This window comes from Eubalaena glacialis, chromosome 6 (genome assembly GCF_028564815.1).
Source record: "Eubalaena glacialis isolate mEubGla1 chromosome 6, mEubGla1.1.hap2.+ XY, whole genome shotgun sequence".
Lineage (NCBI taxonomy): Eukaryota > Metazoa > Chordata > Mammalia > Artiodactyla > Balaenidae > Eubalaena > Eubalaena glacialis.
Window position 1 is genome coordinate 120264034 of NC_083721.1, and position 72089 is coordinate 120336122.

The 72089-nt window shown below is 37.0% G+C and overlaps 1 protein-coding gene across 4 annotated transcripts; it reads right to left on the reverse strand.

Moving 5' to 3' along the window:
- Positions 1 to 6133: 6133 nt before the first annotated feature.
- On the reverse strand, positions 6134 to 50207 carry AGTR1 (angiotensin II receptor type 1). Of its 4 annotated transcripts, XM_061193567.1 has the most exons (5): positions 49934 to 50207; positions 48530 to 48667; positions 40844 to 40928; positions 21997 to 22145; positions 6134 to 8087 (listed from the first exon to the last, which is right to left on the reverse strand). In XM_061193567.1, exon 5 carries the CDS (start codon positions 8039 to 8041, stop codon positions 6962 to 6964), a length of 1080 nt encoding a protein of 359 aa, XP_061049550.1. In that variant the 5' UTR covers positions 8042 to 8087; positions 21997 to 22145; positions 40844 to 40928; positions 48530 to 48667; positions 49934 to 50207; the 3' UTR covers positions 6134 to 6961. The 4 variants fall into 4 exon arrangements, with proteins under 4 accessions (XP_061049550.1, XP_061049549.1, XP_061049551.1 ...); XM_061193566.1 differs by lacking the exon at positions 48530 to 48667; XM_061193568.1 differs by lacking the exons at positions 21997 to 22145; positions 48530 to 48667.
- Positions 50208 to 72089: the final 21882 nt, after the last annotated feature.

The window sequence follows — 72089 nt, forward strand, 5'->3', positions numbered from 1 at the left end:
TTTTCATTATTCTAGGTATATTCTTCAACTAAATTTATTGCCAAATCTGAACTGTATAACTTAAAAGGAAATCTCTCAGAATGTAATATAGTTTCTCCACAATGTTTTCTCAAAAGAACATCATTCCATTAGGTTGTAAGAAGAAAATTTGACATGAAAAATTAATTTAGGAATTTCTTTCCCTCTCCCATTTAGTAAATACTGTCTAAATTCTTGACTGCAGAAAGGACCAGAGCATTGAACTAATTACTGTGATAGTTAGCAGTCATAGCCTGTTTATTTGCTAGACCCAATATAAGCGCATCCAAAATAATACTCATGTTGATTTTGAATAAATAGACTTGGGCAATATTTTGGAAGGTACCTACATGATTCATATATATATATTTTTAAATGGGGTTCTCCCTCTCTTTTTTTTAAATTTATTTATTTTATTTTTGGCTGCATTGGGTCTTCGTTGCTGTGTGTGGGCTTTCTCTAGTTGCAGTGAGCCAGGGCTACTCTTCATTGCATTGTGCGGGCTTCTCATTGTGGTGGCTTCTTTTGCTGCGGAGCACAGGCTCTAGGTGCGTGGGCTTCAGTAGTTGTGGTGCGCAGGCTCAGTAGTCATGGCTCGCAGGATCTAGAGCACAGACTCAGTAGTTGCGGCGCATGGGCTTAGTTGCTCCGTGGCATGTGGGATCTTCCTGGACCAGGGCTCGAACCTGTGTCCCCTGCGTTGGCAGGCAGATTCTTAGCCACTGCGCCACCAGGGAAGCCCCTGATTCACATTTTGTGATGCTGTTTTTTGGAAAGGGGCAACATAGTTTAGTAAATAAGAGCACAGATTCTGGATTCAAAACGTCTGGGTTCAGATTTCAGCTCTAGCATTTGTCAGTCACGTTGCCTTGGACCAATTATGCAGCATCTCTAAGCCTCATTTTGTCTCATTGGATAATAATAGAACTGTTAAGATTGGTTGTTGTGAGGATTACATAATATAATGCATATAAGCAGAGAACTCTGTCCTATGTTAAGAATTTGATAAATGGTGGCTCTAATGATTTTGCTGAAGATTGGATTTTAGTGGATAATTTTGACAGGAAACTCATCCTCAGCCAGCTTAAGAAAAAAAAGTCTGGCACAGAAAGTCAATTCTTGAATGATATCATAAAGGCTTGGTTCCTCTCCAATTCTTGGTCTACCCTTTCATTATTTTAGTTTCATATGTTGACTTTACTCTTATGCTTTCTGTGAAAACTCCAGGAAATTTCTGCCTCTCCCTTTGGAGTGACCAAATGCTGCATCTGCTCCTCACATTTACTTAAGTTCTGTATGATGAGAAAGAATAAGCATTTTGTCTGGTGACTCCTGGCAAAATTAGGAAATTCACCTTGATTGGGTCCTTTTAGGTTATGTGCCCATTCCATTGCAGTCAGGGGAATATATGGGCTGATTTGCTTAGGTCTCCTCACATCCCTCATTGCATGTGTTTGGAATAGGGGTAGAGCCCTATCCAGACTCTACACTAAATGTGGGACAGAGAGGGCACCAAAATGGAAATAGGGGGCTATTTCTGGAGGAAGGTGGAACAGATATGGGTACTCAAGGAACAACTATAAAGGTGATAATCAGTGAAAAGGTTTTTTTTCCTGCTATCCATTTACTACATGAATGAATGAAAATAACAGTTACTTATTTGTAAGGACATCAGATTATATGCTTGGGGATCCTTTCTCTCTCTCTCTTTTTGTTGTTGTTGCATATCTCCAGAGATTGAAATTGAGGTGCATCTTATTTTCTGCAAGTTATCATTTAGCAACTCTGTGTGCCAATATGGCATAGCAGAACTTTATCAGGCTAGGAAAAGAGGTTCTGTGAGATATAGCCCAACTCATTGGGATGTTCAGCCAGGATTCCTATTTCTCATCTTGTGTAGTTTTTCAAAAGAACCTTTGTAATACATGAAACGAATCAAGAAATGGGCCCCAGGACATTTATGGCTCATCATCATTTTGATATTTGAAGCAAAGTAATCATAATAGCAAACTGGTTTTTAATAGTTTCAAAATTAACATCATTTATTTATCAAATTTACGTCTCTTGTGCACATAGATAAATATTTTCCTATCATGCTGTTTGAAGGGCAAACCTCAGGGTATTTAAGCTCTTAGAGGTTATTATACAAAGTTTCTTTGTATATGAGTGACAGAATTAAATATTAATAAAGCTAAATTCTCTCATTCTAAGCTATTGTCTTTTGGAAAAAAAAAGACAATAATCCAATTCTGACTCTTTCTGATTGTGAAAATTCAGTTATCTCATTTCTCAAGTAAGGTGGATGGACTTGTTGAATGAAGGCCTTTTCTGTTGTATTTGGGCAGGGTAGGATGCAGTGTTCGCAAGTTCTGTGAGATCTAGAGAACATCCAGGTCATGGAGAGAGGGGAGGGTCCAGACAGCATGTGGACCATGTATTTGAACTCTCAGAGGGTGCAGGGTGCTCATTACCTCTCTTTACTTATATTTAATAGTTCAGATAATACTTATCATAATTTCCTGGGCAACAGAAGAGTGTTTTACCAGTGTGCCACCTCAGGGGAAGATCTCAGTTTATAATAATTTACAATAGTAGGTACTGTAGTACCCTTAGTCTCATCTAAATATGGGTCCTTTTCTATCAGCACGCCTCTTCCTCTCTAACACACACAATCCTTGATGTCCTGGTCCTCACCTTTTGATAAGGAGACATGTGAAAAAAGGATGGTCCACATGATCCCTTATTAAGATAAAGATATTTTGGGACCTAGACTGGTATTATTCTTGCTGGATGGTCAATGGGTGATGTGTTGACCACTACAGAAAGGAAATTCTTATTGGTCAAGCAGGAAGGAACACATGCAGATCTCAGCTACAGATCATTATATTCTGTCCCCTGATTAGAGACATGGATGCTGGTTCCAAGTATAAGGTGGGCAGGGACACAGCTGGGCATTGGACGCAGATAGAATCAAGGACTCAGGTATCCCCTGGACTTTCTTGCCTTTCTGTTAACTTCACTCGCAGTACAGGCTAGATTTATCCAGAGTGAAGACATGGTTGCTAATAGATTCCAAGCTTACGTCTCACAACTTCTCTCCCAACAACTTCCAGCACTGGAGTTGGGCCAACTCTTCATCAGTATATGCTTAAAAAATCCTTAGGAAAAAAGCTGTGAATGGTTCAGTTCAAGCCTGGATTGGTTAACTGTGGCCTGGGGTTAGGGTTAGGTAAGAAAATTGCTCATTCTAAGGTGGTTGTGTTCTTCGGTGAGTTGGGAAATCCCCATGATAAGGAAAAAGGGGACACTGTGCAGGTCGTTCCACAGGTAGAACTACACATAGCCATCAGGTAAGAGTGGCTGTAGTTGCAGATGTCATATTTTAACTGATTCAAAGTTTTAAATTGTGAAAGTCTGACTCTATGATCGTTAGCTCCAATATTCTACCTCTTCCATTTCCTTACTCCCTTTACATTTATTCTTCAGTCTCATCAAAACCTCCAGTATGGATAGTTCTTCAGAGGACTTTTGCTTTCCCAAAACGCAACCTGAAATATATAAAAATTGCTGAGTTTTGCCACATACCATTGTCTACTGTTTATTACTTGCTTCCCTTCCTGATATTTAGGTTCTTTCTTCCTCTGGTTGGTCTGGGTCTAGTGGATCCAACATGGCCCGGGGGGGCCTAAACATCTGTATGCAGCTCTCCTGGGGGTTTACACCCTGACATTTGAGGCAGTGTGTCGCTGTCCCCAGGGTTCTACCACTCCTCAGTCTTCTGTATCTCATCTGCTCCTGATTTATTTTCTTCACTGCTCTCAGGGAAATCACCCTTCATACCGGTATTCAAAATTCCCTGGGACTCCTTTTCTCCACTCACTTCACCTCACTTTTGTGACCTGTCTGAATCTACTTTCCCATCTTTGGTCCTCCAGGTTGGCATGTATTGTTGGAAAAAAATTGGCCTGGTATACAGAGTTATAAAACTGAGAAACTGTGGCGTCAAACCTTTGTGAGCTTTTCCTTGGATTGGCAGTCAAGCTACTTCTCACTTGGCTTGCTTTCATACTCCCCACAGCAGCTGGTTGAAAAGTTTACTGTGCATTTTAAGCTGAATGTTATATAACTCTAGTCCTCCAGCACAGAATAGGTAAGCAATACAAAATTTATTGAATCCATGAATTAATGAATTATTGACTGAAAAGATGAATCTTTCATGGGGGAAACAAGGATTGGAATGTAAAAAATATATATATATATATATATATATAGACCTTGAGTTCTGTTGGGCACATAGATCCTCATGGTAAATATTCCTTTCTGATTAATTTTAAAAATATTCCAAAAAATAAGGAATCCACTTAACCTCTAAATACGTTCATGAAGAATAAATCATGGCATACCATCCTAACATTTTGGTAAGTAGAGTCTCAACTTCAGTATTAAGTTGGTCTCACTGATAAAGCAAGATTAATCATGAAGTTATCAGTATCTATTTCACAAGATGGGATGGGGAAAAATCACAGTATAATTTGGTGAAATTAAAATGAAAACAAGGCTTGGAGCTTGTTATTCACACCAGTTAATAAATACAATTGTCTACCAGAAATCTTATCAGCTATAACTTATTAAGTGTTTCAGCAAGTTTGAAGTACTTGTAATCACTTGGCTTAAGATGATTATTGAATGAAAAATGAATTGTTACACAACTGACTCAGAGGGATTTCAAATAGGGTAAGTCTACACTATAATTTGAGACAAGCTAGAATTTATTTTTTGGAGGTGATTGTGAAAATGGTTTGGAGTTAGTGGCTGGCATTTTATATCAGTGAAATTAAAAATAATATAAAAGGAAAATGAGGCACATGTAACCACATTTATTCACAAAATAACTCTATCCTTGGGAATGTGAACGATAATAGGCTGCTTTGTGGAGATTCTGTCCAGCCTACCGAGGCCTCTCTGAATGCTCCCCCTCAGCCACGCCTCCCATCAGCTCCTTTATACATCAGCCCAATCCTTGGCCACTGTTTCTGGAGTCAGATGAGTATCTCTGCCTGCTCTGTGCAGGGCAAAGCAGCAGAGGCCTCTAGGATGCTCCAAGGGGAGCAGGAACACAACAGCACTTTCTTCAGTGCAGTTGCATCCTTGCTCTTGCATGTGGCCCCTGAATTCTTGCAGTAAATTTTCCTTTTCTGCTTAAATCTAGTATATATTCCACGCTGCTGAGGCTGTGGTGAGATGTCATACATAGTTGGTAGTGTTGTAAATTGTTATGTTTTCTGGAAAATATTTGGCAATACGTATTAAGAATATTAAAAGCATTCATATCTGTATACTCAGTTGTACCACTTCTAGGAGTGTATCATGAGGGATTTATCAGATTCATGTACTTGAATGTTCAGGTACAATGCAATTTATGATACTGAAAAATCAGAAAAAAGCTAAATGTTCCAATTTGAATACTAGCTAACTGTATCATGATGTGTCTGTATTTTGTAATGTTATACAATTATTAAAATGTTTAGAAAAACATTTAATGGTGTAGCAAACTACTATGCTATGACATTAAGTGAAAAATTTGTATACAAAATACTATATACTTTATGACTCCAATATCATGATTTATACATGTACGTGTGTATAATGAATAAAAGAAAAGTAGAACATTGCACCTAAATGTTAAAAATGGTAATTTTTGAGCAGGAGAACTAAATATGACTTTTTTTTTTTACTGCTTTCCTATATTTCTTACAATAATCATGTATGTGAATAGAAAAATCCTATTATTAAAAAATTCTGTGTAAAATAATATATTATTTTAGTGTTAAAAGGAATGAGTTTTTTCTTTGTTGCATGAAAAACTTTGGAAAATTCAAAATGGTGTATTTACTCCATGTCGTACAGTGGAATAAAGTGTGTTCTTTATCTTTTCATGGCAGGATATAAAATCTAAAACCAACAGTATTAAACTATCAGTTGTATCAAAATTTAAATAGAAATATGTTTATACTTATTCACAGTTGTTTTAAAAATAAATCAGCATCTATTTTAAGTAATGAAGATTAAATACATTACAATAACATTATTTTAATGTGAATATAACTTTGCCAGATTTTAATAAAATAACAACAGTTTAGAGATATACCTATATAGGTAGAATATATACTTTTTAAAATAGTAAGGCATATTTTATGATATATAATCTTTTTACCACAAAATATATATACTTCTCAGATAAGAAATAAAACTAATATGACTAGGAAGACACTACTGCCTGGGACCAGAATAACACCTTTACAAGTAGTTTAATTTTTATACGTGACTTTAGTAACATCATTATACAAATAAGCCATTTAGCAGGCATGTTTTGGCAGTGTGAATCTATAAGACACTGGCTGAATTTCACATAAACTTCTGCAACCTGACAACTACTGCTTAGCAAGTCTTTGTATAAAACGTGCAGTAGCAGGTACAACTGGGCCACCGTTGCTAATAGGTAAATAGGCACAAAAGCTTTGCTGCCCTTTGGAAGTTGGGCAGAGCAATCTTGAGCTCTGATCTCCTGTTGCTCGTCTCAAGTTTTAACATATTCTAAGTACCTTTATGTGGAAATCAAAAATAACGGAACAAGAGCAGACTGGGGAGATGGTGTTTCTACCAGTAAAATTTTCCAAATCAACACACTCGTCCAGTTTCTGACATCATTCTTTGAGTGGACATCGTCTATCTGATGCAAAATGTTCCTTTGCTTTGTTTAGTTGCAAAGGGAGAGGAAAGCTTTTGTTCAGAGCTTTAGAAAAGTCAGTTCAGTACACATAATCCATTTTCTTCTTTAGTTCTGAAAAGTAGCTCATGCTTATTTGGTAGTGAAGTGTTGTAGAGGAATGTTTCTCTTGCTCCTTCTTCAACAAGTTGACTTCACAGACAGGTTTCAAGTGTGTCACTCAACCTCAATACATGGGACAGGCTTCTTGGTAGATGAGCTTCCATTTTCTGAGGGGCGGTAGGAAAGCGTGCTCATTTTTGTTGACAGGGTTGAGTGGGATTTGGCCTTTGGGGGAATGTATTTCAGAAGCTGGAGAAAATGTTTTTTAAATTTTTTCCCCAGAAAGCCATAAAAGAGAGGATTCAGGCAATTGTTAAAATAAGCTAAGCAAATAGTGATGGGCATGGCGGTGTCGACAATATCTGAAATTTTACAGTCATGTATGATGCCCAACTGAATCAATACATCCAGAAAAGTGAATATTTGGTGGGGAACCCAGGAAAAGAAAAAGAAAAGCACAATTGCCATAATTATCTTGAAAATATCGTCTTTTCTTGGTTTGTTCTTCTGAATTTCATAAGCCTTCTTTAGGGTCTTCCAAATAAGAGTATAACTTGTAAGAATGATCAGAAAAGGAAACAAGAAACCCAGTATATTCTTGGTTAGCCCCAGCCCTACGGGGAGGGTTGAATTTTGGGATTCGTAATGGAAAGCACAAACTGTGATATTGATATTCTCGATGAAAAATACATTGCGGTGGATTATAGTTGGCAAACTGGCCAAGCCAGCCAGCAGCCAAATAATGATGCAGGTGACTTTGGCCACAAGCATTGTGCGTCGAAGGCGGGACTTCATTGGGTGCACAATAGCCAGGTAGCGATCAATGCTTAGACATGTGAGTAGAAACACACTGGCATAGAGGTTGAAACTGACGCTGGCTGAAGCGATCTTACATAGGTAATTGCCAAAGGGCCAGTGGTATTCCATAGCAGTGTAGACAGCCCATAGTGGCAAAGTCAGTAAAAAGCATAAGTCAGCCAGTGCTAAATTCAAAAGAAAAACACTGGCCACAGTCTTCAGTTTCATGTAAAAGTAAATGACAATCACCACCAAGCTGTTTCCAAATATTCCCACCACAAAGATAATACTGTATAAAGTAGGGATCATGACAAATATGTAATTGTGCCTTCCAGCTTTGGGACAGTCCTCTTGGATTCTTTTAATACCATCTTCGGTGGAAGAGTTGAGGATCATTTTGATCTCCTGGGTTAGTTGGTCTTAGACACTATGCCAAATGCACCTAGAAAAAAATAAAAATGAAAAGGTAAAAAATTTTTAACTTCCAGTTATAAATGAATAGTTTTCTCAATCATTAATACAGTAACTCAACTTTAGTTTTTAGGAAAAAAATTAGACCATATTTTCTGGAGAAAAGCTGTGAACTGATAAAACCTAAGATTGCACATTTAAATTAAGTTTTAGAACATATTGCTTTTCTAGGAAATGATAAAGATCCTTCAGACAAGTAGATGTGGGGTCCTATGTGAATACTCATCTAGGTCCTTTGCCTTTTTCCTAGGAGTAAATCCTAGCTTCCAAATTGATTAGAAAAACATAATCTAAATCTCAGAAAATACTACTGAATTAAATTAGTTATTCAGAAAGACTTGAGTTTTTCCTGAGGCTAATTAATTTGTCTTTAACCTCAGAAATGTGACACATACGTATCTTATTCTTTGAACCATTTCTTTCATGTCACAATCTTAGGTATCAAAATTATTAGCATCCTCCCTTAAGTGGTCTGAATAGCTGCCTCTAGGTTCTGAGGAATTGATTTAAGAGGGGATAAAAGGGAGGGCTCAAGGCTTTGGGGAACAGCATTCTTTCCATGGTTTTCCAGGTCACTACAGGCAGTTACCACTTATTCTTTAACTTCCACCCCAGTCTAGCAAAAGGGCCTGAATCTCCTAACTTTTGTGCCCACAAGCCATTTCTGGAGTTAACTCTGAGGTTAACCATTTGTCTAACAGGGATGTCAAATAAATAGATTAGGTCAGGATTATCAATAAAACATGTGTTTTGGGGGGGCTCAAGATAGCAGCGGTTCTTTAGGATTTTAGGAAGAATCAGATGCTCAGGAATGAGCTCCATAGAGACTTTCGCAAATATTTGCTCCAATATTTTACATAATCAACAATCAAGCCATTCATTTATGTGATTTAGAAAAGCATCATATTCTGCCCTAGACAGGAGTCTATCAAAAAGCCCTTGGAAGGGAAGCTGAAGATGCTGTGAGGATAACATGGCAGGGTGTGGCACAGGCAGGCTCTGAGGTGAAGGCCAGCCCTAGGCACAGGCGAGGCTGGCCAGGCAGGGTAGTGGTGTTGGGTAAAGACCCTATTGCTCCACCAGGAGTGGGTCCCTAGATGAGCATGGGTGTGCATTCCACTTGTAGCAAATCATCCTGGGTAAGAAGAGGAACAGGAATAAGACATTAATAGTCTGCCCAGGATAGCTGTGCTTGGCATCCAGGAGAGCTGGATGAACTCGTGCACTTAAGGTGGTGTCCATCTTGGTGCAAAGTGGTGCTATGAAAAGGATGAGTCTCAAGTAGCCAGATTTTAAGAGGTAACACTGGGAAAGAGAGGTTCTTAAGTGGCCTCTTTGCCTCCCCCAAGGAGGCAGTTATTCTCCCTACCCAAGTTTTTGGCTCTATGCCCTCATTATCTTCTCCTTTTGTACTCAAGACTATATAATCTAAATCCCTTTCTTCTCTTTTCATTCATGGGGGCATCAGCATCCACAACAGGCAAATGTCACATCCTCTGTGGAGCCTTCCTGACTTGTCTGGGCAATTGGCTGTTCCATTTTTTGTGCTGATTTGGCACTCTCGATGTAGGTTTTGACCTATATATTATAATGGTATGTTGACATATCTGTCTTCTCCACTGGTCTGTCAGTGGCTTGAGGGTAAGGCCTGTTTCGAAGCATCTTGTTCATTAGTATAGGCCCTGACATCTTCCTGGAAGCAGATGATAAATGTCTGATAAATAAGAGAGCAAGTGGACAAATGAATGAGTGAATATTATATAACTGAAAGCTACAAGTAGAGAGTATTGAGACTAATTTCTAGGGGCTAATGAAATCAATTTATATTCTGCTCCCAAAGAATCTGACAGAAAATACTCAGTGTCAACCTGGGCTTCACCTTGGATAACAAGCCAAAACCCAAACCCAAATCTAATCCTAAACCAAACCAAACCAAACTGACAAAAAAACCCTTGGCACTTTTAGAAATCTGTAGTTTACAAAACAGAAGAAGATAAAAATAAGGAATAACTTAGTAGAAACTAGGTCTAGGCTCTCAGGAAGGTTTGACCTACTTCTTCCTCACCCAGAAGGATTTCTCTACACTTTCCTGATTTTTTCAGTTTTTAAAAAATTCATAATTGCTGAAATTATGCCAATTTAAAAGTAGAAATTCATTTAGGTAAACAAATATTCTCTATTAAAAATTAAATGCTTCTTAAAAAGCTTATGAGCTAGCAGTCATTTATACCTTAAAGTGGATTCATTTACTTATTTGCTCTCCTTCTGACATCTAGTTGTGATAAGTTGGATTTTGCCTAGGAAAAAATTGGAAATGTCAAGGTTAAAGAATCTCAAAGATTAAAAGTAGCCTGGGTTGAACTGAAAATAGGGCAGAGTTAAATATTTGTTTCAGTTTGGGCATATGAGCACTAAATGTTAGGAAGGAATAAACTGGATTCATTCGGATTCCTTGGGTGCCCTGAGCTTGGGTGCACAAGAGTAGAGAGGAAACTCTCTTTCCTCTCTTGACCTCACTTTGAGGGCACACAACCCTTGCTGGTCCCATTTTTTGTCTAGAGGGGGTAGAACTCTATTGACTAGGCTGGAACTATAACCATCATTTATAAAAGAATTTCAGTGGAAAAATATGCATTTGAAAGGACCCATTTATAAACATGGTTTTGGACTCCAATTCCTTCACATTCTGAGGTCAGCCTTTTCTTAAGTTTCCATCGATCCATATTGACTAATATTTAAAATGTAAAAGGTTGCTCTGAACAACTAGGGAAACATCCCTGGAAGTTTGAATGAGGTATGTATTATTTTAATGAGTATATTATTTGAGAAACTCTGGGCATAGCATTGAATATACTAACTGGAAGGACATTTTATATAAATGTTTATATAAGTAATGACCAAAACTTCCTATCTAGTAAGGCGTCAGGGAGAGGAATTTCAGGGGGTGAAAATAGCAGGAGCAAGTACAAGAAAGCAGAAATGCAAAATAGTGCATTCAGCAGGCAGTCATCCATTCGTTCCATATTCACTAAACACCTACTATGTGCTGGGGTCAGGGGTGCAAAGTGAATAAAGCCACAGTCCTTCTCCTGCTTTGGATGATTTGAGTCTAGCTGGGGGAACAGGAGCCTTCAAGCCAAAATTATCTCCAGTGTGTTGAATACTATACCATACCAGAGGCATGTGGAATGTTCTGTATTTATCACTGACCCAGCTTGATGGTGGGAATGTCCAGGAGTTATCAGGCACATTTCCCAGAGATGGCACTTGGACTTTGGAGGATGTATGGGAAACAGAGTGGTTAGAAGTTAAAGGCAACCATCTGGCCAGCTAAGGTGGAGTAGAGATTTTGTTATCGCTTGAACTTTTCCCTCCTTATAAATGTCTGCAGCTTCATCTATGGGAAACTGCTCTTGTAAATTTACAGATAGTGTACAACCTTCCAGGCAGGGGTGTGGGGTCTGAATGTGTACTGGATGGGAGGGTGACACAGGCCATACTGGTAGGTAAGAAATATTGTTCTCTTAGTCTGCACTGTTGCCACTTATAGGTTTCCCTAGAGAAACTTGGTTCTTGAGAAAGAGAGAAAATGGAACTCTTATGATTGGAGTCACCTTAGACTGATGATAAATAAGTGGTAAAGAGTAGGCTGTTTTTCTCTTTGAAGCTTGAAAGTGTGCTATTTTGGTGAGCAGCTGAAGGAGAGAGAGATGTGATCTCCCAGGACACCAAACTTTTGAGTCCCAGAAAGCAGCTCCTTTTCTGTTTCATCCTGCTTCTTCTTCCAGTAGGGTTATAGGCAGGTAGGATACTGATTAAAAACACAGGAGGATCCACCTCTCTCTATTTCTGGGTCTCACCGTAGCTTTTACTCAGGCTCTGTGGTTTACATGAATTCCACAACATCATTTCCTCTTGGGGTAAAGAAGATGGAATTTGGAGTCAAAATGCTTGTAATGGAATCTTCCTTTACCACTTACAAATCTGTGTGGCTCTGGATAAGTCACCCAATTTTTCTCTGAACATAAGCCTCAGTTTCCTCATCTGTAAGAAATGGGAGCAATGATTCTTACTGCACTTAATTATTGTAGTAATTAAATGCAATAACTTGAAAGCACTGGGCCTTTCAAATAGTAAGTGTTTAATAAATGTGTTTTATTTGAATATTTACTATTATTTTTTTGAATGCAAGGCAAGTCCTGACTCAGCCATGGATCAAAAAAGCATGAGAGATTTAAAAAAAAGGTTTATCATTGGTAAGCTCTTTCTCTTGCCATTAAAAGGCTAAAAATACCAAGCTGTTTTTCTTTCAAAGTATGAGTAAAAAATAATCTTAAGCAGATGAATAAATTTGCCATGAGTCAGGTGGGAACTTTCAGTCTGCTACAAACACAAGGTTGGTTCATGGTGGCCACACCACATTTATCTACTGCTTGCTTTAGTAGGAGTTACCTTTCATTCCTTGACAGCTTCCCTGGTTCTTAAAAAGGAACCTAAGAAAGAAGATTTTCTTTTTTCTTTTTTTTTTAATTCTAAGAATATTTCCCCAAGACTTTTGATTAGAATATTAATACCTCCTTAAGCTTTTAGGCAAGCCAAAACCAATCTAATTAAATTGTTCATTACAAGCTCCTTTTTTAATGAGTTTGCAATCTGAAGAAAAAAAAAATACCCTGAAGTTTCCTATGATAATAAAGAGAGAACTAAACGGCCAAATAATTATATTTTAGGATAATCTATCTAAGTATCTTTCTTTTTTTAAAATTTCTATTTAATTTTATTATCTCCTTTTATTTATTTTTTAAAATATTTATTTATTTGGTTGCACCGGGTCTTAGTTGCAGCAGGCGGGCTCCTTAGTTGTGCTCCGGGGCTCCTTAGTTGTGGCATGTGAACTCTCAGTTGCGGCATGCACGTGGGATCTAGTTCCCTGCCCAGGGATCGAACCCAGGCCCCCTGCATTGGGAGCATGGAGTCTTAACCACTGTGCCCCAAAGTATCTTTCTTAAATATCAAAAAGAGTAGGCCAGTGTTTGTTATTTGCCTGTAGTGCTGGACAGCTCAATACACCATCCTGTTCAAAAGGCATTCTCTTTATTGCTCCTATCTTATAATTCAGACATTAGAAAGCAACTGTTTCTGCTCCTGTGTGTTTTTCCCCCAGTAATGAATGAGGCATTCTACAGGGAACAACTGTTAGTATCCGTTTGTGAATTCATTGAATCATAGAAGTTGGCATTCAAATTTTTAGGGTTTCTACTTGTTTCTTTTTCAAATCCACTTGTTCTTATTTCTTAACCTTCTGTTCTTATTTTATGGGGTCTATTTCTACCCTTATCTCCTTAACCATTTTGAACATCTGTATGTGAAGAGCCCCTATCCAATTGCTTTACTATTTGTAGTTCTTCAGGTATAAATTCTATTTGCTTCATCTATAGACGCTCTTTCTTGGCATTTGCCTTCATCTTAGGTTTCATAATCTTTGCGAGTTAATCTCTAGTGGGAATTAACTTCTTTAGGAGGCCTGAGTGGATGGCAGTGGTGGTAAAATTTCTGCTTGGGCATAAAACACTCACTTGATCTGGAAAAGCTTTTAATGCCAATTCTCAGCCTAGTTTCCAACCCCTTACTTTGCAGATACTGCAGATTAGGCCCTCTACCCATTCTCAAATTTTTGCTGGTCTACAGAAGTTATCTTAGTCTTTGGTCACAATGGGCAGTAATTTTCCAGTCCTGGCTTTAACCAGGAAACCCAGTTTCTGTTGCCTTCAGTACATGAGCTTAATGGTCTTTACTTCCATTCTGATAAAGTCATTAGAACTTTATCTCAGCTGTGTATCTGGTGTTGGTTCTTCTCTGGCCCCTGTGGTCTCAATTCTTATTCGGAGCTGTAATGTGATATTTTATGTATTTAGAGAAAAAAGGTAATATCCATGATTGCTTAATCCATTATCTTCATCTTGACTGGAAGTTGCCCTACACATTATTTGGTGATAATAGTTAAGTTGCTTGGATCCAATAAGCTTTGAAATATAGTCTTGTCCCTCTTCTTGCTCTCCCTGCCCCATCCTGCCCTTTGATGAAGCATCCAGGCCTTTCTGCGTGACACTCTCCTCCAGGCTGATAATCCTGGCAGCCATGAAGAAGGGAGCGTGGCAAAGAGCCTGCATCATAAGGCAAGTGACCAGAATTACTTTCAAGTCAGATCCACAGGTGAATGCAGTGCTTTTGGTCAGCAATCCCAGCCTAACTTCTCTATGTTAAATACTTTTGTTGATTTTGTTTGCCTCTGCAATTCCCAGATGAATCTTTCTCTTAATACAAAAGATATTTTATTAAAATTATTAATGCCATACTAATTACATACTTAAGATTCAATCTCTTCAAACTTAATGAATGCAAGTGTGGTATTTCTAAGTGGTAAGTAGTGGTGTCTGGCCCTCTTCCTAAGTCAATATCATCCACCATGGCCTGCCCTCACAAGAAATGAAAACAGTGCAAGCTACTTTTTTATTTCTGCTCATACCATATGTAACCAACTGTGGTGATGGTGGTTAAATATTCTGTCATCCTCAACCAGTCCTCCCCTTTGCTTTGTCCAAAACAGCCCAAGAACCTAAAGAACTCAGCTTTAAGAAAGGAAATTCAGAAGTTCCTTCCAAGTTAGGGTATAAATTTCAAGGAAAGTAAAATGTTAATCCTAAATTTTTGCTTCTTGGAAATTATTCAATACTTTAATATCTAATAATATAACACTAAACTACAATTAAATTTCTCTCCACTCGAGAAGCTCCAATTTATCATAAATTATAGTTTAAACAAGTCGGTTGTGATGAATATCCCAAGCTCCCCAAACAACTCTCTTCATTCCTATGGTATTTCCTCCCACTCTTGTCTATCCTAAACTCTTGGCTATTTCTGTAGTATGATTTTTTTTTTTAATTTCAGAAAGGAAAGATAGGGATGAAAGATATGTGATTAAGTCTAATCAGGTGCTTAATATTCTTCCTTTGACACACTGGTGTTAGTAGAAAATATTCTTCTTATGTTAAATATAGAAGGCAATGGAAGGTTTTCCAGTGAGCTTAGAAAGAGTAGTGTTCCAGAGACTAGGAGAAAAGGAAAATAACATCTAACTTGGAAGAAAGCTTGTACATACATGAACCCCTGTCCTTTACTACTTCCTCAAACTTATGGACTCATAGAATCTCCCTGAGGGAATCATAACCACATTTCGAAAGATCAGTATCTTGGCCATCAAGGTGGAGGAAACCTCATTTTTAATATATGGCTTTCAGAGACTGTTTACAAGCTTTTCTTTTTCTAAAGATGAAAAAGGCAGCTCCTAGGTGGGCATCTCAGTCAACAACAGCTGCTTTATCCAACTTGTGAACAAAAACCCAGATTTCATCTGTGAAGCCACTCCACATTTGCTTCTTTGAGACTTTAAATCAGGAGCAGACACTGCTTATTTCATTTCAAATTCCACTTTAAGGGGTATGAGGAAAGTTATTGGGAAGGAACGGATGCACTAATTAATTTATACCCTTAAGAAATGATGATAATATTATAGAATTTATATGTATTATGAGTTTTATGTTAGAGGTTATGGCATATAACCATATATGGCATATGACATGGCAATTCATTTCAGATTAAAGTTTTTAATGTTATACAAATCATATAACCATAAATTTTAAATGAAGCTAGAAGGATTAAATATTCAGTATATTGTACACGTTTCCCCAAATTACCCAATGTCCTAATTGAAGCGGAAATATTCTTTGGATGATAGTCTACAAATTGGTCCTGCACAATGTGTAAGGAGACTTGGGTTCTAATTTTGGCTTTCCCACTCACTAGCAAGGTGACCTTGAACCAGTCACTTAGCTTCTCTAGGTCTCTCTATCATCCGGGAGCTGGTACATGCTTCAAAAAATCTCCTGAAACACTGAAATTTCATAATCTATCTTCCGAATAGGTATACATCTTTTGTATACAATATACAAAAGATATATATTAGGTAGATATACAAAAGGTATACAATAGTGGCTCGACAAGTAGAAATTACCCAATAAATCATTAAATCAGCCAGCTATTTGTTTATCTATTGATACAGATATTATTAGTGTCACAATGATTTAATAACATTCTGTAATTAAATATAAAAACTTTTTTATTAAAAATGAAATGAAAAGAATTTTACCTTTTACTGAAGATGAATAAAGAAACTCTACTTAAGATCATTATGTTATAGTGACAGTGCGTTCCCCCCTGCCCCATTTTTTAGATTAACTATGTATTAACCCAAAGAAATGTTTCCCCAGCAGAGCATTTGGATAGCTGGTTGTGACTCCAGGTTGATGAGGTCAAGATTATAGGTTTGGACCCGATCTAGACTAGCTGTTTTCACTCCGTTTATGGTCAAAGACTATGAGCCTCTCAGGCATCCCTTGTGTTATTCACTGGCAATTCCAGGTGAAAGGGTCAAGACAGATTGATTCATGGCTGCAAGTCAAAATTAAAAGTATGCCCTGCAGTTAGGGAGTCAAGATTATATCATCCTATGAAAAAGGTGGCACAATATGTTATTGTTAAAATAACTTATTCAAAACGAACCTATTCTCAGATTCTCTGTGGGGAAAATACAACTTTTTAAAGTTTAGCATATACTCAAAGTGGTTCAGTTGCCCAGATAAAACATAGAGGTGAGGGCAGAGGAACCTCACAGTAATATACTATTTAGAATAATACTTCAAAGTATTATATTGTCAGTGTTTTGATGAGCTGAATGGACTTTTGTGCCAAGAAAATGAATTCTGTAAGGGTAATGTCCATTTGATTTTTATCACAGTTACATTTTTTTTCAAATACAGTTTTGTATGCTACTTTTAATTTTATTTTTTACATTAAAATGTCATAAAAACGGAGAGGTAGTAGAATGGTTTGACAGAGAAAGCACTGGAATAGAGTCCTGTCCAATGGCTTGTTTTGTCACTAAAATCATACATAGGTAATTTAATCTCTTACTTTGTTATCCCTTAAATATTACAAAGTATTTAGAATGAGAATACCAATACCTGTTCTCACCTCTATTTCATAGATTGTTAAAGTTAAAAAGTGAGGTCTTTGGAAGGTATGGAGGCACTTTGAAAATATAAGCTTTCTATAATGCAAGGATACATGAAATGAACTTCATGAAAGAAAACTCAGAACTTCAAAAGATTAATGGAATTTTTTCATTCAGAAATTCAGCAGAAATATTTTTGATTATTATAATCTAATGCTTTTACTTCAAGAATTATAACAAGGTACTTGATTAATGCTGAAAGGTAAAATGATAAGATATTGTATAGCTTCTACATTTACATTGTAGCAGCAAATGTTTGTGTACAACATGGGACCCTCAGGCTAAATCTGATTGACAGATATATTTTCTTTGGCCCCCAAAGTGTTTATAGCTTTTGGGATTTGAATACTCTGTGGTTCACTAATCCCCACCATTCTCTATTTTCTGATTCTTTAGGTCATTGCTGTTTAAAAGAAATATAATGTGACCCACATATGTAATTAAACATTTTCTAGCAGCCACATTAAAAAATAAAAAGCAACAGGTGACATTAATTTTGATAATATATTTTATTTAACCCAGTATACCCAAAATATTGTCATTTCAACATGTAATCAATATAACAATTATTGAGATATTTTACTCTTTTTTTTTGTACCAAGTCTTCAAAAGCCAGAGTATAGTTTGTTTCCAGCACCTCTTAGTTGAAACTAGCCACACTTCAAGTGCTCATTCACCACTTGGGGCAGGCCACTGAACTGGACAGCACAGCATACGTGCTTCCCTCATGTAAGTCACCCACCTAGCCCTTCTAGCAATGGTCCTGAAAATGTGGTCCCTGGAATAGCAGCATCACCATTACCTGGGAATTCCCTCGGAATGCAAATCTTAGGCCTCACTGCAGACCTACTGAATTAGAAACTCTGTGGGTGAGGTCCAACAAAATTTTAATGAGCCCTCCAGGTGATTCTGATGCACGCTAACATTTAAAAACCACTGCCCTACTGGCATCTTCGTTTGTAACCCTTGCTTATGTGCTCTGTGCCTGTCATGATTCATAGGCAAAACCAAATACAACAAACAACAAAAGTGCCATCAGCTAAAATGTTTTCATTTGGCCCTTTTGAGGCATTAAAACCTGAAGAAATAGGACAAATTCCTAAATGCAGCTTGAGAATTACACATTAGACTGTGTATTTCTTTTAAACATTCAGGACTGGAGTAGCTAAGGGGAGCCGAACAGGAGTCATCTAGTCAAATAACCCTTGCACCTACTCCGAGATGTCTGGAATTTCTTTAACTGGGGTGGGGTGGATGATACCCACATCTATACCCCCATTAGAACCAAGATCTACCTGCAGGAGGAGACACACTGACTCAGGTGAGAGCCAGAGTTAAGGTCATGGAAGAGCATGGTGCTGGGAACCAAAGACCTGAATCAAGTACACGATTTACCTCTTATGAGCTATGAAGTTTTTAGCTTTTCACCAAACCTATGACTCATCTTATTCATCTGGAAAATAATGATAATGAAGTTCATGATAATGATGAAGTGAAAAAATATCTGTCCAGTCTGGCTCACAATACCATTGTGAACATCAAATGAGATCATGTATTTGGAGATGCTATGAGATCCTGTAGCTTTAAGACTTTTGGTAGTGTTATTAAAATCCACTGTGGTGTAAATGACCAGTTTTTCCCTTGCAAGCAAATATGGGTAAGAAGGATTGGAAAACTGCATGTGATTCTGGAAGGAGAAGAAGCTAAAGGACCAGAAAGAGGTGGAAAGGCTCAGAGAGGGGCCTGAAGGCACTGCTAATGAGCTTCTTGACCAGACAGTTTTTCCAGCTCTAATCATGCTCTTGGATACCTATATAATTTTAAAATATAAATTACAATGATACTACACCACTGATTTTAATAAAAAAAGTTTAGACCATTCTACCTCCCATTATTTACCTCTCCATTCATTTCTATGTGGGGCTACTTGTGTTCTCTAATTAATCATCCTGTGATAAGAGGTACGGATGCTGGGCCAATAAAAGGTAAACAACACTTTGCCAACTGAAAAATACGATGAGACACCAGTGACTGCTGCTTCCTGTGAAAACTTCATTAGCAATAAATGAGTTACCAGATGTCACCTATCAGATTTGAAATTAAAATATATTCCCAGTATTTGTGTGCAGTCTGAGCAGGACAAAAAAAATGAACTCTTTCCAAGAGAGCTGCATAAGATAATGTACCTCTTTGCCTTCGATTGTTTGTTTTTCCTCTAAATGTAGAATAAACACATCCCTTGGTTTGTACAGGGGAAATGTAGCATTTCTGCATACAAGGGTTATGCAGTGAAGCGGCACATTACTCATACAGCGGCAGCTCTTTAAGGACGAGGTGAATGTTTTCAAACATTCTGTGCCACACCAAGACCACCATCTCCTCTTGTTTTTAACTTTGCCATAGCAATTTCGGTCTTTTCTCACCTTCACTTTCAACAAGCAATTTCTGCTTTTATTACCAACAATAAAACTGTTCAACTCAGCAACTGTCAATGTTGACTCCATTTTTCCCCTGTTAGTGCTTCCTTTTTTTTAATGAGATATGAAACCTCTCCTCTTGTTCTTCTGGCTGGCTAAGCCGACTGTGTTCTGGTCCTCAAAGTCACAAGGCTCTGATCGGAAAGCAACTGTGGTTAAGGAGGAAATCCCACAGTAGGATATCGGACAGCATGCTTTCACTTGAGCCAGCAGAAATTTCAAACGATAAGCCAGTGTGGTAGAAATATCTAACACTCTCTAGTTTTTATAAACAAGTTTTTTGGCAGAGGAAGGCCCATGGTTCTTTGCAATTTCAAAATCTCCACGGTTTTTTGGTTCCAACTAAAGACCATGACTGTTCAAAACTGTTTATTTCTTTTCCTCCCTAGTTTATTTTTGTTCTTATCTCCTGTGAGATAGGTGAAACTTATAAATCAAATTAAGAGGGTGAACTTAATCACCCTCACTCTCAAGAAATATTTACACAGAATTTCTTTACACAAAGAAATTCCCCAAAGCACTTAAAAGCTTATTTCAGGGTCATTTACTACTCATCAGGTGCTGGGGATGCAGGATCTACTGCCCTTTGATCTTCACATAAAGGAAGCCAGAACATCTTTGAAATAATTAGCTATGTCAATGGGGAAAATGTCAATTTAAACTTTTTAGCTGCATAACTTCAGTGACACACAAGTGTTCAAATAAACTTATTGTTTTATACTCTTCTGTGCTTCAGCTGGTATCTGATTCACATGGAGGACTTATAATAATAGTGGCTTAATATTAACAATAGGAACATTTTTGATTAATTGAATGCTTACTATATGCCAAGTATTGTGCTAATTGCTTTCATCTCTGTAAGAGCCCTGTTATGAACTGAACTGTGTCCCCCCCCAACCCCAAATTCATACATTGAAGCCTAAATCCTCAATGTGACTATATTTGGAGATAGGGCCTTTAAAGAGGTAATTAAGGTTAAATGAGGTCACAGGGTTGGGGCCCTAATCCAGTATGATTGGTGGCCTTATTAGGGGAAGACACACCAGGAATGTGCTTGCACAGAGGAAAAACCATGTGAAGACAGTGAGAAGGTGGCTGCCTTTGAGTGAAAAAGAAAGGTCTCACCAGAAACCAACCCTGCTGGCAACTTGATCTTGAACTTCTAGCCTCCAGAACTGTGAGAAAATAAATTTCTATTGTTATTTTGTTATGGCAGTCCTAGCAAACTAATACAAGACCTATGAGGGAAGGCACCATTATTCCCACTCTTCAGATGAGGAAACTGAGGCTTAGAGAGCAGGTCCTTACATTTCTGACATTCTAAAGTTTCAAGGTTCAGTTCTTTTTTTTTTTTTTTTTTGGTAAGGTCATCTCTTTATACTCTGGTTAAGCACTTCTCAATTGGGTAATTTTGCCCTCCAGGGACATTTTGCAATGTCTGAAGACATTTTTGGTTCCTATAACAGGGGGAAAGGGAGGAGGGGGTTTTACTAGCATCTAGTGGGTAGAGACCAAAGATACTGCTAATCATCTTACAAGGCACAGGATAGACCCCTGCAGCAAAGAATTATCTAGTCTAAGATGTCAGTGGTACTGTTGTTGAGAAATCTTTCTGGTCTGGACTTTGATTTTTCCCCTTTCAATTCTTGATAACCTGCAGTTCTTATCTTTCATGGAGTAAGTTAACTATACACTCTGTTTTATTGGTGGTATTATATTCATATCTTCCCAGGGAAACTATAGATCCCTCAAAAGATAAAATTCTGTCAGGTAGCCTTTAAATGTTCAAGGTCATGCTGAATACTTAGTAGGGGCTCTAAAATTGTGAGTTGACTAAATATCTGTTTTGTCAGATCATTCTAGAAATTATCCTCTCTAAGTATTTTCCAGAATTCTAGGATTCTGTACAAGAACAATGGAAGAGAGAATTTGAGCTTAGATTCATTATAAGGGCTTCTAAGGATCTGATGGCTCTTATAGTAACTCCAAGGTTGCCTCTGGAGGAAGGCAGCCACCAGGTCCGGAAGTCAAACCCTGCCCTCTGGTGGCATCACTGCCATAGGCAACTGCTGTGTCAATCTGAGTCATTAATGTCTGAACTGACTGTACAATATTTGAATGTAAGTTCATCTTTGCATTCACATTAGGCTTTTTTTCCTCTGTGGATCAACACATTGAATGTAGCCTGTCATCAAGGCTCTAATGAGAACTAAACCAAGTAGAGAAAAGTAAGAGAGGGATAAACATACCTAGTTAGAGAGGGATAAACATACCTAGTTTAATGTTTGATGATCTCTCCAAGTTTGTCACCCAAAGAGTTTCAGTTACTTAGTTTGAGTCTCTGTTACTTGTCTCCTCTGCCCAACTGCTTTACTGATCCATAAGGGCAATGAGTAGTTGTTTTTGTAGCCGAAGAACATTTCTGAAAAAAAAAAAAAGGCTTTCTAAAGGACCAATATTAATAGAGTTCTATGACCAAAATTTTAATTGTTTATTGGTTCCTGTGGTATTTTCCCTACAAATTTCTTACTGACTAGTTCTAGAAGAAAAGCACCATTGTGTTTGAAATACCAGCTAAATCTGAGGAAATTATACTTCCCCTTTTCCCCATTGAGAACTCTATTCTCTCACTAGGAAAACACTGCTGTACTTCTTATCACAGATGCAGCCTTTTCTGTATACTGATGCCAAATGGGTAACATTTTAGTGGGGCATTTGAAGTTGTGATATGCAACTCCATGGGAGACAAACAAGGTCATTCAGAAGGTCTTTTCATTGAGAACATCAGAGCTTTCAAAAGACTCAGGCAGCCTTTCCTGGATAATTGGGATAAAACTGAAATAAAGAAAAAGCCCATAAGGTTCAAAAATAAGCAATCAGATGGAAACACTCAGAATTAGGAAGTAAAAGATATGGTAAATGCTGATGCTGAATCTTAATATATAAAACCAATAGTGGTGAGTAAAAAAGCAACATAATTTAAGAAGTTGAAGAGTAGAAATCAGTTGATTGCAGGGTTTAACAGAGGGAAAAAAAGACTGAGAACGAACAGTAGTCTGGAACTGGGGGGTGGAGGACTTGGCGGCTTTTTCTTTGCCATTCTAGAAATTGAGACCTTAGGCAAATCATTAAACCTTCATTGGACCTTGCTCTGACCAATGGGAATGAGATGCTAAAGCCTCTACCTCGCCCTTGTAAGACTGTTGTAAGATTCTATGTTTAAAATAATTTCCTCAAAAGATAATTTATTATACTCATTCAGTGTGAACAGACTATATACCATAAAAACAAGTTTAATATATGGCTGAAGTGGAAAGCTAATCTATATATCAAGAGGTATATATTCAGTACTTAGAATTTTAAAAGGGAACATTAATTTAATTAACGTTAGCAGAGTCTGGTGGCTGGCAGGCATCATAGGAAACAAACCGTAAGCTTTGCAGTCACAAAGGTAAGATCCTGGCTCGACCTCTGACTAATCTTGTAACTGGCTAATTTACTCATCCTCATTGAGCCTTAATGTCCTCATCTTTTAAAACAGGATAAAAACTTGCTGTTAACATGAGGGTTAAATACAACATGGGGGAAAAAAGATTGCCATATATTAAACACTCAATAAATATTATCTATTTTTACTATCATTTTATATATTCTCAATATATATTCATATGTCCCCATCAAATACTAAGTGAATTACCCCATAAATTTATATATATGTATAAGTTGTCACATTATTACACATGGCCAAGAAACAGATTGGAATGATGTTAGAGCTCTATCAATACAATACAGTATGGTGACACAATTTGTTGTTAATCCCATAAAGCAATGTAAAGGATCCAGGAAGGATCCATTTTTAAAATAAGTGAAAGTATGAACACCTAAAGTGCAGATGATTTTAAGATTACTTTAAGCTGGAGGGGGAAAAATACCATACTATAGACCTTTGGTTGATGAAGCATACCTAAACTAATTAAATGGCAAAAATTTCCTTCAAAGCGTAGAATTCAGAGAAAAAAATATCTTTGCCAACAGCCCCCCTAGTATTCATATAAGTCTCTTCCTTGAATTATCTGATTTAACATGTGGTAATTGTTGTTTTTTAATATGACTTCATGAGATTCACTTTCTAATAGTTATAAAACACTGTATTATTTCTGGTAATAACATTTTTGATATTACTTTATTACTATATAAAATAATGGAAAAACAAATTAGGCTAAATATTTTTGTACTCAGAATAGAGCAGGCAGATTTGTGAAGTTCATTAGAACTTTGTGAGAATAACATAATATGCTAATAATTTTGGATATGAAGAGGTTCTAATCCAGAGAAAATATGTTTAGGAATCAGTCTGTTTCAGTAGGCATTGTTATATGCATGCCAATGATCCGCTTAAAAGCCATTCTCTAGATAAATAACATGGTTCATGTTACACCAACAAATTAAGATGTTCTCTTTACAGAAAAAGTCATTCTGTAACTATGGACTTTCGATTTAGGTTTGGAGTGTAGCTTTATCTCAGTGTAGATCAGGAAGTCACAGAAATTTCTGCTATAGAAGGAAATTTAGGGGTCATATTTATTGCTTTTCTTCTTGAGAGAAATACAGGAATATATATGTACGCCCTTAGAGACAACAGGGGAGGCAGAGACAAGATGGTGGAGAGGAAGGACTTGAGCCCACCTCTTCTCACGGAAACACCAAGATCACAACAAACTGCTGAACAACCATTGACAAAAAAGACTGGAACCTACCAAAAAAGGTATTCTACATCCAAAGACAAAGAAGAAGCCACAATGAGACTGTACGAGGGGCAAATTCGCGATACGATCAAATTCCATACCCGCTGGGTGGGTGACCTACAAACTATATGTATGCCCTTTGTCCCTGTAAACATACACAATTACAATATTCTAAATGGGGTCTTGGTTGTCAGGCTACCCAAGCAAAGTCTATTTTAACCTAGAATGTAGTTGAAATATTATTCTCTACAGTCTTTTGCTTTTATTGAGACAACTTGAGTCAGAGATTCATAACATTTTACTGCTGGAATGGGCCCTAGAAATTACATGCTTCAGGGTTCACATATTTAAATACTCATAGGGGCTGGGAGTAACAGAGATGGGTGAAGCGGGCATGGTGGTGGGCACTTGCCCTTTCTCAGAGGAGGTGGGGATAGGGATTCTCAATTGTGCCAGTGGTGATCAGGGGAAGATACAGGCTGATTTTTTAAGATAAGATGGAAATTTCAAATTTTACGTGGAATGTCCTATTTTGAAATGTTTTCAACTAAAGCAAATGAAAAAAAAAGCAACACTGCGTGGAAGTAAACAGAATTCTTTTGCAGATCAAATTTGGTCCAAGGGCTGCCAATTTACAACTCAGGATCCAGGCCAACCACCTAATTTTACAATTAAGAATACAGACTTCAAGCCCCAGCAAGATGCTGCAGACCCCCATTCCAGTGTTTTTATAATACACTAATACTTGAAGTGTGCTGTTGTTAGACATCCCCCATTCCATTTCCACATTCAACAATAATCCATGACCAAGGAGTAGCAGGTAGTGGGAAAACAAAGAGATGTGATGGGATGAGGTATTACCCACCCCTGCTCTCATGAGACTAGCCTGGTGCAGAGTCTGAGAACTGTCTCAGAATGGCAGCCGGGACCGCACCTCCCCGCTTCCTTGATCCTGCCAGCAACTTATCTTTTCTTTTTCCTTTTTATATTTTGGTAAAGATACTGTTGTGTTTTCTAGAGCTGTTGTTGCATTTCACTAAAGTGATGTCTCCATGTGGGTGAATACAGCACACAATCTGTGATATTTTGTTCTTGCACATTATTTTAACATTTATTCAAAAAGTATCATCTAGTGCCCAAAAGATGATCAGTAGTGAAAGGGCCTGATGCCATTTCATAGAGCCACAATGACCACATGGCCCTGGTTATATAACTGGTGATGAGGTGAGATTTTAAAATATTTTCAGTAAGTGCTGAAAAATACTTATTCTTGAAAGCTTCATTGTCAAGTAAAGTGTTTCTAAAGTGAACTGTGATGTTCCAAGCATGAAATTATCCACACATTTGTGTTGCAAGGCTTCGTTTGTGTTTTTGATACTTTTTTTCTAAATTCATTCACTGCAAGTTTAGGAACACACACACAAAAAATACATAGAGAGAATATATCTGCTGTTAAGTGGGTACATTGACTGAGGGAATTACACAGGATTAATACTGGATGAATACGGAGCATTTCTGATGAACAGTAATATTTGGCTGGCATATCCATTCCTTGGAATTCTAGCCCTAATAAAACTTCCTAGACAAGTAAATTGATTTTTTTTAGCTTGGTTGGAAAAATAGTTTAATTCTCATGAGCATATTTTGAATCTTGTAAAAGGACAACATGTACATTTTGGTTAATTGCTTCATTGGCTGGAAGAACACAGTTCGTGATTTTATACATAGTGCCTTGGATGGGAAGGGTGGGGAGCTTCAAAAGTATCAATACTAACTTCCATTTGAATTGTACTTTGGGTGAAGAGAACAAATTTTATGCCGTTTCAAACTGTAGAGTTTTCAAGTGAGATGGAAAATCGAGATGGAACATGGCGGTCTGATAATGTAAACTTTCTTATAATTCAGAAGGTGCCATGTTGAGGACTGCTGGCAGCTACTCTACTGAGGAGTCCATGCCAGAGTGGAGTGTCAGCCCACGGACAGTGGTGCCATCTGCCCCACGAGCCAGAGGAGGGCCTCGGGGGCGGGGGAGTCAAAGTGGGGCGGGAAAGGGCCCATGTGGAGCCCTTCAGGAAGTCTGTTGTCTTCAGATGCTAAACCCCTCTTAAAAGGAAGTATTCATCTGGGAATTTCAGTATTAAGCAAGTAGTTAAGTATGAGGCCACTGGGATCAAACTCATGATCCAGGGAAGAATATGGTGGGGGCAGTGGAAGGAACATGATCATAGTGTCTGAAGTCTTGCTTTGAGTTTTCAGCTCCAGAAATTCTATTTTAGACTTCTGAATAGTGTCCATGTCTCTTCAATATGTTCAGACTTTCTGCTAGCTTCTTGAACATATGGAATACAGTTATAGTCATCTAATGGCCTTGTAAACAAATTCTATTATCTGTGTCATTACTAGGTCTGTTTCTATTAATTGATTTTTTCTTTTCATGGATTTTATTTTCCTGCTTCTTTGCATGCCTGGTAATTTTTGAATGGAGGCTAAACACTGTGAACTTTACCTTGTTAGATACTGGATGTTTTTGTATTCCTATATAAATTCTCCAGCTTTGTTCTGGGAAGCAGTTAAATTACTTGCAAACAGTTTGATTCCTTCAGATCTGGCTTTTAAGCTTTGTTAGGTGGGACCAGAGAAGCATTTAGTCGAATTTTTTCCTATTCTTGAGGCAAAACCCTTCTGAATATGCTACCTGATGTCCCATGAATTATGAGTTTTACCCCTCTGGCTCGTGGGAACAACAACTATTTTCTGGCTCTGGATGATCTCTGCGGAGTGTGCCCTCTAATCCTTCTGGGTGATTACTCACTCACATGCACTGAAACACAGGGGGCACCTTTCAGATTTCCATGCTCTTTCTTTGTAAAGCTCTCTAGTGTCTGGTGCTCTGCTCTGTGAACTCTAGCTCCTTGCCTCTCTGGACCCCCAGCTCCATCTCCTCAGCTCAGGGAGACCTGGGAGCTCCTTCTGGATTATCCTTTCTGAGCCATGGCTTGGAACTTTCTCCAGGCAGTGATCTGGGGCTCACTTCATTTGTCTCCTATCCCTCAGAGACTACTGTCCTTTGTTGCCTGGTGTCCACTGTCTTGAAAATCATTGTTTCATATGTATATATATATATATATTCATATATATTCATATATATATTCATATATATATAATATTTTAATAGTTGTTTTTGGTGAGACAGTAAATCTCTCTCACTCCATCTTGGCTGGAAGTAGAAGTATCTGGGTTTGAGTTTGATCTACATCTTGTGTGCTATTTAATTTTGGAAGAATTACTTAGCTTCCTCCTCTTCTTTGTCTATTTATGAAATAGGGATAATAATATAATGATTAGGCAATGGAGTCATATAGAACATGTTATAGTCTATAAGATTAGGCAAAGGAAGGACTTTCTTGGTGGTCCAGTGGCTAAGACTCTGCACTCCCAATGCAGGGGACCTGGGCTCTATCCCTGGTCAGGGAACTAGATCCCACATGCTGCAGCTAAGAGTTCACATGCGGCAACTAAAGATCCCATGTGCCACAATGAAGATCCTGTGTGCTGCAACTAAGACCCAGAGCAGCCAAATAAATAGATAAATATTAAAAAAAAAAAAAAAAAAGATTAGGCAAAGGAGCAGCCATACGTTGAGAGTGGACTTTAAAAAAAGACCTGCATGGGGTGCACCTCTTTCTCCCTCGCAGAAATCACCTGAGCTCTTTTCTCTTGCCCAAACAGGGATACTTGCTTTATTTTTTTGCCCACATACCAACTAATGACCCTGCCCTTTACCTTGTGGACCTGCTGATGAAGGGTCTATAAGCCAAAGGCCACTTGTCTCCTCTCAGAACCCATGGGGCAAAAAACAAGTTTATCTGAAACATTTTGCCAAAGCTACACCGCCACACAACTGTAGTACCTCAACAGAGTCTATGTGACTTGTGGTTAAAAAAATCAATTTTTTTCTTATTTACACCATAATTTAAAATAATCATGTTCGCCAAATTCCTGTGAAGCAGAATGCATAATACTATTAATTGAGAACATCTGTGCACAATTATAAACAGAACTCATTCAGATTATAGTTGTACTTTAACATTTGAAAAGAAAGTGTTATTTTTTTATGGGAAAGATATCTTTCTTCTGCCATATTAAAATTCCAACTTACTAAAGTAGTAACATGAGTGAAAAAATAATAAAATCGTATGGCTTTTTTTATTACATGTTTATTTAGGCCAAACCAGTATGAGGCAGCTAGATTAATTACTTTTATACTGTTAAGTACTATACATAGTTAATTGTTTCATCTAAGTCGTGTCTGAGCCAAATCTGTGAATTACTGTTCATGCAGGGCAATGATGATAATTTATGTACTCCCTCCATGCTACAGCCTGTTAATATACTATTTTTGATTTGAAACTGGATGTTAAAAGTTTGCAAGAGGCTTTTCAAGACTAGCCCATGACATAAGTTCAAAAATTATGGATTTCAAAATTAAGCTTGATAACATGCCATGATAGGAACTTATTTAGATGATGGATTTTGTCTGAGAAATGTTTTTCCCATATTTTACTCTGATCTGTTGACTCTTAAGGGTTTCAGCTTGTGCTTTTTATTCTGCCTGATTTTACGATGTGGATATTACCTTGGGCCCTTAGTAGTTTTCCAGCATGCACAAAACCTGATCTCACCCACTCTCCCAGTATGGCTAATCAGGTATTTAATTGTGGTTACAAATGCCTAATTACTTCAAGTGCTAGAGAGGTGCTCACAACCACCATGAACTCACCAAACTAAACAGATGACACTGAATCCATTCTTAAAATGTAAGATCAACTTTACAATACTTGAATAACAGGTTCCCAGAGATTTTTGTACATAGTCAAGTGAAAGAGAACTTTAAAAGTTATATAAAGTCAAAAATTAAATTTTGAGATGCCATTGAAGTAAAAAAGAAGAGAAAGATGAAGAAATGAGTGAAACACAAAGTGTAATAAAAAATTAGAGATGTTATAGCGTCTCCTCGCTGCTCCCGGCTGTGGTCCTGGATGCCAGCATTAGCATCACCTGGGAGCTTTCTAGTAAAGCAATCTCAGGCCCCATTCCACACCTACTGAGTCAGAATCTGAATGTCAACAAGATTCTCCAGGTGGTTTGTGTATCTATTCATGTTTGAGAAGCGCTGGTCTAGAGAGACATTTAATAATCACCGAAGCTTGTGCATGGATCCAATAGTTTGCCCCTCATAGAGATGGAGAACCACCCCAGTCACTGAGCCCCAGTCCAGTGGAATGTGGCTGTCCCCATGGAGAGAACCTGGGAGAAGACAGGCAAGCAGTGGCTGTGTGAGAGTCTCTTGCATTTTCATGGGGAGCCCTTGGAGTTTAGAGGAAGAAGAGTCTCATTGAGGCAAAACTGTGTGCCAAGGAAAATAAAATCTATTTTTACATAACGCGAATATCTGCCAGCTCCATTCATATAACAAGTGAATTGGACATTAATCTTTCAGAGGAAAACCAATACAGATCCAGACTTCTTGCTGGGACTTTGATGGGAGGGGTCCTTGCTTGTTTTGGGAGAATTGAGAGGACCTAAAAGGATGGGAAGTGCTCCCTCTTCCCTTGCTGCACAGTATTACCTTTTTTGATTTGTGTGAACTATGTGAATTTTGCATTGTAATTGTAACTAGCAACTGTTTTTCCTCTTTAAAATGCAAGCACCTGATGCACAATTTCCTCTTCTTGCAGAGGCTTTCAAACTGTTCAACCACTAGAGGTCTGTATTACCTATTTTAAAAAATCATACCCAACTGGTTGAGACTTTCAGCTCTCAATTTCAACACCTATTTGTATGTTTTAAGATTTAAAATCTTTTAAAAACATAACACCAGGGAATAAAAATCACAACACTTTAGGAAATGAAGGAGAAAAGCTAATAGGAACCCTTTCATTCAGAAGGGTACCAAGTCTTCCCTGCTCTGTCTAGGAGACAGTACACCTTCACACTCAGAAACACGGAAATCAACAGCCAGTTACAAGTCCAGGGAACAAATTTATTTTCTGTAAAATAGTTTTTCCCCCAACATATTTTAAGATCTCTGTGTTTTAACTTTAATTTTTAAAGCATTTATTTTCCTATTGCAACAAAAGAAAAGTTAACACAATGTAATTCTGTTTAGTTCTTAAAACACCAATTTGACTACTTTTATGAAGGTTTTTAAATAAGAATTTCTTGTTGATCCAAGATTAGACTAAAACTTAATGTTCTTTCAGGCTTAATTTATAAGGCTTTGCTGCAACTTTATAAACAAATGCATGAGCCTGGGCTTGCCTGATTAAAGCTGTAATAGTGGTGATGATTGCCAGTGGTAGCGACAGCAAGTTGTGTCTCCCAAATTTTCACTGGGTTCCATGTTTGCCGGGGATTTTTCACTAGCATAGCTCATTTGGGTCTGCCTTCTGCCAGCAGCAGCATAAGGCTCTGAGCCTTCCAGAAATCGAAAAAATGAGGTGTCCTATTTACTGCATACCTGATTAATAGTGATGAAATCTTTCCATAGCATTATAGAGCAGGCCTCCTAAAACACCACACACTCATATATTCACATACTTAAACGGAATTGTTGAAAATACTAGAGGTAAAAAACTGTAATTTACTGAGTATGTATTGCACCAGGGGTTTGGGATTTAGATGCTGGATTTTCATAGATTCTAATTACCCCTGAGTTTGGAGTAAGTGGCTACATTTGTTGCCAGGCAAGGTGTAAAGCTAAGTGGCTCCCTTCTTTTAAAAGGCATTATTGCATAATGTTCCTGGTCTGTAACACCTCCAGAAGCATAAGCAGGTCTAGTGTGGCTCCTCTCTGTCTGTCACTTTATTAAAACACAACAATTTGCAAATGTTATTTAGCAGATCAGCTGAGTTCATTTCAAAGGCTAATATTTTACAGAAGGGAAAATAACCCATCCCAATCCTTTAAAAAAGTGTTTTCTATGTATTCTCAGGCAAACTGCCTAGTGTTTTATATAGATCTCAAAGCTAGGATTCAAGGATAATTTTAGTAATGTCTGACACCGCTTGTCTATATAATCCAAATGATCAGTTCTACAGCGGAAGGAAACTAATTCACAGTGCAATAATTTGTATTACAGACCACATTATTTAAAGTAGTTAAGTTTTTCATTTCCTGTTGCATTTCTGCAAATGGCTGGTGGCATATGAATTAATTTTCTCACTGAAATGTGAAAGAAAAATATCTGCTTTACCCAGTCCTGAACATTACTTTCAGAGCTCCTGACTCTTCTACTATTATTCAAAATGATGCTAGTTTATACTTGCATCCAACATCAGTATAAACCTATAATTAAATATTAGCACAGTGTTCGCTTGTATACATATACGTAAAAAAATGCTGCTAGTGTAGCAGTTAATCGAAAAAAAGGAAGATCTCAGGCTTTGAAGAATTTGATGGGCTACATCTGGGAGAGAAATGAGAACGAGGGCTTTGGAGTCAGCCCAAAATTCCAGTTTCTTGTCCTGGTATTGGTTAGCAAGATGGGCCCCTTAGACTCACTGTCTGTGAAAAAATGAAGCCAATAAGAAAACCTAGCTTGTAGTTTTGTTTTGTTTTGTTTTTGTGAATTAAGTAAGAAAATGGAGATAAAGTGACTAACCCAGTGCCTGACCAACTAAGTGTCCAATTAATAGATGTTAACTATTACATTCTCTTTGTGTCTGCATTTAAAAAAATAGCAATATAATACAATGGCAATAATCCTAGTTACTTTTTTTTTTCAGGTTTACTGAGGTATACTTTATTTTATTTAATTAATTTATTTTTCCACATAAAAACACTTTATTACCATATTAAATAACAAGTTTATATTTTTAATCCTAGTTACTTTTAAGTGTTGTTGTGAGAAGGTGATAAGATCAAGTGTATGAAACTACCAGGCTCTGGTTGCTTCCCAAACTGGTCTCCCAAAGTTTTCACCCATGAAACTAGACTGCAAGTTGGGAGAGTTTTAAGGATGATTCATTCCTGGATTTTTTATTTTTTTTGAGTGAGAAGATTGTACCATTTCAATTACTTGCTCAAGATGATGACTTAAATTTGTGACTCTACTAGATTAAGAAGATATAACATTGCCCTGAATAAGAGTCAACTAGAGACAAACTATTTTCAGGGCAGTTAAAAAATTAAGTTAAGAATCTGTTCAACCTCAGGGAATTTAAAGAAAAAACATCATGCTTAAAATGCTATTTTCAACCCTTTTATTACCTTATCCTTAGCGATTGACATCTATTTTCAACCCTTTTATTACCTTATCCTTAGCGATTGACATCTATTTTCAACCCTTTTATTACCTTATCCTTAGCGATTGACAAAAGTTTGTTTTCCCTAAAGTGCTGTCTAGTATCTCCTTTCAGGAGAAAGATCTGGGGGAGAGGGATTTGAAGGAAGCTGTGACTAACTAGCTTTTTATTAGGGACAGAATACTTATTAAATTACAAGCATTATTTTAACTCAACTTGTCTTCCTAATACTATTGGGGTTTAGAATGAAAATTGCGGTGTTTTGCAACAAGCACTGAGGAGAACAAAGACCAGCTACTGACCTACAACTAAAAGATTTTACTCAGAGGAGAAGGACTAGACTTTGGCAGTTTGGCCTTTATGCAGCAATTTCCAAGGACACACCAGAGTTTCGAAAGAGATACATGCTTCCTGAAATCACAGGCCCTCGCCTGGACAGAAGTCCATGTCAATTCAAACCAACTTTCATGCTTTTGCATGAGAAAAGGAAATTTCCTCATTTAAAGTTATGTGTTGTATGTTCTCAGAATGTTCTAGTTCTTTTGCAGGGCTGATTTTATGAGATGTCAATGATAAGAGGGGTCCTGGGAAATACATTCCTGTATAGTTGTATATAAATAACTATTGGTACCATTAACTAGCCCTGGGACCTGGAATTATACCAGAAGAAGTTCTTTTTGGGTTATATTTCAGTTTAGAGAGCCAGTCACATATTACCAGTTAAGGACTGAATCCTTTATCTTTCTGTCAACTCAGCACAACCCCGTTTGCGGAAGCCTCCTTCTATCACCACCACTTTGGAAATCAAATCAGCATTTCTACTTCTAAGTACATACCTTATAACTCTCCACATGTGCAGGAGAAATGTATGAAAATGTTTTACTGTAGCATTGTGAACCAGCCACTGAGTATTGTTTTTCTAGAATAAAGGAAATTGCATTTTTTCCTCATTCGGTTCATGATCACTTCTCATTTCTTACTTTGGGGAGGTCTCTAACCGAGGCCTGAAAGGCAGCTGGCCTATTTGGGGGAAGCATGACATCACAGATGATTGTCTTTTCCTTGGCCCCATCTGCTGGAAATAGTAACTAAGTCCTTTGCCTAAGCTGGTAGGAGAGGAGCTGTAGAAAATCAAATTAGCAGGAGAGAAACTATTAGTCTTCATTTTCTTGTTTACGACCTGCAAATACAGATTGTTAAATATGCCTGTTCTCTAATTCTCATTGGGAAATCTTGAAGAATAGCAGGACAGGAAAAAGGCATGGGATTATGAGAAAACACTACCACTAAAAAATAATACAAAGTCAGAATTGTTCCTTCTCATTCAGACTATCTTACATATTTAGAGGTGGCTGAATTTGAAATTTTCCATTAAATAATTTTATTTCAGTTATATGTGGATGGATGCCACATATACAATCCCAAATGTATCTTTTTATTTAGAATTTTCTTTTTGTTGGACTTGAAGATAAAATAATTTAAATGGAAAAACCAGTATATGAAGTCATTTTGCATTCAGTGGTAGCCCCAGGAATTATTAAGTTCATCAGTGTATTTGTGTCAGGAGGCAAAGCTTTCACTAAAAATAATCTAATGGCAATGTCATGCACCACTAACTCTGTTACAGGGAGTTTTATTTTCAGGCCCAGAAACATGGGATTACAGGTCAGTGATAGGCAAAGTGTTTCTGGGGTATACCAAAGGTGCCAAACAAGTCATTTGGTTGTCCAGGAGGAACTGACATCAAATGCAGGTTTTTAGTGATTAGAGTTCTAGACGTAGCCCCTGACTATGATGGCTACTGAGCCAGTCACTGGGGATTGAGTCATGGACCTGACTTCTTTTTAAAATCTCTTGTGTGAAAATATTTCACTATATTTCAAAGCATTTTCAATCTTTAAACCATTTCAGTTTAAAAATTTCATTTGTTCCCCTCTTCTAGCATCCATTCTAAATATGTCTCTAGTCTACCTGTCAGTTTATACCCTTCAATACTGGCTTTTTGGATACTGGCCTATTTGCTGTGCCTCGAATGTGCCAGTATAGTGCTGCCTCAGGGCCTTTGCATTTGCTCTGCTCTCTCCATACAGCCATCTTCCTCCAGATGTCCACATAGTTCCTTCCTTCTTACTAAGCAGGCTTTCCCTAAACTCCCTTTAAAAACTGCACCCTTCTCCCTCACTGCTTCCACATTCTATTTCCATTATTCATGCCATCCAACATATATACTTTACTTGTTTTTCTGTCTACATGCACTAGAATGTAAGTTCTACGAGGGTAGGGATTTTTGTCTGCTTTGCTCACACTTTGTCCTTAATGCTGAAAATAGTGACTGGCATGTAGGTGTCCAATAAAAATACTTATTGAGTGAATAACAGCAGAATCTGTTGCAAACTGCAGCCCTAAATAGGAATACCTTGTGTTTACTATAATTTTCATTCAGAAGACTTTTTTACTGTCATGACATTTCTTTGATATTCTTATTTTAGAGTCAGAAGAAAGAAACTTTAGGGTTACCCCACACCTGTTCAATAATAAACTTCTAGGTCACAATAGTTGCAAACTGAAATGCCATCAGGATTTAGGCAGTTAGATAAATGCGTGAAGCACCATTAAGGAGTGACAAATAGTTGAGTTCATGTACTCTTCTACTTAAAGGCATTCAGATTTGAAAAACAAATGTAAACATAGCCCTGTCGGAAGAAAACCTGTCTACCTGTGGTTTCAAAGGCCCACTTTGGCTGTTAGTTTGTGGTCAATAGGACCATGAAGACATTTTTCTAAGTCATGCTGTTTTTTCTACCTCCTTCCAACTGTAAACTCAGGCTTGGGTATGTGCCTAATTCCACATCAGGACAGGAATACTCAACTGATCAAATCTAATTACATTTGCTTCCCAACTAAATTGTATATCACCTTCCCCTCTTGTGAGGGAAATGGCCCCTCTTGGGTCCTCAGGATCTGATTATTGCAAACCTAATTGATTTGCAACATTTCATTAATAAAGTTAACTAAAACTAATTATACATATTGAATAAGAGTTTCCTGTGAAATGAATTATTCTGTTTAGCTTAAGGGTTCTTAATTGTTAGAATAAATTGCTGAGAAGGATTGCAGCATTACTTTCTCTTGAGATACATGTATATATATATATATATATATATATATATATATATATATATATGTCAACCAGTATGGATTGATGGATGTTTACACCATCGAAACTGATAAAAGAAAAAAAAAAAACAATTAAATATGAAGGTTAAATATATCAAAACATACTCCTAAGAAGATAAAAATCACAAAATAGATTACACATAGATCTCTTCATTTTAAGATGTCAAATTAGGTCTGTTACATTTGTCATATAAAAGAAACTGAAGTCAATTTTTTAATTTATTGACATTTATTATTTTATTCATAGTAAATTTTTCCTTCACTTAATTGGTTCATATTGTATTTCTCACTCTTTAATTCAGATGCTATGTGTCTAATTCATCAATCTAATTAAATCAAAATTCTAGCAGAAATCCAGAGGGAGCCTATACTAACTACTTCAATTGCCCCAAACCAAGCAGATGCACTGTGGGCCAATACTTCTCACAGGGCCATTTCCAACATTCCCTATTTGTTCAGTTGTGTATAGATAAATATGTTCTATGTAAAATGAAGATGAGCGTTCATTAATGGTTTAGAGTTGAATAAAATATGGCTGGGCCATTAGTGTTACAGAATAAACTTCTATATCCCATAAGAAGCTATTGTCATCAATGACTCAAATTTGCATTGCTTTCACACTGCCAAAGCAGGTTGGATTTCCTTCTTTGCATTGTTAAGGAAGATACTGAGTTGTTTTATCCTCCTGCTGTGTACACTGACTGCACTGGGGGGACCAAGAGGCAGCAAAATGCCCATCTTGTTCTTGCTCTTTGGCCTGGAGCATCGCTGAGGAGCCAAGGTTCAGACTCTAGGTCAAAAGATAGCCTTACCCACTGCCTGGTTTTATCTACAGTGGCTTTGTTTGCTTTTTATGGTGGCCCATGCTGTGTGCAGAAGTATTTTGGCTTCGCCTGGATAAGAGGAGAAGGCAGGCTGCTCCTGATTGGATTTTGGACTTGCGGTATGACATTGCTCCTGCTGTCTCATGGATGCCCAGGGAGAGTCCAGTATTTTGTTCCAAATCTGGAAAGATGCCAAAGACCTAGTTCCAGATAACTGGTTACCTTCTGCCAGGTCTGCACTGTACTATTACATTTCTGAGATATCTTAGATCTTCCTGGAATTAAAAAAAAATGACTCCCATATATCCAAATCATCTCAAGAGTCTTAAAAGGAATTACTAGCTAGTTGAAGGGAGAGGATGACAGCACTTTTGGTACTAGTGAAAAGTTCTTCCTGCCAGCAAAACAGAACCTCTAAATTTAGAGGCTAATTCTCTGAGCTCTTTTAATTGTTAAAAGTATTAATAGTAATCCAATTTAAATTAGAATCTCCTACATAGTTGTATGTTGAGCATATCTAGCTATATTATTTAAACCTAGGAACAATGTTACTGTAGATAAACTGTGTGAATAATAGGTTATTTGGAGTAAACCTGTTATTCTATAAAGAAAGCTATTTTTTGGTTTATTGAAAAAAAAAAAAAAAAGCTCCACAAGTGGCTAACCTTTACTTTGCCTTTTTTTCATTGGTAAGACTCGGATTCATATTTAACAGTTCCAAACTGGGTCCAAACTTCTATTATTTATGCTTTCACTGAAAAATGATACTATTAAATCTGTAAAGGGAATATTGGCTGGATATTTATATGCCTTTTTCACAGCTAGTTATATAGCTATTTCAAATCCTTGATATTTCAATAACTCAAAGATAAGTTTGTTTTTAATTTCTTGCCTTGTGTAATGTACAACCATTAGTCCAGGAACCAAATTTAATTGAACTACTAGGTATAAGTGACTGGAAAGTAATTGAGACTGATGTTAAATAACAGGATTGTATTAGTGGAAAAATTGTGACTAAGAAGTTTAAGAATACACTGTAAAAGGGGGTGATTATATTAATTAAAATGATAAACAAAATATTGTTATCTGTGATACCTACAATTTTGAAATCAAAATATTACACATTTCCATAAAAAAAGAGAAAAAGAAATAAATGATCTAATAGTTATTTTGCTTGGCTCTCCAATTGCTTAAAAAGCATAAATCAACTTTAGTTAAGTCAGTATAATTGAGACACATCTATCATTGTAGGAAAAATAAAATCTTACAGAATATCAACAGTAAAGAAAAAATATTGGCCTTAAAAATGATCCTACATCTTTTCTAGTTTTTCTTACTTGGAGATGTCAACGATTCAGGTAAAAAAGCCAACAGCCATGTATTAGCTCAACATAATTGTGTGTACCACTTTTCACAATTTTTAAGGAAACGAAAACTTCTAACTTTAGAAGAATACATAAAATATTTAAATAAATATTTAAGTAAAATATTTAATTCCACATATTTTAACAGGCAAATAAATAGGAAAAAGAAAAAGGGGCTTGTGAGAACTATACACCAGATAACCTACAACTGAGAAAACTGGAATTTAAAAAATATTTTAAAATTTCCAAATAAGTATAAAAGAGCACAAAACTTTCTTGCCAAGTAGCAGTGGAAGTCCACTGCATTATTAATAATTTGTTTATGATAGTATTGTCTAATAGAACTTTCCATAGTGATAGAAATGTTCTATATCTGTGCTATTCAGTACAGTAGCCACTAACGACATGTGTCTATTGAGAACTTGAAATGTGGCTAGTACAACTGAGGAACTCGGTTTTTAATTTCATTTGTTATAATTAATTTAGATAGCCACATGGGGCAAATGGTTACCAAAGATTTTAAGCCACTGAACATGTTCTTTACTCTATATCCGAACCAGGTTTTCCCATTTTTCGTAAGTAGATTTCAACCTAAATATTTTGGTTCGATAAAACAAGCTCTGAAATGCTGTTTATACATTAGTGGTTTAAATCAATAAGAGATCAAAGTTCTGTAGTTGTAAGTTGGTGAAAGTTTTAAAGTGACAATACAAAGTTCAGAAGGCCCTTGGAAAACACTTTTTGTATTTCAATATAGTGACCATGGATTGGGATGGGGCCTTGAAGATTCTTTCACAGGAAACCAAAGGCAAAGTTGCTAGTTAGTGGCAGAATTGGTATGGCATTAGTTCTTTAACAAAAAAAAACTTCTTAGAATTAAGTATGTTTTGCTCATTCATTTGAACCTTAAAGGTTTGAAAAAGTTTAAAATTTTATACAATGTTTTTGTTCAGTGTTTTCTTATGTGTAAGCAAAATGTCACAGTTATTTGGAAAACTTTGCTACAAATATGGAAATGTTAATCAGAAACCGAGGGGCTTCCAAAATACAGGAGAAGAGAGGATGGTCTAAGAATCATTTCCAGTAGGAACCCCCCGTATTACTGTCCCAATTCTTCTGCCCTAAGGCTGACGGGGTATTACAGACAAAGAGCGCCTTCTGTTCAGTACTCCTAGGATGCAAAAGAAAGCTTCCAGTCTTGGTGTCTTCCTAACTGATTTAATAGATTTTTTAAAAAATTAATTAATTTATTTTTAGCTGTGTTGGGTCTTCGTTTCTGTGAGAGGGCTTTCTCTAGTTGCGGCGAGCGGGGGACACTCTTCATCGCGGTGCGCGGGCCTCTCACTATCGCGGCCTCTCTTGCTGCGGAGCACAGGCTCCAGACGCGCAGGCTAAGTAGTTGTGGCTCACGGGCCCAATTGCTCCGCGGCATGTGGGATCTTCCCAGACCAGGGCTCGAACCCGTGTCCCCTGCATTGGCAGGCAGATTCTCAACCACTGCGCCACCAGGGAAGCCCGATTTAATAGATTTTAATGTACGTTTTCCAGAGCTGGATTTTTGCTGAAAACATGCACAGCTCAGCTTCCTAGGTTTAACTACACCTCACAAAAAAACCCCTACAGATTTCCAGTGGCAGAACTCTGTAGAATGTTACTATTTTTGTCTCCAAGATTAAAGCGGTCCTAAATAGTTTCCTAACACCACTGTGGAGTGCCTTCCAGCAAGTGTTTCCTACTTGTCAATCAAAAAGACTAGTCGCCTCTAACATATGTAACCCACCACCTATCTTATCTACCTTCTACTTTGATAAAATGCAATCACAACATATGCAGAAGGGGACAAGCTACTCTTTTCATTCTCCTTGGAGGAACTAGGGAGTGTCTCCCCTGTTAATTTGGGAAGCTGAGGGCTTGTTTTTTGAGCTGAATTTATGTCAGGAGAAAAAAATCCTGCTAGCCGGGTAAATCCAGGAGTCTTTTTATGAAAAATATCATACAGGCCTATGTGATAGGAGTTGGACCAACAGAGCAGTCTCTAGCTGCCCTCTGAGGTTCTGAGTCTAATGCCCCGCCGTGTGACTCCACAGGACTCACATCTACCAGGGGGTTAAACTGCATGGGAATTAAAAGGTACCTCTATATCCAATTTCAGAGCCCCTTTTCCTATATCTTATTGGAGTAAGAGAGACTTTTGTAAGAATGAGACTCTGAGACATTCGGGTTTTCTGAAGGTGAGCAGGTAGTTTCAAGGTTTATGGTGTTTAGACATATGCCCGCCTCTAGAAGTGAGTGCTGGGGCATCACAGAGCCCCAATTCCCCGTTTGGTGGCTGATGAGACAGCACAGTCATTTCCCTCCTGGCCCTACCAAAGCCCTACGTAGCATGGAACGCAATGCTCAGAGCAATCGCCTATGACTATGAGAAGATCCTTGCCAAGGGTTTGCAAATCTCTCACATGGTTTATCATCAATACATGAATATCTTGGTAATTCTGACACTGTTTATATTGAAAATCATATTAATATATATGTTTTAAAGCTGTATATTGGAAGGGATGGGGTAAGACTGGAACTTCATTCTTTTCTGCTTCCTCTGTTTCTGTCACCTGACAATGGCATATGTGGCTTTTTGTGCTACCTTCACTGTTGACACATTAGAGAAAACTACTGACAGATACAACGTTATAGGTGTAAGACATTTACCTGGATGCAGACCTTCTGGGATGGCTTCAGTGACTTATTCAGATAAAACCTCAGCCATTTTAGACCAATTTATCATGTATCAAATCTGGAAAGAAAAAAAAGATTAATGTGATTCACTGAATATGGTCAGATTTTAATTTTCTAATTTAAAAAATAAGCATTAACACTACATCTTAAGAAAGTTTTTGAAGGTAATGAAGCCATCTGGTTGACATCAAGAACATATTCTTCCTTATATAGACTTGGGCTCTACTGAGTGGCTGGCTGTCATGGGACCTGGTCCTGTTCCTCCTTATAGTCAACACCTTCCCTCACGCCCTTGTACATGAACACTAGAGAAGGAGAAAAAGAATGTTTCTGCGTCAAAAACAGTGCCATCTTCTAAGGCATTTCTGTAGACATAACTACTAAATATAAGAAATATCCTAATAGATTAGATTTTTACTTGGGAATTTACAGTTAAGCTTTGATATGATTCTAGAGCTTATACAAGTGTTATTGTACCATAATTTTGAAAAAGAATCTTTTAAAAAGATGTTTTCAGTTTTAATCTTTCATTGAAGTAATAGATGCATGTGATATAAGTGTCAACTTACAGAAACATATAAAACAAAAGTACACGTCTCTTAACTCTGTCTCTCCAGATCCACTTCCCAGAGATACTTACTACTAATAGTTTCTTATGTACCCTTCTAGGACTTTAAAAAATGTATATACATGCATATAAATGTGTATATCCATGTTTTTTCATTTTATACATTATATGTTCTGTGCCTTGCTTTCTTTTTTTTTAAACTTAATAATATGCTAGCAGAACTTTCTACATCAGTATACATAAATCTAACTCATTCATTTTAATAGCTATATAGTATTCCATTCATTGCACTGAAATATGATAATTTATTTAACCAGCCCCTATTATGGGCTGTAAGGTTGTTTTTTTGTTTTTGTTTTTTTTTTTCCAATTTCCCTTTTTCGATGCTTAAAAAAAAGCCCAATGAGCATATTTATACATTTGCATTTTTGTACTTATATGATTATATAGGTAGAATAAGTTCCAAATATAATTGTTGATGCAAATTGTTTATACACTTTAAGTTTTTGAAAGGTACTTACAAAATGTCCTCTATAAAGGTTATATGAATTTATGATACCAAAAATCTGGCTTGTATCAAATCTTAAATTTTTTTCTGTCTGATAAGTGAAAAGTATATATTTGTTTTGGTTTGCATTTTTTTAGTTATGAATGAGGTTGAGCTTCTTTTTGTTTTCTTATTTTTTGTAGTCATTTTTCTACTAGTTTGCCTAGTCATGGCCTTTGCTCATTTTTCCATTGGGTTGTTCATTGTTTCTCATTTTAAAGAGCTCATGTTGAAAATTGGCATTTTACATGTAATGTGTGGCAAATAGCTTTCCCAAGTTCCTGTTTATCTTTTGACTTTGTTTATGGTGCTTTTTAATATACAACCATTTCAATTTTTTTTTTAATGTAGTCAAATTCATCAATATTTTTCATTATAGATTTGGGGATTTTTTTAAGTAGGAAATTTTTTAAAGTTAAAGAGTTATTCAAGAAGACTGTGTAGAGGTTGCTTTTTTTTTTTTTTAAACAACAATGTACACCAGCTTTACTATCACATTGTGATACAGGAGATATAGGAGAATTTTGGCATTAGAAGGATCTATTTTTATCCCAATTTTTTGGTGGTTTTGTTGTTATAGCAAAGATTTTCCCATTAGATGATTCTTCCTATAAAATACCACTCTGGTGTAAAATCTGTGGATTCTTGTAAGGCTCTAGTGTACCTTAGGGACAAAAAAAAATAGAGACAGGGCTGACTTGCCAGTATCATTCTCCAGAGGGTTAACAGTAGCGTCTACGATCTGAAATCTAGAGTGAGTTGGAAGGAAAGGAAAAGAAATTCCAAGATAAACAGAAAGTATGAAGTATAATAGAGGTTCATTATAGGAAATTTTGAAAGCACATGCAAAAAAAAAAGGGGGAAAGAAAAAGTCACCTTTGATCTTAGCCTTGATCTTAATAATCCTCAGAAGCGTTTAAGATTTGTTATATATTTTTCCTAGTGTTTTTTATCTGTTCCGCAAATATGCAGGCATTTAAAAAATATATCGGTGATTTTACTCACAAATCAGTGCTTATATAACTAAACTATTTTCATTAGAATACCAGTGACCCAAGTAAGACCTTAACGGCAGCTTGACAAGAATCTATCAAACACATACACACACACAGGCTCTCGCTCGATTTATGTTTTATATGTTGCTATATTTACTTGTGATTATCTTTCCTTGTCACTAAATGTTTTAAAATATATTTATATAAAAATATATAATGACTATATAATATTTCATCATGTGGCTTAATGTAATGGGAATTTAAAAGAGTAGATTTGTATTTCTCTCAAAAATCCATTCTGTTAACCCAGTAGATCAAACACTAGGACACTTTCAGGAAATCATTACGTAGGAATCACATCAGATTCTTTTCCATTCCTGATAAAGTGGCAGTAATTAACTGTGTGAAGGTTAAGTGCTGGAAGACATCATGGTACAGTGTGTTTTATGTGAAGTGACATCATTTGAATGGAAAGAGAATTAGATTATTAAAGCTGGGTTAATGGAACATTCTTGTTCTAGCGGCATCCCACATAATTTAGAAGCATGTAAGATGCATTTGAATTGTATAACAAGAAGAGTTTGGGTCAAAAAGTGAAGAAAAGTGTGTGTGATAATAAAATTGTAAACGTATGAAGTTTACTAGAAGAAATGCTGTGAGATTTTTTTTCAATTTATTTAGGAAAAAACCTGGTGCAGATTAAATTCAGCCACAGTCACAGATATTTGGGGTTAGTGAGACAAGCAGGACTGTAAAGGGTCATAAGAGAATCACTAGTACTTTATCATTTATTAGCACTAAGAAACTCTGCCTGCTAATATGCAGGATGTCTCCTGGGCACGAGTTCCCTTGCTACTTGGCTTTATGGCATCGCTGGGTTGATTTCGCCCTCAGCCATAACTTACAAGGTAGACACTGTACTGTTAGCACTGCCGAAAGCTCTAGATCTAAGCAGCTGGTGAAATTCTATCTCCTAAGGATGTCCCTTTATCACGGAGAAAATCATGGCTGCTCAGTCCCGTTGACACACCTCTCCTCTCAAACATGATCACAAGGAGCCCAGACTCACCTCAATCTTTTGACCAACATCAATGAGGCCCTGTCAAAGCAACAGACATTTGACCAGATCCAACTGACAGCTCTCAATCTATATGCATTGGGAGAACTCTTTCAGAGACTAAATCATTTGGGGAGTCGCTGGCTTAAAATAAGTCACCCTTGTTTGCAGACTGACTGATTAGTAACTATATTCAAATAAAGTTTTGTAAACTATGCCTATAGGTAAATAAGTGTTTATATTAAAAGCTGAAAGAGTGATATATAATTTGAGTTGGAAAGATGAACAGTTTATAGATGTAGGAAATGGCTTGTTCAATTCAAGAACTTTTAAAAAAAAAGTTCATCAGAACACAAAACGGTAAGAAAAAAAAGTAAATTTCAGGTAAGTTATGGGAAAATAGAGATATCAAACCTTAAGTTTTAAATAATGGGCTGTCATAGTTTTCATATTTGTTTCCCAACTAAAGAAGGAATTTCTAGAATTCTTCATTATTGCAGTTAAAGGTAAGATGACAGGCAAATGTTAACCAAAATGGAGGACATCTTGTTTTTTTCTATGAGGGAAACAGAACTTGATTTCCAGTTATAACTTTAAATAAATTATCAAATAATTAATTGGCCTTCAAAAGCAGGCAGCCTAGTGTAGAGCAGACAGTGTGGGTGGCGGCTCAGAGCACAGGAATCAACATTTGTGTTTAAATCTTGACTACCAGCTACCACATCTGGGTAAGCTACTTATCTCATTATTACTCAGTATCCCAATCTATAAGATGGGGGTAAGGCAGTGACTATTATATAGGGATGTTGTGAGGATTAAATAAAACACAGTATTTAAAGGCTGAATATTGTTTGGCACATTGTATGTGCTCAATAAATGTTAGCTTTATTAAAAATGTTAGTTTATTAAAAAGCCAAGGAAAGAACCTCTAGGTAATCATTCTGAACAAGCCAGAGGTACTGTCCACTTGTGCTTCTTTAGCTTTAATGTGCATTTGAATCACGTGGGGATCTTGTTAAAATGCAGATTGTAATTCAGTTGAGTCTGGGTGGGGTCTGAAAGTCTGCATTTCTAATAAGCTTCCAGATGATGCCCATGATGCTAGTCTCTGGACCTGGACACTTGAGGTAATTATGGAAGATTGGTTCTAATTTGTAATAGATGTGGTGGTTCTCAATAGGGGGAAATGGGGAAAGGAGGAAAAAGGGAAGTGTAGACAATATGTACAGATTTAAAATGCTCCCCGGGTGATTGTCATATGCTTGCCTTACCTGCTCTCTAAAGCCTGAAGAACCACTGATTTGATATTTCAACCTTTTATTCTTTTTCATTTCTCCTTTTCTTACTCTTTTCTCTACCTTGCCCTTGACATTACAGCTTTAGACTAAAAAAATGGTATTAATACTTAGTTCCTCAATTAGACTAAAGCATCAATTTTAAGTCATTTTATTGTGTGTAACAGGAAGTGGTTTCTCTCTAACATTTCTCTTCTACAATATAGGGATCTGAAAATGTATTTAATGTTTTCCATAGCTTTAGCCAAAAACAAACAGGCAAGAAAGTGACTTGTGGAGCATTTAGTAACAGAATAGGAGGATGCAGTTGGGTGTGGTGCATACAATCAAAGGAGTTATAACCCCATGGGGAAACGAAAGTTGTAGTGGTTATTATGGAAGTGGCTAGAATCAAACAATGTAACCACATTAGACATTCCACCTAGTCTGAAAGGTAGGAGGAAGGAGGGTTGTTTTTAAATGGCTTCCCACCCCAGTGGCATTGAGATGATTAGAGAGACCCATATCTAAATATGTACTTAGCTTGACCAACATCTCTCTAGGGCAAAGACCATTTTTATACTTCGGTGTGTCCTCAGGGCCTAATATCACTCAGATCCATTGAATTCCCTCTATCTTCTACTACTGTTGATATATTTCATAGATATAATTCTTCATTTTCCAAGGTAGATAAGAGGAGCTTTGACTAATATAAAATGGGAAATAGCCAAAGAAAACTTAGAGGGGAAATTAGCAATCATTAACTCTCTTTAAAAGTGCAGAACCAAATGTGTATTTTCTAGTATTCTTAGTCTGAAGTTCACTAGTCAAAGTACTTTAATTCATTGATCTAAATGAGATTTTAACATCATTTGAAAAACAAAGCAGCTTATATGTATATAAAATGAACAAGAAATCCCATAAAAGTTGACCCAAACTGAATGATTATTAATTCTATGATTTTAAGTTTTAAGGACATCTAGAATTGGGACTTGGAATGTGAAGGCACAATGAGATTATGAAAAATGAAGCATATCTATTTCTTACCCATTTTTCCAACTTGTGTTAGAAAAGTAATTAAATATGAGATTGGCAACACAATTTAAAATATTTTTGAGTATGGGAAGAAAAATCAAACCGTAACGGGCAGATTCTAGACACTTATTTCTACTTAAGACATTTAGATGATGCACCTATTTAGGAACCAGAAAAACAAAAATAAACTCTTCTAAATTGAGCTATAAAAATAATGTATCAATAGTATAAAGCAGTTGTACAGCATTTACAGTATATAGTGCATTCTTTGTTAGTAAAATATTTTGAAAGAAATTTTGGTTTTCATAGTCAAGGGAATTTCTTTCCCTCTGTGATCATCTGCTATCAAGAGAAAGAATCAAAATCAGATAGAAAAACTTTTAATGTTAATACAACCACAGTTAAGATTCACTTATCATTTTTATGATTGTTATAGATATATATTTCATTTTCTAATTGTCAAATTTGTCATTAACTACCAATTAACAAAACATCTGGCAAATTTATAGCTCTTTAGATATTTTTTTTGCTGTGACTTATTTTAGATGTATTTTAGAGCTTTAATAGGATAATGGTAGTCATTTGCCAAATCATTTGAATAGTACCTTAAATCCCTATAGATACTCCTAGATTTAAGATGGCTTTGTGTATTAAGCCACTGAAAAGTTGATTTTTAGTAGCTAAAATTCATATCATGATGAAGAATAGAAAATATAAAGTGATAGCTAAATTAAGGCTGGAAATGGAACAAAATTCACTTTTGCTTATGGGAGCGTTAGTATACTGTTTTAATAAACACTTATGTGAAAAGAAGCACATGTAATCCAATGACTTCAGGCAATTTTGAAAGAGAAAGCTTATAAGCATTTTGAAGAAAATAATAGTACTTTCCAGTGGTGATGAGTTGGAAAGCTGATTTTTCCAATTTGCTAGATAACATGGGAGAAAAGTGTTCCTAACCCAGCCTTGGATACTTTGTCATATTTTGTTGCTCTGGCTCTTTATTTGTTTATTGCCACAGTCTGTCTTCAAGACAGCTTTTTAATTTTCACAACACTTGGATTTACATCAAACTTCTAAATAAATTTCTTAATTTGTTAGCCCACTTGGGAGAATCTCTGGCATTGCTCAGTCATGACTGAGCAGGAAAAGGACCAAGTAAACTAGCGAGCTTGGGGCTAAAGACCAGGAGCCTCTGTCAGACAGCCAAAACATCTAAGTGTGATGGGACTTGATCTTGGTCCCTGTAACAAATTTGAGAGCAAAATACAGCAACTATCAGCTGCATAAAAAGGACAGTGTGACAGCACAGATAAAACTATGGGAGACGTGCATCATGCATTTTAACTGTGAGTTTCAAACTCCTTCTCAGCTAAGTATTTTACCTGGGCTTTGGGTAAGGAGCAGATTAAATTTTCTTTCTTTATTTTCCCTCTAGCATAGGGCAAGCAATTAGTCATAGTAACAACAACAACAGTAATAAGCAGCAGCAGCAGCAAAATCACCCCAAATTATATACAGGTATACACACACAATTCTTACCCAAAGTAGGAAAAGGAAAAATGAAGAAGTAAGAAACCTGAACAATTCACAAAGTCACAATTTGAACCCTGAAGCAGGGCAAGAGAGTGATAGGAGAGATGGAAGCTCAGAGCTCTTGGGATGCAGAGCATTGCCAAAGCAACAGTGACTGAAAGACACTTTCTAAAACTCAAGGAAGACAAGTCTTCCTTTGGCATCAGTGGAAGAAAACCAGTTTTCTTCCGAGCTGGATGATGGAGCAGTTGATTCAGTTTAAGATCAAAGAAGAACCGAGCTAGAAATCAAGGCCTCATGATGGGCACAAAGAACAATGAAGTCAGGGGAAAAAAAGGGGTAAGAAGAGTAGATAACAGACTTGACACTACCAATCATGAAACTTTAAAAAATGTTGAGATCTAGCAACTTGGGGCCACTCTCTGAGCCTTAAGCCAGGTTTTAGGAACTGCCAACTCCAATTTGGGGGATGGACACTTGGACCTAATGATTTTCCAGAGCAGATAATTTACCAGGAGAGCTATTTAGACAGTTTTGAGGACCACAGACATGGGCTAAAAGGGTAATTATTTTAGGCTTTTACTTTTTTAAGCAATAACTAGGAAACAAAAGGAATCAAGGAATTTTATCACTGGAGGGAAACTTACAGGCGGGGGCTTGAGGTTCAGAGTTGTGAAATAACTCCAACAGCACATGGCCAGTTAAGTGGGAGTCTTCATTTCCAGCTCTCTCTGCTTCCCTGCTCCTGCACTGTCTTCCAAAAAGGTGGTGGACTCCACCACAGCCTGAGGAAAGATTATCCATGTGGTGGGGCCTTTAGAGCTAGGGAAACACTGCAGGAGACAAGGGAAACAGACAGTTTCCTTTTTTGAGAAGACTTATAAAGGTGTTACTGCTTATGCTAAGGAGAATAAACCTTGGAGACCCAGGATCCTTGGGTGGTAACTACCAAGAGAATCATGTTGGGGATGAGGCACCTTTAAGAGGAGATATAAGTTGCTCAAAAAAGTTATAAAACAGAGCAGCAGGGTGCCAGATTTCCTCCCTGCCTCATTGTTACTTTCTCTTCCAGGAATGACACTAGAAGTAAATGTAGCAGGTCGAAAATGTGATCCCAGGGGAAAGTGGGCACCCAAACGTTCACAAAGAAGAGAGGGCTCTAGAGGGCCACTAGTGGGTGTTTGATTCTTAATGAAGCCATCAGCAAACAAAGATTAGGTAAAGAGGCCCCAGATGGGTTCAATAGCCAGGTCTCTAATGGGGGCCCAAAGTCAGGGAAGGAGATGCTTCTGGAGACGAAGCATCTGGCACTTTGGAGAGATTGGGCTGGATATTTAAGAGAATTGGAGAATGGGGTGCTAGATAGAGGGGTGGATGAAGGGAAGGGGCCAGCAAGAGGTTCTGTTCAGTCTTGGAAGCAGAAGAGCTTCTCCTAGAATCCCCCTCAGTTACAAACGTGCCCTGGCCAAGGCTGTGGGGATTGGGGTGTGGAGAAGCCCCGGTTTTTCCCCTCTCCAATTAATTCGATGTGGGCATGCACAGCATCCCGTGCCAAGGACCCACCGATATGGTTTGCAGAGAGGGGTATGGGGGAGGTGAGCCGTGTTGGTGCGAGGCCTGGGAAGGCAGGGGACACTCAACTTCACTTTTAGAAGTGGCACAACTTTTAAATGGACGCCCCGCGGAGTCATACACTCAGGTCACATTTAAAAGACAAGAGTTAGCTAAAAGCGTCGGGAAGAAAGTTTACTTGGCTGCATCCCATTTCTGCAGATTCCTTGCTTGTACTCGATAGAGTTGTGTCAAATCGGAATGAAATTTCTGGGGCGTGCGGCAAACAAGCTCAAATTGTTTCTTCCCAACTCAGACGCCCCTCCTCTGATTTGGGGAAGGGCCTCCAGCTCGGGGTGGGCGCCGGTTGGAACTAAGCTCGCTCTCGCCTTCGCCCTCGGGAGCCTCCCGGCCCAGCACCCGCAGTTCACACCTTGGCAGGAAACTGACTACCCTCGCCCCCAGCCCCCAAGCCTGGCGGGGCAGTCCGCGCCACTCACCGCCGCTCGGGACGCTGCGCCCACGTCCGGCCGAGCTGGTGGCGCTGGTGCGGGGTGCGCCCTCACTCCCGGGGTCCGCTCGGGTTCCTCCCCATGGATCGCCGCCTCGGGCCGGCAGAGCTGCTAGTCTTGCGTCCGCCCAGGCGCTCAGTCGCTCACTGCCTGGGGCCCTTGGCTGACAGGCGCTGGAATCATTCTCTACGAAGGCAGCTACAAATTTATAGCGAGGGGCGTTGCTACTTCGAGGGTTCCAGGGGCGAGGCTGTGTTTTGAATTCCCTCCTCCTCCGCCCCGCCCGGGAGACCCTCTCGGCCCAACCCCCTTTCCTCTCCAGATGCTGACGGAAGCGGGATGATGCCACAGTCACCCCAGTGTCACTTATTAGATCCGAGAGTACCAGGCCCAGAACCCGGCATCGGGGGAGGGAGTGGAGAAATGGAAGAGAGCTGCGGTTGCAGGAGCGGCTATTCACACCGAGATCATTCCTCTACTTTTTTTTTTTTTTTTTTTTTAACTTGGGAAACTTCTAAGGACAAATTAGGGGACTTTCTCTTCCCTGGGAGTAACTCAAACTTTGACAATACCATTGTGGATCATAGATCCATAGATTAATCTCAGGGTTGTTACAGAGTGAATGGGTGGACATTCATTTCCTCCTATCGGACATGCTATTGGAGTTACATTTTTTTTTAAATGTAAAAATAGAAAAAGTTAAAAAACAAAGTATGACCAAATATTTAAGGAAGAATTAATATAAATTCTTTATAAATTCCTCCAAAAAAACAAAGGAGGAAGTATCACTTTCCAACTCACACTATGAAGCCAGTATCACCCTTATTCCAAAACCAGATGAGACGTCAGGACAAAAGAAAACTACAAATCTTCCATATGAGTGTAGATAAAAATCCTCAGCAAAATATTAACAAATCAAATCCAGTAACATATTAAAAGGATAATACAATATGACCAAGTGAGATTTATCCAAGTAATGCAAGATTAGTTTACCAAAAATCAATTGCTGTAATACACCATATTCATAAAGGACAGAAACCACAGGATCATCTTAATAAATCAGAAAAGGATTTGACAAAATCGGACACTTTTTCATGATAAAATCATTCAGCAAACTAGGAATAGAAAGGAACTTCTTCAAACTGTAAAGTCTATCTATGAAAACTCACTAACATCATACTTAATGTTGAAAGATAATGTTTTTGTATCTAAGATCAGGAAAAAGACAAAGTTATTTGCTTTCCACACATCTATCAAACATTGTACTAGAGGTTCTAGCTGGGGCAATTGGGCAAGAAAAAGAAATGAAAGGCATCCAGATTAGAAAGGAAGTGAAACTATTTTTATGTGCAGATGACATGATCTTGTATTTAGAAAATCCTGAGAAATCAATAAAAAGCTATTAGCGCTAATAAATGAGTTCAGAAAGTCTTCATGATACAAGAACAGTATACAAAATCGGTTGTATTTCTATACATCAGCAATGAGCAATCCAAAAATGAAATTAAGAAAAAACTGCATTTACCATAGATCAAAAATATTAAAATATTTGGGAATAAATTTAACAGAAGGGTGCAAAACTTGTACTCTGACAACAGAAAACATTGTTGAAAGAAATTAAATAAGACCTAAACGAACGGAGTGACATTCCATGTTCATGGATTGGAAGATTTAGTGTTGTTAAAATAGCAATAATCTCCAAGTAATATACAGAGCAAACACAATCCATATCAAAATCCCAACAAGCTGTTTTTGAAGAAATTAACAAGGTGATCCTAAAATTCATGTGGAAGTGCAAGGGACCCAGAATAGCCAAAACAATCTTGAAAAAAGACAAAGTTGGAGGACTTGCCTCATAGTATCACAGATATTTGGAATCATTTATCACAAGACTTTTTGTAGAAAAGCCAAAAGTAGGTGACAAATTCCAGAGTCTGTGAGTGATATTAGGAAATGCTCCTGTGATTATTATTTAAGAATCAGGAGAGTTTTACATTTTTAAACCTATTTAGTGCTAGAAATCATTAACCATAGTTACACCTGTACTAAATTCCACCTTGATTTTAGAAATGATAATAGTTTTGAGGAGGGGAAGTTTGTTACAAAGTCAGCTGTTTTGGGTGAAATTTCTCAAAAGGGTGGGGTTCATTCCCTGGGATGTTACATCATCAGACACAATCAGATGAGAAGGACAAGTTTCCAAGAAATTAATGGCATCATTATTACTGTGCTGAATCAGCTGAGTAATAGTATGGTTTAAACGCCCGACACTTAAGCTGAACCCAGCTTTGCTGCTTGTTAGCCTCATACACAAATTTACCCTCTGATATGGATTTTTTAATATATAGGGTAATAATGTTCTCTAAACTCTTGTCGGGATTAAGGGAAAGAGTATATATATATATATATATAAATGCTTCAGGTACTGTGCCTGGTACATAGTAAAGTGCTTAATAATTGGCAGTCATTTTTAGTGAGGAACTGGCAGTTTTCCATAATGGTCAGGGATGTATTGGCTTTTTGATGCTTTGAAAAAAGAGATAAACTTCTTGATATCTTTCTAAGGATTAAATTTGTCTCTGGTATTTAAAATTTGAAATTTTGATACAAATGAAGTCTTCTGATACAGTGGACCAAGGTGTAGGCTTTTTTTCTCTTTCCTCTCTGTATGCGTCATGTGAGGCAGAATCAGAGTGAGGCATCACCATGAAGCTGGAAGTGGGAACACAGAAGGAAAGGCCAGTGGGCTGTTGAAACGCTAGGTGAGCAAAGGCGGAATGCCGAGCCTCACTGCTGCTGAGGCCAGGGCTTGGCTCATGTCGGATTCTAGATCATCTAAGAAAGACTCAACTCTGAATATCAGTCTGGAATAAAAATTCGACAGGACATGCCAAAGAAGTGCAGTGCCCAATAAATACGAAACAAATGTTTAGTCTTCAAAGTAGTAAAAATGAAATTTAAAGCAACAAGGTGCAATTTTTCACCTATAAAATCACCAGAGATTAAAGAAAAAAGATAACACCGGAATTCAATTTTTGCAAGGTGGTAGGTAAGTTGGTACTCTCAGAAGCAGAAAAAAAAATATATTTGATACTGTAGGATTGTTGCATACCCTCATCAACCAGGAATTTATTCTAAGTAATAATCATGGATATATGCAAAGCTTTATGTACAAGGATGTTATTTACATTGTTAAGCATGATAGTACATAATTGGAAAAAATCTTAATGTCCCCTAAATAAAGGGTTAGTTAAATAAATTATGGCACATCTAGAATAGAACTTAGCCATTGAATGTAATGCAGAAGGATATTTAGTGATATGGAAAATATCCATGATACGTAAATTAGTGAAAATCAGCTTATTGAACAATATGTACACTATTATCCAAATTAACTAAAACATACACACACACATACACACACGTATACACACACATTCACATGCATATGCGTAGAAAAAAATTAGATGTATATTCACCAAAATGTATACAGTGGTTTTTTCTGAATGAAGAATGTAGTGATTATGGATACTTTTAAATTATATTTTATTTTTATGTTTGTCTATATTATCCAAATTTTACATAACAATTAAATCACCATTAAAAAGTTAGCAGAATAAACAAGAAGGCAGGGAACTTAGCACAGGAACTGTTTGGAGATCAAGGAACATCAGGGGGCAACTTTTGTGGACAGTTTTTGCTCACACTAAACTTGAAGTCCCCATGGCTTCAACACTGTGAGTGCACCTATACCTGTACTGTTTTTGAATATATAAAGTAGCATGATTTTATGGGAAGATATGTTAACTAGGAATTCAGAGACCTGGAGCCCATTTTCCATTATCTCTAGAGACATCAGTGGAGCTTGGCCAAGACAGCTGACATCTAGATCTTTCCTTAAAATAAGGGTTTTACAATATCCTGTTTACTAGCTGTGTGAACTTGTGCAAGTTATTTAATCTCCTATCTTTTAACTTACTTATCAGCAGAATGTGAGTATGAATAGCACTTAATTCAGTGTAGATGAGGGTTAAACAAATTAATTAATGTAAAGCAAATAGAACAGTGCCTGGTCTGTAGTTAGTACTCAATACATGTTGTCTTTTTAAAAAAAAAAATTAACCCTAATAATTCTACATATGTATGATGTCCAAATATTCAAATACAGTCAGTATTCTAAGAAATGCTTTTAATAAGACAGGGATTTATCTTACTCAATATACTTTACCAAAATTGATATCCCTGCTTTAAATAGTTTTACAGGAATATAAAGAGATGAATATGACAACCAAACAACAATTGTTGAGCATTCTTGACTGGGGCATGTACATCGCCTCATTAAGTGTAACTGAGTTTTACAATGCCATGTATTATAATGAGGGTCTATATCTCAGGTGATTTATTTCAGTTGTCCATATAGTATACTGCAGAAACTAATATGTAGAGTGAATAAACAGCTGCTTTACCCCTCTTATTTTCTGTTTTACAAACCTAACTGATTTAAAAAAAAACAGTTCTAAACTTCATAGATCATTAATCAGACAGGATTTCTACTATTTCTTATCACCCCATTTATAAAGATGGAGAATGAATATTTACAAGGTTCTGTAACTCACCAGAGCATAAGGATATTATTCAATAGATATTGTCCAATAAGCTGGTGAATGTGATAAAATTTGTAGAGGCTTGGAAGACTCTAAAAGAATAAAACGTATTTATTCAAGTTATATTTTGCTTTAACTATTTTAAAATTATTTCAATGCTTATGAGGAAAGAGGAGAAAACTAGTAGGAATAAAGCTATTGTTAACGATAGAAATGAAGTCAGATGTAGTAAATGAAGATGGATCAATTTTGTATAGAATTAATTTCACTTTCTAAAAAAAGCAAGGTTACTGTATTCACCAATAGAATGTTTATAGATAGTAGGAAAGAATGAAACATTTTGTTTACCACACAAATATAATTCCCGACTGGAAAGTTGTAATATGTGAGTGTTTCAAATCTGTGAACATCATTGTTAATAAACATTGAATAAATACATCATGCTCTATATAGGAACTGATATATTAAGAGTTGATCAATTTCATAAACATTTAACTTTAAGAGAAGGAAGTTTTATATGGTAAATGCTAAAAAATGGAGGTGCTGAGAAATAAAGTATCTGGGAAGAACAAGGTAGGTATTTAGGATGGCAAAGAGGGTATATTTTGACCCATATAAAGAACTCAGCGGACTTTCAGATTAAAAATTCTAGAAAAATGAGTGACATTTGCAAAATTGTGTTTGAATTTAACTGGCTGAGGAAAGATAAGGAGATGAAGTTGTCCCAGTTTTATTTAAATTCCCATTGTCTTCAGAATACAATCCAAATATTTTCCACCATATTTCTTATTTTGGTTCAATTTTGGTGAGTGGTCCCTTCTTTACTGTCAAATAGTTCATTCACACAATCATGCTGGCAGTCCTTTACTCACTACAGAGGTCATGATAACAAGCTGTCTACTTTGGCTGACGCTTCTCTGGCACCCGGCCACCTTGAGAACACCCCTGCTGGCTGAGGGCAGACTCCTGCCCTGCTGATTGAGCTGCGTGATTCCTGGTCCAAGCAGAAGGCTCCTCCCTGATCAGTGAAAGGCATGTCTTTGACAGAGGGGAGATGTTTATAGCTGATCTAAGCTCCTTTGGTTAGACACAACTAATGTATAAAGCTTCTCCTGGCCCATTTAGAATCTTCAGGTTGACCCTGCAGTCCAAATACTTCCTTACACATAAGCAAATTATGTTTAAAAAAGTAAAACTGGATGCACTCACACGCAACCCCTTGATTGCTAACAGCTGTCATCTTGTCAGGATTTCATCTACACTAGTTTTCATGCTGGAGGCATTCACAAAGTAGTCCATATTTGGCTGGCTTGAAAACCACTTATTAGCAAGGTTTGATCAATTGTTTTTTGGGAGATGAAGTGTGAATATTGAAGTAATGCCACTGGTAATCCTATGCATCATTTGGAGTTCAGTGGTGGAGGCGTGGTTGAGTTGAAACGATCTTCTGAACAGCAAGTTTTTTAAATTAAGTGCTGTCTTTTCTAATATATCAGTCAAAAGTTAATTTTATACTAATTCTTATAGGGTTATTTTAATTGAAAACAGTTTTTCACATGGCTATTGGTATAATTTTAAATAGACAAATCCAGGTTTCTTTGGCTGGCTCTGCTTGTACTCACACTTTCTGTTTGGTTTGTATTCCACGATCTTTCTACGTGAACTCATGCTGCCAGTTGCTCATTAAATTGTTCTTGCCTAAGTACTTCCTGATCAATTTTATTATTATCTGTTCTTTTCTTTCCCAGTATTGATGTTAACTGCTTGGTAATTTCCTGGATCTCCCCTTTGGCACATCTTAAAGATCAGAATAGTTATTATTATAATTGTTTTCTTGAATCTTTTGCAGCCCATCCATCATTTTCTATTTTCTGCATTGCTTATGACTTGAAGGTTTACAGGATGTAGATATATTATTCATACAAAGCAAATATCTTATTGTGAGGATAATATTCTCAAATATTTCTTAGCAAAGAGATTTATATTTCACTAAAATATACTTCGAACACACTAAAATAAGAAACAATTTAGAGGATAAAATAAGCATTAACAACTCAGTATGGCTTTGTTGGCAAATTGGCTTGTCCTGAATGAACAAAGCATAAAAGTCAAATTTTTAAAATTTATAACTCAAATATGCAAATAAAGTACTATTTTATTCATATTATTTATACATGAGCAACATATGTTGTCTCTTTAAATATTTTTTACTATTTAATTTTTTCAAATATTGCTTATTATTATAGTGTAGATATAAGCCAGTTTTTGGCCTTGAGTCACAGAAGAGAGACAACTAACTAATCAAATCACCGATAATGACTACTGAATTAGGCATGGGGACATCAATAAGACACAACCCCTGAATGTAAGATGTCCACAATCCAATGAGGTAAGAGTAGCAGGGATGTGTAATATTGTGTTTAAATAAGAGAGATATGCTCAGATAATAAAAAGAAGGACAGAATTAATTCTGAGAGCCACAAGTTGCCGAAAGTTCCCATCTCAGAGAAGGTATTTGAGCCTTGCCTTCAAAGTTAGGGTATTCTAAACAGAGGTCACGACACTATGACAGTGTGCCTTTTCCAATATTGGTATAAGAGACATGCAGTGGTACTTTGTTTAATTTTGATTTCTTTTGCTGGATTGGAATCCCCCAGCAAGCAGAGACCATGCTGATCTTATTCACTGCTGTGTCCATAGTCTGGCATAACACTTGAGACATAGTATATGCTCAATGAATATTTGTAGAAGGAATGAACGGAGGTAAGGGCAAGATTGTGAAAGGCCAAGTTCAAGTGTTTGGATTCATCCTGTGAGTAATAAGAGCTACAGGCGTCATTGAGCAGGGATCCCATTTGTTATGTAAGAAGATGAAAAGTGAAAAGTGATTCTGGTGGAAATGTCCAGGATAAATCCAAATGGGACCAGACTGCAAGCTGATTTGAGTTAGAAATTCCAGACAAGAAATGAAGAAAGAGGACTTAAACTAAAGTGATGGATCTGTGAATGGTGGGACAAGCTTCTGAAATGCAGTGGAAAGGATTCATTGACTAGTTGGAAATGAAGGCTGAGAGAGAAATAGAAAGGAAAGGATGAGATTTCTGGATTGGGAGACTGGGTAGATGGCAGTGCTATTAACTGAGGTCAGGAATACAAAAAGGGAACATATTTTCAGAGGAAGGATGAATTTAATTTTGGATGTACTCAGCTTGCGTTCTTGAAGGGCATCCAAGTAAAGCAAGAGCTGGGCTGGGATTTGTAGTTTTGGGAGTCATGAGTATGGAGATGATGCCTGAGGCCATGGAAGGAAATGTGGTTTATGAGAATGAGTGTGAAGAGAAAAGAGAGGCAAAAAATTAAGATGAATCTTGAGGAACACACACTAAGGGATAGATAGAGGGGGAAGGAGTCAGCAGACAAGACAGTTCACACTGATTCGAACACAAACTGTGAGAGAGATGCTGTCTTAGGTACTCTGAGTATGTTGTCTTGTGTGATCTTCACAACAACTCTTGGGGGGCCTTATTGGAGGAGAAGGAGCTTTTCCAGGAAAGGCATCCTGAAACCTTGGCTGGAGGGAGTTTAAGTAGGTATGTGTGAAGTTTTTCTGTAAAGGGCCAGGTAGTAAATATTTTAGGCTTTTAGGGCTATACTGTTTCTGTGGTAACTACTCAACTCTGCCTCTGAGGCCAAAAAGCAGCCATAGACAAGCAAATAGATGTGGCTATGTTCTAACAAACCTTTATTTATGGACACTGACATTTGAATTTCATATAATTTTTGTGTGTCAAAAATATTCTTTTTTGACTTTTTTAACCATTTAAAAGTTGGAAAACTAATCTAAGCTCATGGGCTATATTAAAAACAGGGAGTGGGCTGTGGTTTGCCATCCCTTGGTTTAAAGAAAAAGAGGGTGTTAAGTGTCAGATGTAGACATATGAGCCCTAAAAATATCACTGAATCTTGCAAAGAGGGGGTAGTTAATGACCCAGCAGAAATGGTTTTAGTAGGGTGGAGGGGCAAAAACCCTATTGTAATAGGTTGGGGAATAATTAGGAGGTTGATAGAGTAAGTATAGAGACTTTTTAAAAACAAATTTGGCAAGGAAGAAAAGATAGAATTAAGGTGATTTTTTAAGGGAAAGGCAATGTCTAGAGAGGTTTTTTTTGTTTTGTTTCCTTATTTTAGGATTTAGGCACTTTGATCATTTTTTGAATGTAAAGGAGCCAGGTGAAAAAGAAGAGAGATTATTGGTTTAGGAGAGAAGAGATCATTGGCAGAATAACATCCTGTGGAAGACAGGAGGACATAGGGTTCTGTGCACAGGTGGAAGATTACCTTCGGTTGAAGTTGGACTAAGTCGTCATATCCGTTTCTGTGATCCCTGTTCTGAAAGGTGTTTTTAAAACAGCTTCTACGAAGGCTAAGAGGAATTCTATTTGATCCTTAAAATAATTTTGTCTGACATATAAGTCTGGCATTACATTCTACATTTTACAAATGAAGAACCCAAGGATCAAGAGGTAAATGTATCCAGAGACATCTAGCTAACAGATGGCTGATTAGAACCTAGACATGCTAATTCTTCCTCCAATTCTCTTTCCATTGTATTCTGCTTCCTTTCCTACTTCTAAGCGAATTTGCAACATACAGGAGAGTTTAGTGGTGGTATTTTAAATAAGATTTGAATGAAACATTCATCTATTTGCCGGTATTTAGAGGTCTTTTGATTTAAGGGCTTATGTTAAAATGGAGTCATATACCTGTAGTTTTCTATTCTGGAAGTCTGTAGTAAATGAATATTGATTTCTTTTAAAATTAGAGTTTTAGTTTTGGATTCTAGTTGTTAAGATCTTTTAGGAAACTTGAATTATAACTCATAGCTACATAACTGTAATTAGGTAATTCCTATATATATGCATAGGGACCTGCTCTGCTGACATCATTCGGAGGACAGTTAACTTGGCATGGCCATCCCTCAGTTCTTTCTAGCCATGAGACAGATAGCAGGCAAATGGATAATTCCTGAGGGTGAAAAAAATTTGCCAAAAACTTAGGGATGTTTGTAAATAATTGAAAAATAATGGAGACAGTTTATTTAACCTATGCTGAAATAATTTTAATATTCACCACATTCTTTTTTCCATCCTTTTTTCCTCTACTTTCAAAATAATTGAGGAATGTTGTGGAGATATAATCTAAAAATAGTGAGGGAGCACAAGCAGGGATGTTTAAAAACTAAATTCTACCTGCAGTTTGAATTTTGCTAGGGCCTCCATAGATCCACAGCATTTTGGAGACAATACTACCTCACCTGACAAAGAAGTAACTGTTTCCTTTGGCTAGTCCCTCCCCCTCTTCCCCACCAATGGAACAATTCCTAAACCCTTCAACTCTATGAGTCCTTAATGTGTGCTAACCAGGAAGGGCAAGGAGGCTCCAGGGAAAGTCATTTAAAAGGAAAAATGAACAAGCATAAAAACAATTAATGCATGTGGAAACATTTTAGGTCATGAGAAAAATATGTTGGGAAAAGGAGTTTGACAGAGAAAGGAAGTCTTCCTATAGCTTCAGAACACATTTTCATTTAAAAATAGAAAAAAGTTAAAGAAAATTGGCAGAAAAGGATAATACTCAAACCCACTAAGCTTTAAATATTTCTCATTACTTAAGATAAGTGACATCTCCGACATGCTTGCATATGAAAGAAAAATAATGCCAAGGTATAATGGAACTTTTCTAAATTTCAAGTAATAGAAATCAAATATGTTATATTAAGACTGGATTATCCTTTGACTAAATTATTTCTCAGTTCTAATTAGGATTCTATTTTAAGTTACATTTAATTTCATTAGGCCTGTTCCCTCCTGCCCTAGACTTGCTTTCTTTCTACTTCGCTGGCTGCATCCCTGAGGACATCACTTTCTAATCACTAACCTTGACCCTTACCCTGATAAATCCCTGAGTCCAAAGTCACCCAGAATCCAACTTTATATATATTTTTGGCACACTAATATTATTTTAATTATTATTTAATGATGTTTCCATACACTAATTTTTCTCTTTTGAGCTCAAATCCTGCAGTTATATTTTCTATGCTGTATTTCCTGCTAAAGGCAGATGCTTGACACGTGTTCTGGGACAAATTTTCTTCATCAATAGAGAAACACCTAAGATGTCTTTTCCAAAGAGGTTTCAGAAACAAAAAGTTTTGGATTTTTCCTTCTAATTTATTATATTTGGTGAGTGCTATAATTAAAGATTAGGAACCAAAGGAAATTATTTCAAAGTTCAAAGTTCCTGGAAAGGAATTATCTAATTACTAAGAAACTCCTCATTGCAAAATTCAAAATTTTCAAGTAAAAGAAACTCAGGTAATAATTTTAAAAACATTTTTATTGTGAAATATTATACAGAAGAATATACAGAATAAACAAACACTGTGGCAAATCATTATAAAGCAAACATCCATGTAAACACCATCTGTTATGACTGAATTGTGTCCTCCCAAAATTCATATGTTGAAAGCCTAAAACCCAATGTGATTGTATTTGGAGATAGGGCCTATAAGGAGGTGATAAAGGTTAAATGAGATCATGAGAGTGGACCTGAATCTTATTGGACTGGTATCCTTATGAGAAAAGGAAGAGACACAAGAGAACTCTCTCCTATTCACAAGCACACAGAAGAAAGGTCATATGAGGACACATTGAGAAGCTAGCCCTCTAAAAGCCAGGAAGCAAGGAGGCCTCAATCAATGATGGCACCTTGATCTTGTACTTCCAGCCTCCAGAACTGTGAGAAAATAGATGTCTGTTGTTTAAGCCACTGAGACTGTGGTATTTTGTTATAGCAGCCCTAGTAGACTAATATACCATCCAAAGTAAAAAAATAGAACATGGCCAGAGTGTCAGAAGGCCCTGTGTGTCTCTTTTCTATCACATTCCTTTTAGAGGTCACCACTATGCTGACCTTTATGGTAGTTATTTCCTTGTTTATCTTTATACCTTTTCCACATATGAATGTATTTCTAAACAATATAGATGTTAAGCTTCATATAGATAGACCCATACTGTTAATGTATTTGTCTCTATCTTGCTACTTTTGCTCAACATGTTGGTAAGAAGTTTCTGTGTTGCTGTGCATAACTCTAGTCTGTTCATTTTCATTATGATAGAGTATTTCATTGTATGAATATACCTACCACATGAATTCTATTGTGGGTAGACATTTGGGTTGACATTTTGGCTATCATGGGTATTGTTGGAATGAACATCCTTGTACATGGCTCCACTTACATACACATTTCTCAAGGGTATATACCTGGAGTAGAATAACTGCGTTACAGACTGTTAAAATAATAATTTTCAAGTATAAATTATTTTAGAAATGTAACTTCGTGCTTCTATTCTTCACTCCAAAAGACAGCATCATGCCTCGTTGCAGAGAAAAAGTCCCAGTAGTAGGAGCATAAGCTTTCAATTGGCCATCTTGTGATAGCTTTGAAACAACCACTATCTTAGGAAATAAATTTAAGTTTTTTTTTCTTTTCATGCTGTTTTCACTTGGTGAACCCAAAGAGGATCCTATTTACTTTTCCAATTCCTATCTTAAATCTAAAGGGCACTTAGCTATTCTGGTATGTTGATTAATCTGCACCCCTATGCTTCCTAAACCCATTCTCTCTCCTTCCCTATCCTGCTCTATTCTTTGGTGGATTGACTCCTACTGAGGGCTTTACCTGGTCTTCTTGCTGGTTGGCTTCTGGTTGGGTTTGAACTATAGGAGATTGGGTTTGGATTCCGGTTCGGGCATCTTGTTGGGTTTGGCTAACAGGAAGCAAAGGCAGGAGATCTGAGGGGTGAAAGGTTGGGGTTTTTCTTCCTGGCTCCTTCTCAGCTTTGACATTGAGTCTCTAGCAGTATTTCCACTCCTTCTTGTGTCTAGTTCCTTCTGGGAGGCTCATTCTTCTTGGCTCCTGTTTTCGCTGAGTTCCAGGACCACCATTTCCTTCCCCGGTCTTCTTAGTCCTAGGGTTGGTAATGGCCTCTCACTATTGCTTGTGTCTGAACACCTTACTGTACTGTATTTGGTTCCTTAGCCCTACCCAGCCTTCTATAAGGCTTTTGAAAGTCTTTACTGATCCTCCCGGGGTGAATTCTGTTTCATACTGGGACCCTGTCTGATACCTGAATTTTGAATTTCTATTAAGTAGAAATTAAAAGTGTCTCTTCAGGTACAGCATCTGTTCAAATTTTCTGAATATTTGTCACATTTTATTCAGGTTTAAGAAGAAAAGTATTGCTAAAAATGAAAACCACAATCCAAATACAAAAAGAGATACCAGAGACTGACTAGTGTAATTGAATAACAGGTGGTATGCCTCAAAGTGAATTGAAATATCCAGCATGTGAACTAACCCAGGATCACAAATTGGAGCCCATATGCCTTGTCTGCAAGTTGGTGACTAGTCAAATTATTCCTGGTTTTCTAAATCTCTAATACTCAAGGATTTCTAATTTACCCCACTTTTATAAGTATGTTTAAGAGGCTCTTCTTTAAGATCAACTAAGCTATTCTCCTGCATTATATCTGACTTCCTTTTGTTCTGGTCTCTGCAGAGAGAAAGTCATACAAGTGTGGTAACAAGGCTGGATCTTCGAAAGAATAGGGAATTTCAACATTTCAACTGGCTACAGGTTATACCTCCATTTTCCAACACCGAATCTTAGAAGAAGAAAATAGGCACAACCTTTCCAGAATTCCTGCTCTGTTGAGCTCAGTACAGTGCATAATCCTAGCTTAGCTTTTATAGGCATTGTTGCTACTGCTGTCTCTAAGGTTGGCACAGATTCCTAATCTACACTGAGCAAACACCTATGTTTGGTAACCTACTTTTGTCTTGGGTATTTTGATTTTATCAAACTCCAGCCTTAATGACTAAAGGAGTTATTTTAAAGAAAAGTTATAGTTTAATTTGAACATAATATAGAAAGTCTTTCTCTAGCACCATTTATGTTATTTCTGAATGTAAAAGCATGGACTGTTTAAGCACAAATACCCAAACACCCAAAGGCTCCACACCTACAGAGGGAAGAAAAATAAAAAATAACAATCTACCTATTCAGTTGGCCCCAGATATGCTATGGTACTCTTGGATAGATAGAAGTGGTGAAGATTTTATTTGTTGAAATATTTTAGTTAGCTACTTTTGAATACATAAACTTTAGTATGTATCTAAAATAATATAAGAAATCTTGGTCTTGGTATTTTATTTCTAAGGAAAAGGAGGGTATAAAATTGCCAATGATATTCCTATAGCTCAGAACAATGCCTGGCACAATATAGATGCTCAATAAAGATCATATGTTGTTGTTGAGAAAGCCAAATGTCATCCATTTACTGAAGAGATCCATTCTGATTCCTCATACCTGCCACATATTTATTATCATATAAGCCTCATTTGATATTCTAACACTTCTATTGCTTATAGCTTTAGTGTTTTGCATGCAGTGTGAAACAGATTGTAGAGATGAACTCCTATGGAATATGCTGTGTTTGAGGCTAATTCCCAACCACAAAGATGCTGTTTATATTGCTTAATAGCCCCTGAAATCAGTATGAGACTAACGTACAGTTAATAATTTTACAACTGTCCCCTCCTAACATAAAACATAAGGCTTTTAAATAAAGAGAACAAGTTTAAATATAATTTGCATCAACACATTACAGTAACATTTGTACCTAGAGAAAAGAAAAAGAGTGTAATGGGCTTTACCTGCAATGCAGGTAGACACTCAGCATTGCTTTGACACTGCAGTGTCTTTATAGTTTTCAAAATTAATTATTTTTCCTTTTCTATTAACTTTTAATTACTTAAGGTTCTTAAATAAGTGAAATTTCTGAGGATTTGGAATGAATCTGTTGTTTTGTGTGCACACACACATATATACATATTATACGTGTGTGTGTGTGTGTATATATATACTTTTTAAAAGTTACATCGTTACTGATTCTGGCTTCTGACCCTTGGCTATACTTTAATTGAGTGTGGTCAAGACTTGGAAAAATACAAGATGAAACCAATTCATATCATGGAAAAAAAACAGTGCTAAGGTAGGATGCCAAAGTGGAAATAGAGTATAAATAACATTAACAATAGAAGAAGCAGGTTTAGCAGTACCCCATCAATTAATTAAAGTTCTTGGGTGCTTTAGAACTGTGTAACAAGAAAGTATGCATATAAAAACATTTATCACAGTCTGGGACATAGAGAGATCTCAATGCATTATTAGCAACATCCATCTCCCGTCTCTTAGTGGGATAATATCCCATCTATGTGATATGTTGTAATTCACCCATACATTCTTTAAAGCTTCCCTGTTGAATGAAATTTGTATAGATTTCTCTCTTTCCCCACTACAGACTCAGAAAAACATATAGGAAGTGTCCTCCTGTAAAGACACACTGATTTATCAAATTTTTAGAGCTGTAGAGAGCTATAAAGAACTCACAGTGCCCTGTCCTTGTATAGATGAGGAAGTTGAAGCCTAGAGCACGGAAGCAACTCATTTAAAGTCACTTGTTACTAATAAAACTAGGACCAGAAGTCAAATTTCCTAACTCCCTCTCCAGTGCTCTATTATTTAGCACACATCAAATGATGAATTAAATTTAAAAGAATTATGATAGATCAGGGAAATTAACACTATTCTTAGGAGTTTTAACTCCCCAATTGATACTCCTATGCATTATTAGAGTACAAATGTCTTTCACACACATACAAAAATGAGCACTAAATGTAACAAATAAATTCTAGATATTTTAAAGGAAACAGTGTGATTTGATGAGAAGATAAGAATTTTTACTATTGCCATGCATTTCACAGGTTGATAATTTTAAACTATTTTATAGAAAGTAGAGTAGAGAAGAAAGAATACAGAATGGGAGAAGACTTGAGTTCTTGTCCTGGATTTATCATATCTCAGCCATTTGACTTTGGAAAGATGAACTTTTCTGAGTTTCAGCAATTTCGGCTTGAAAATGGATATATTTTCTCTTGGTTTTGGTGAGACGATCATGTGATAGCATTTTGTAAACTGCAAAGCATTACATAATGCAAGGTGTTATCATTACATGGTAGAACATAGTATCAACAGTTGAGAATGACTTGAACTACACTGTCTGTTTCTGCCACTTATTGGGAAGTTACCTCTTCAGGCCCCACTTTCCTCATCTGTAGAAGAGATATAATAATAGCACTTACCTCAAAGATTTTGTGAAGATTAAATTGGTTAATTACATGAAACTACCATAGTACCAATATATTTTCAACACTATTGGTAATGACATCAAAATGGTTTTATGTTATAAAATTGATATTTGTTACATTGCATAATTAATAGAATGATACAATAACAGTAATTATTAAGAAAGGAAAATATTATTCTAAAATAGCTCATCCATTAAAATGTATGAAATACTGGTCAAAACTAAGCAAAGAGGAAGTTCCTTGAACACATTCACATGTGGTGACTCAAGGATGAACATGGCTATTTAAAAATCAGTCTAATAACTATCCTTACTTAGAATTCTTCTCATTTCTTGGCTCAACTGACCGTTATAACCTTATTTGTCTTAATGATAATTCCTCATTTTATTCTCAGCTGTGCACCATGTCCCAGAATCATAGAAGAAAAAAACTGATAGATTTTGGCCTGAGTCTAGTCTTCAGAGAGAGCAATTAAACATGTGAAGATTAGTAAGGTAGTTTGTACTTTGCATGTGAAAAAGAAGGAAATGAGAATCAGTAAGTAACAGGTAAATAGGATTTTAAATAGACTGGTAAGATTTTTGATCACTGGGTAAATTCCTCTCCAGAGTTTAACACTGTAACTTATTTAGTTAAACTTTTTTCGCATATAAAAGATATTTTGAAAAGGGAGAAAGAAATTCAGTTTGCAGAAAGATAATATCAGGAACTCAGATTGCAAAGTTTTTGAGTTGATGGAGGTATAGATTCTTCAGTTTGGGGGAAATTTCATAATTGCTTGAAATCTTTATAGAGAACATTCATGAAAATATTATCCACAATATAATTTTAGGGAAATTTTAATTTTTAATTGCCTCGTTATCATTTGTTGATTTTGAAAGACCTCATTGTAGAGCAGACAAGGGGAAATGACCCTCTGAGCTTACATCGGGCCCTGGCGAGGTGCATTTATTATAGGAAATTCATAGCAATGGGACCCTTGCAGAGGTGTTGCCCAGCACTCTGAGGAGGCACACAGAGACCTAGCAGTATCATATGCCATTGCCAGATGCTAAGAGAGGGAACCCTTGGGCTGGGGACTTTTAAGCTGAACGATTAGGGAAGACTAACCCTTACCCTGCCATGATCAGGAGCCGAATGAATATCCCTCAAAGATGATGAGGGGACTTCATATCCTCTTTTTAGTTGTACATGGGATAGTTGTATCATGTTAGCTAGAAGCTTGACTTTGTTATTGTTTTGTTTTTTGGATGTTAAATATGATTTAAAGGCATATGGGTGCCACATTGACAAGGGGTAGACTATGGTGTTTTGTAATACATCAACTTGCTAGACTCCATTTCTCTGAATTTCCTTCACTATATGTTTCCAATTGGGATAGGCCACAAGCGGTATTTTTTGCAAGATTTGGAGGATGGAAAAGAAGCAGGCTCTATATTGCTTTTACGCTCAGAAGGTCAACGCAGATCCTATGACAGCTCGCTCATGTTGTCACTTGCTGGTGTGGGACAGCAGCCAGGCCTACAGCTGCTTCATCTTCCTCTGAATCCTCTCTCAGCCGCCTCAACTTGTGGGTGAGGTGAGGTGTGTGTTTAGTTCCACGATGAAGAGCACCAGCTTTTTTGGTAAGACACGCATGTCATCAAAGTCAGAGATAGTGAGAGTCTGACTGGGTTGCAGCCTATCTTGTGGGCTCCAGTTTGAGCTTGTGGGTAACAGCTCTCCCTGTAACCCACAAGAGAGAATAACTCTCTCTCCCCCATTTTATATGAGTCTTCTTCTTAATTGCTTGCCCTGTGGACTTTAAGCTCCAACATCAGATGTGAAGACAACAGCTTTACAGAAAATTTTATACCAGCTCCTACAATTACATAAGCTCAAATTCTAAAATAACTCACATATATAATATATATTCTAGTGCTTCTGCTTCTCTTATTGAACTCTTATTAATACAGAATTTGGTACCTACGGTATGGTATTCTTTGGAAGAATTCTGTTCCATAAAGGAGGCAGAGAAGTGGTTTGATGGCAGGGAGGGTGAGGTGTGGCACAAATAATTTATTAAGAATGCTAAGGAAAGTGAGACGTAAGTTTGGGTGGGCACCGGACAATACTTCTCGGAAAGGGCAATATTTAAGCTGTACCTGAGCATTCAGTTAGAAGTAAAATCAAGGGGGTATAACATTCTAACAGAGGGAATATCATTAGTAAAGCCACAGACTAGTTCCTATTTTTCTCTAACATTTTCTACTATGTATCTAGTCACCAAAACCAATGGGTGTTATCTTTGATTCCTCCTTCTCTGTCAAAAGTAACAAGATAGTCAAGCTCAGAGTAGGAGGGGACTAAAAAAAAGCCCAAGTCAAAGAGAGTACGTACAGGAAGGCCAATAATTGGAGCCATCAATGCAGTCAATCACCCTACATATCTAATAAGATGTTAAACTCAATTGATTAAACCTTCTCAAATGCTCTTGAACCTATTTCCTCCTTTTTGGTTCCCTGTCACTACCTTAGTTTTAGCCTATCCTCATCTTTTGCCTGGGGTATTGCAATAGCTCCTGTACTGGGATGAATAATATTCCCCCCCAATTTTTTTTTTTTTATAAATTTGTTTATTTATTTATTTTTGGCTGCATTGGGTCTTCATTGCTGCACCCGGGCTTTCTCTAGTTGCGGTGAGCGGAGGCTACTCTGTTGCAGTCCGCAGGCTTCTTATTGCGGTGGCTTCTCTTATTGCGGAGCACGGGCTCTAGGCATGTGGGCTTCAATAGTTGGGGCACAGGGGCTCAGTAGTTGTGGCTCACGGGCTCTAGAGCACAGGCTCAGTAGCTACGGCGCACGGGCTTAGTTGCTCCGCAGCATGTGGGATCTTCCCGGACCAGGGCTCGAACCCGTGTCCCCTGCATTGGCAGGTGGATTCTTAACCACTGTGCCACCAGGGAATTCCCCCCACCCCAAATTTATGCTTCAATAGCTCCTGCACTGGAATGAATAATATTCCCTCCAAATGTATGCTCTCCCAGAACCTCAGAATATAACCTTATTTGGAAGTAGGGTCCTTTATGGATATAACCAAGTTAATTCATACTAGATTAGGGTAGAGCCTAATCCAAGGACTGGTGTCTTTACGAGAAGAGGGAAATCTGAACACAGACATAGATAGGAGAATGCCAAGTGAGGGTAGAGAGACACAGAAAGAACGCCGTGTGAAGATTAGGCAGAGAATGGAGTGATGCATTTACAAGCCATGGGACATCCAGGATTGCTGGCAACCTCCAGAAGCTAGGAAGAAACAAGAAAAGGATCCTTTCTTAGAGCCTTCAGAGAGAGTGTAGCTCTGACATCTTGATTTTGGACTTCAGTCTTCAGAACAGTTAGGGAATAAATTTCTGTTTTTTTAAGCCTAATTTGTGGTAATTTGTTTTGACAGCACTTGGAAGCTAGCACAACTCCCAAACCACTCTCTTTGCCTCCAATTTCACCCCTAGAGTAGATGAGATTCCATCCTTTGCATTGCCTAAAATGGAACTTTCCAAAACAAGTTTTTTCATAAGACTCCTCTACTTCAGTATTTCCTTGGAGACATCAGAGTGAACTATAGCATCCTTAGCATGGCATGAAAAGACCTTCATAATTTAGTCTTCTGCAAGCCTCTCCATTTGTAACCCTCTTCACTATCATGCAAACATCCTAAGACCCAGATGTTCCTAAAATTATTAGCAATTCATCACATGTTCTCACCTCCTTACAAATTTTAAGACTCAGCTCAATAATCCTCTGTTGATTTTCTTTGATCACTTAAGACTGGCCAGGATCTTTACGTACTTTTTATGGACATTTCCTATTGTATTTTGATTTTCAATTACTTTTGTGTCTCTCACACCAGACGCTAGACTTTTTGGCAACTGATATTTCTCCAATATAGTATGACTTCAATAAGTAATTTTTGTTTCAAGGTACATAAATAGATGGGAAATAGAGCATAACTTGTTTTGGCTGAGGAATCAGAAAGTCTTCCTTGGGAACTATCTTCCAGATTGTCTCTCTTTTCTCTTCTATGAGATAAAACTATTATATAAACCCTTCCAGTTTTCTGTAAGTCTCCAAGGGCCTTTACTTATTCCTATTTCTTAAAAAAAATGGTTTTCTCTCTTTTAAAACTTTTAAAAACATTTAAAATATTAAAACAGAAGTTTTCTAACAGAGTTATACAGTGTTTTCTTTATAATGCTTAGGAGTTAGCCAAACAAAGAGTGCCCATTTTCCTCCCACTAGAATATAAGCCATATGGGAGCAGGGATTTTACTTGTTGGTTCATTGATGTTTGCCCAGGACATAGGACTGTACCTGGCACACAGTGTGCACTCAGTAGGTATTTGTGGAATAACTTCGTTCATGAGACTGCTTTGACTATCTTAGTGAGACACACTTGTCAAAAATTTTTTAAAAAAGAGAAATTTGATTGTTTTTGTAGTATTTTAAGGTTCTTAAAGACTTTTAGTCTAATTTTTTTCTGTTTAATAACTTTTGAGGGCTTTTAAGACATTACATTGTCTTTGACTGCTTTTATTAAATACGGATTTATGTTTGCATATTTTATTAAATAGGGATAAATATTTTCATCAACATGCCATTTTGTAGACTGTTGATTGAAGTAGACTCTCTTTTCATTGATGAGGTATTTTAAATCATAATAACGTTGTATTATGTTACTTTAGAAAGTGGAGTCCTTTTTTTCAATCATTTTCTCTTTAGTTTCCCATGTGTGGGTGTATATCTGAGTATATACACATCTGTGTATGTATGTTTGTATATATGTGTGTGTATGTGTATGTGTATATGTACGTGCACCAGAGAAGGAGAGACTGCAGCCATAATTATTTCACAGTTAACACAAATTTCTGCTAAGTCATTTTGTTACCTTGCCTTTGCTGTATTTGATTTTAGGAACTTAATCATATAAACCTAGTCAGCACTTAAAATTCAAGGAATAAGCAATTATAAAAGCCCTTCACAGAAACAAGTATAAAACATGGAGAGTTTCTCTCATTAAAAAAAAACTAACTCATTTATTTTTTTGTTTTTGATATGTTCTGTTTGAAATTAATTCATATCATTTTATCAATACTTTCCACATGTAATATGTGTCTATAAATTGGATAAGTAGTGTTTTCTTAGAACTAGCATGTCACTGTAAACAAGTTATCAGTAAAACTGAGCCACCTACAATGCTAGTAATTTATTTAATTTATTCAAAAAATGCATAAGGTCTTTGAATTTACGTGTAAAGTTTCAGATACTTGAATGATGGACAGTTTCCCAGATCATTTCTTGTCCTGCAGTAATAAAAACCTGCCTTGGCCAGGCAAAATAAATGCAGGAAATTCCAGAAATAAAGGCTATTTATCGAAAATTTCTTCCTTGTTGGTTTCTTAGGATTCTCTCCTGCGATGTTATCACTCTAGTCGTGTAGATCATATGTCACTTCTTAAAGGCAGAGTGACTGGAGATATCCAAAGACTATGTTTTGTCTTATCTGTCCATCTATCCATCCATCCATCAATCCATCTTGCTTGTTTGTTGGCTAACTGCAAATATTTACTGGGTATCTGCCATATGCCATACACTGTACTAGGGGCTTCACTACCTTTATTTCATTTAATCTTTATAAAAACTTAATACCCATTCATTTAACAAATGAGGAAACCGAGACTCAAAGTGGTCAAGTAATGTGTCCAAGGTCCTAGTCTGTAAGTCCTTGAGCTGGGATCAAATTCAAGTATGTCTGACTCCAGACACTACACATAGTTGGCTCTTTTGCTAATTTTTCTCTGGAATGGAAGGAGTGGGGGAAGGGGAGAAGTGAGGGAGAATTGAGAAGTGAGCAGTAGTTTGACAAGATCAACTTTTCTTAAATGTTTTTGTATTGGAGGTTCAGCATTGGAAGGGATGGGAAAAGGGTAGTTTATATTATTTTTTTGTATGAATTAGAAAAAGGCGCTCTTCCTCCAAGCCAGAGCACACAGGTCAGAGAACAGAGCATGCACACTCAGTTCTAGCCCCTACTCACCTCCTGCCAGGTGTCCTTATGTCAAAAAATGCATAAGGTCTTTGAATTTATGTGTAAAGTTTCAGATATGTGAATGAAAGTAAAGGCAGAGTGACTGGAGATTCAACCTGCACAACCACTTGTGGGGGAAGTAGGTACCTGGAGGGCTGACTGGGTGAGTGTAGGGACACAAAGCAGAAGACTTCCTTTCCGCTGA

Coding starts and splice junctions, on each gene's coding strand:
- AGTR1 (XM_061193568.1), bottom strand. CDS start 8,041: ATGATCCTCAACTCTTCCACCGAAGATGGTATTAAAAGAATCCAAGAG.